The 60,948-nt window shown below is 36.4% G+C and overlaps 3 protein-coding genes and 1 non-coding gene across 8 annotated transcripts; all 4 read left to right on the forward strand.

The window, feature by feature from the left end:
• The first annotated feature begins 2,830 nt into the window (after positions 1-2,830).
• On the forward strand, positions 2,831-25,536 carry LOC104883101 (G-type lectin S-receptor-like serine/threonine-protein kinase SD1-13). Of its 5 annotated transcripts, none has more exons than XM_019247273.3 (8): positions 2,831-3,699; positions 8,560-9,300; positions 15,553-15,660; positions 15,942-16,141; positions 22,845-23,055; positions 23,136-23,373; positions 24,084-24,228; positions 25,118-25,536. In XM_019247273.3, the coding sequence occupies exons 1-8, from the start codon at positions 3,048-3,050 to the stop codon at positions 25,415-25,417; spliced, it is 2,595 nt and encodes an 864-aa protein (XP_019102818.1). In that variant the 5' UTR covers positions 2,831-3,047; the 3' UTR covers positions 25,418-25,536. The 5 variants fall into 5 exon arrangements, with proteins under 5 accessions (XP_019102818.1, XP_057247207.1, XP_019102823.1 ...); XM_019247275.3 differs by having other exon boundaries at positions 2,833-3,699; positions 16,014-16,141; XM_019247274.3 differs by having other exon boundaries at positions 2,834-3,699; positions 15,963-16,141.
• Positions 25,537-27,954: 2,418 nt separating this feature from the next.
• Positions 27,955-30,533, forward strand: LOC104883100 (uncharacterized). Its single transcript, XM_010667553.1, has 2 exons — positions 27,955-29,160; positions 29,817-30,533. The coding sequence occupies exons 1-2, from the start codon at positions 27,955-27,957 to the stop codon at positions 30,531-30,533; spliced, it is 1,923 nt and encodes a 640-aa protein (XP_010665855.1).
• Positions 30,534-41,653: 11,120 nt separating this feature from the next.
• LOC125493066 (small nucleolar RNA R71) lies at positions 41,654-41,760 on the forward strand. Its single transcript, XR_007269447.2, has one exon. It is a non-coding gene; the product is annotated as a small nucleolar RNA R71 (small nucleolar RNA).
• Positions 41,761-56,541: 14,781 nt separating this feature from the next.
• Positions 56,542-60,139, forward strand: LOC104883094 (G-type lectin S-receptor-like serine/threonine-protein kinase At1g11300). The gene is made up of 6 exons (XM_010667548.4): positions 56,542-58,018; positions 58,401-58,723; positions 58,811-59,021; positions 59,152-59,389; positions 59,470-59,620; positions 59,712-60,139. Exons 1-6 carry the CDS (start codon positions 56,725-56,727, stop codon positions 60,018-60,020), a joined length of 2,526 nt encoding a protein of 841 aa, XP_010665850.1. The 5' UTR covers positions 56,542-56,724; the 3' UTR covers positions 60,021-60,139.
• The last annotated feature ends 809 nt before the right edge of the window (positions 60,140-60,948 follow it).

Raw genomic sequence — 60,948 nt, forward strand, 5'->3', positions numbered from 1 at the left:
TTAGCCACAACAAAATGAGATTGCAAGGAATCCCATAAACATTTAGCATCACGATATTTCTAGAGCGTACCTTTAATTTCAGGGGAAATAGTGTTTATAAGCCAAGAAATGAGCATGGCGTGGATGGTATTCCAATCAGAAGATGTACATGGAGGCGAGGGAGATGTAATCGTCCCGTCAAGAAAGACAAATTTACGTAAGGCTTCGAGCGCCGTTTGCATATCTGATGCCCACTGATCATAGTTATCGGCAGTGCCAAGTAGGAGTGACGAAGTCACCAGGGCGGTCTTGGGGACCAAGAAAGAAAGGAGAGGTAGGAGAAATAATTAGGGACGGTGGTGTTGGTTGATTAGGAGCTTCATCACCAGCCATGGTGATGATAGTAGGGTTAGGGTATACGGCACAAACTTTACCTGATACCATGATAAACGTTGCTAGGTTAATGTTTTTGTTTCTTTCATTCCAATGATGTGCATCCATATATTACAAAGATATTTTGGCAACTCTAAATCCTAATTACAAGGCATCAATCATGGGAATATTTATTTCCCAAAATATATATATCAATGAATCACCTTCATACCTTATTGAGCAAAAATTTCTAGAACAATTGGAGAGAAAAAAAGACAATAAAAAATTCAACGTTAATATTGGGGTTATTTCTGCTCATTGGTTTAAGGGTTGTGGGGTGTTTTTAATTTTTTGTGCGTGTAGTACAAATTTGTGGTGGTGGTGGTGTACTTCAGACTTTAGGTTGAGTGATGTAGCCGCTGGGATAACAGTGGGTGGGTGGGTGGGTTGGTGGGACTTCAAGTGGTGGTGGCGGTAGGGTCGGTTGGGTTGTGTTGGGGCCGGGGGTTGATTCAAGTGGTGGAGAGAGAAAGATTATATCTGTTGGTTGATAAATTTATACAGGGGTTAACGGTAAAAAATTCAGAAAATGGACTTAACTAATCAAAAGTAACCAGCTTCATAGGTTTTAGGTAAAAAGGATCAACATAGGAAGATAAAAGGTGGGAGCATTTTGAGATTATTAAAAGTTGGGATTGTTTGGAACAGACCAGTCAAAAGTGGTATTATTAAGGGTTCATTCTATTCAACTTATTCTAACGTATATAAAATCTTATAAGATAAGATAAGATTAGATCAGATCAGTTAAAATAAGATAAGATGTTATGTTAACTTTTTTTCACTGATTTCAGGGAAAAAAAGATATGATAAGGTAAGATAAAACTAGATAAGATGACACGACAAAAAGTTATCTAAAACCCTAGTCTCTCCCTCTCTTTTTTTTCTCTCTAAAACCCTAGCATCCTCTACCCCTTCTTCACCAGTTAGGGGCTACCATGGATAAGTTCATCCATGGTAAGCCCCTTTTCCTCTTTTATTTTCAGTTTTTAGTTCGTTTTCTTGTTTTGTTGAATAAATTAGTATCTCTTTATGAGATTTTTTTTAAACCCTGTTATAGAGTTTTTAGTCCATGTTGTGGAGATCTCCTTCTCCCATATGAGAGTTGTGAGTATGATTTTTTTGTTTTTATGTATGAGAATTTGTTCTTATTGGTTGAAGTTAGAGACTCAACATGAAGGTGTTGGAATATCAGATGCGGTTAACATGACCCGATCAAGAATGTTCTTCCCAAACTATGTCCGAATGATAGACTTACTTGATCAATAGCTAAATACAAGAGGATTATGCTATATTGCTCGATCTGGTTCCTTGTAGTTTCTTCGAATAAGAATTTGATTTAACCTTGTTTAATTGTATCCTGTTTTTCTTTTAAGATATATTGTAGATGCAATTAATGAAATTTCTCTTTAAAAAAAAGATAAAATAAGATAAGATATATGTTAACTTATCTTCACTCATTTAAGAAAAAAATAAGATGAGATAAAATCAGATAAATTTTATAAAGATTTTATAAGATAAGATAAAACAAAATAAATTGAACAAAATAGACCCTAAAATCAATTTTTTCGGTTGATTATTGAGTCTATCAACTGATATGATTGGTCCCCGCTACAAATTATGTTCAGCTTACGGAAGAGGGCAATGTGTTGAGCGTAGAGCTCATTCCAAATCTCACTCATACAAAATCACAGATGGGCCCAAGGGCAGTATAAGTCCGTGCTAGTGTGTGCCTTTTTTTTTTGGCAGGGATAGTGTGTGCTGTTTTCGATAGAGAATGAAAATATTTTTTTATTTTTTTAATTTGATTAAGGTTTACAAATTATCAAATACACATAAAAGCAAAATCCTTTGTTTTTAAAGAAATTTTTGAGTCCGTGATAAGAAGAATTTCCTCTGGGCTACCTCACAAAGGTCATTCATCCAAAGGCCCAACAATATTGAAATTTTGCTTCTACCAAGTTTTGAACCTTGTTCTTCTATGTAGGACATAAGAAGCCATACGCCCATACCATGAAACACAAGGGTCCTTGGTTTTGTTTTTAAAGAATTGATAACCACTCAAAACTATTAAAATGAAAAATATAAACGGACAAGCCTGAAAGCGCTCCCACACACAATAAAAATACGCAATTTGAAACCTGGCACAAACTAATGCCCGCACCGACTTGTCATTTTTGTGTCATCTTTAGATGGAAAATGGTTTTCCATGAGAAAAAAAAAATCCATTAGAAATCGCAAATGAATATTAGTTTTTTTTGTTTGGTTTAATGGATAACTATTAAGTTAAAAACGGGAAAATGAAGAAAATGAGAATGAGAGAATGGAGGAAAATGTTTACAAAGGAATGAAAAACTCTTTTCCATATTAGTTTTCCTTTTTAAATCCTTACCAAACATAGGAAAAATAGGAAAAATTGTTTTACTGACAAATGTTTTACTTCAAAACAAACTGAGCCAGTCTCACACCACTAGACACTAGTACTCCTACTATAAAGTAAAGTTAGTATGCAATCATGCATAGAAGCTGCATAGAAGCCAAGGATCAAGAAGGCTCAAAGAGTGTTATTGTGATCTCGTACCTTAAAGATAATATGACGAGTCAATAGTCGTAATCTATGTAGTTGAAAAAATAAATGTATGCAGCAGCCAACTGCCTATCTTCACCTAAGATTTCGCCAAGACATTTCTAACACTTCCCAAACAAAAATGCTCCTCTTTAGTTTTTGCTGGCTAATTTTTTGCCTGGTTTGCTCAAATGATCAACTATTGATTTCCACTGCCTTAGATACCATAACAAGCAACGCCATCCTCAAAGATCCTGAATCTCTAATCTCCAAAAATGGTGTCTTCAAATTAGGATTCTTCAGCCCTACAAATTCAACAAATCGCTATGTTGGGATTTGGTACAACAAGGTTTCAGCTATAAACGTGATTTGGTTAGCCAATCGAAACGCGCCGATTCGCAATAATAATGGCACATTGTGCATATCGGAGGATGGAAATCTTGTTATCTTGAGTGACCAAAAAAGCATAATTTGGTCATCAAATCTGTCTTCTCAAAATTTTGCATCTATCAATATCTCAAGTGTACATGCACAACTTCTAGATTCTGGAAATTTGATATTGCTTAGTAATATGGGTGGCACACATATGTGGCAGAGTTTTGATCATCCTACCGACACTGTCTTGCCTGATATGAAAGTTACAGTGACTAATTATACACTCAGGCAACCAGTTTTGCGATCTTGGACAAACTTCTCTGATCCATCCGATGGAAGATTTTCTGATGGTATCTATAATTCTTTCTCACTCTCTCTTATCTTAAAATTAGTTTCCTATTTATTAATTTTCCCTAAGATCCTTTTTTTAATTTTCTTAGTAAGGTTATTGTTTTTCTGGACTGCATGTATTTAATTGCTTACTGCCGCGTGAATCGTGATGAATTATTGCTTTCACCGTCTGTTTTTTGTTTCCTTTCATGTCAAGTGAATTTTATTAATAGTGACAATTTCATTATTTCAAGCACATTTTTAGAGATTATTTAAAGAATAATATATTTCTAGTTTGTCGGGAAAAAAAATTGTCACCTAAAATGGGTTAAGGATAATCCTTAGAGTATGTACAATGGGGCTCTCCAACTAGCTCTCCAACTAGCTCTCCAAGGAGAGAGAAAATGGAGAGCCACCTCTTACCCAACAATGGGGCTCTTGGGTGTGTCTTGGGTGTCTCTCCATGGAGACACTTTGCAAAAGGGCTCTTGGGGGAGATTACATTTGGGTTGATGGAGAGATGGCTCTCCAATATGTGGGACCCACTTTTTATTGTAATTACTTCAATTTTATTTTCTTCATGCAACCAGTTAATGATCTTTTGTATAAAAATTAAAAAAAAGATGGTAATAATTATTATGCCAACAAGTATAATTTTCCTTTATCTATGAAATGAGCCTAATATTGGATATTTAAAAATTAGTTTTTCATGTTGTAGGTTAATTCTTCATTCCATGCCAAATTTATGAAAATTAAATATTAGCACTCATAATTATATTGTTTTTTAAAAATTCTACTTTGCTTAAATTATGAAAAAGATTAATTTGTAATTATATTTAATTTACATGAATAACTTAATTTATATAACTTTGATCATAATATGAAATGAGGTTCATTTATTGACATGAGGACCACAAAATAATGAAAAGTTGAATGGAGAGCTCTTTAAAGGGTTTTATTGTTGTTGGGTGTTTTTAGACATGGCTCTTGAGAGTAGCTTGAAGAGAGAGAATAGGAGAGAGAGTGTGGAGAGCTAGTTGGAGAGACACCAACCATTGTACATATATGAAAAATCGAATATCCAAATAAACTGGATTGGAATTGGTCGGTTCATGACTTTTCTGATCCAAAAACTAGATTTTTGATCCGATATTTAATAGGAAAAATTAATTCTAGTAATTCAATCTAATTTATTACACACTTAAGGGCCTGTTCTCCCCAGCTTATTTTCAGTTCAGTTCAGTTCAGTTTAGTTCAGTTCAATTCAGTTTAATTCAGTTCAGTTCAGTTCTGTTCAGTTCAGTTCAGTTCAGTTCAGATCAGTTCAGACCAGTTCAGTTCAGTTCAGTTCAGCTCTTGACAATACTTTTACTCTCACATATCACTATTCATTTCAGTTCAGTTCAGTTCAGTTCAGCTGTTTTATGCCAGAGAACAGGCCCTTAAAAGACTATTAGCAGATAGCTGTTAGTTGATTGTATTAGCTGATAGCTTATTGTATTAGTTGGCCGGTTAGACTAGCTAATTGTATAGTTGTTTGTATAAAGGTGTTTGGTACGTAGCCGATAGATGATTGCTACATAATTGTGTAAAATGACCAATAAGGACATATGCGTAATCTATTGTTGCAGCTTTTACTGTGTATTAATGTAATTTTCAACGAATTTAGGACTTAAATATAATTGTTCAACTCATTCCCAAACCTCTAATGTTAAAAAGCTTTTATCCCCAACTTTTTTAGAAAAAGCTTTTTGGACCCAGTTAGCTAATTGAAACTTGTCTTTATCAAACTCTCAAATAAGAGGATTGACTAGTCAAATCCTCTAAAATGAGTTGAAACCTCTAATTTTACCACAAAACTTTTATTTACCAAACAAGGCCTATATATTCCGTCCGTTTTTATATAGGGTGCGTTCTCTTCACCTTAATAAATTAAGTTTCAGGTCCAATAAGTTCAGTTCAGTTCAGATAAGTTCAATTCAGTTAAGATAAGTTTCAATCAGGTTCAAACATGGCAATAAGTTCCAATCAGGTCTAATAAGATTCAATAAACTCCAATCAGGTATAATAAGGTCCAATCAGGTCTAATAAGGTCCAATAAGGTCCAAAAAATGTCCAAATAGTCAATGATCAATAAACATTTGTGTTATGATCCATTATTTTATTATTCATATCACTATTAACTGGCTATGTCATTATTAGAATTTTAATTAAAGTACCACAATGATTATATCGTATTATACTTGTATTATTGTGTATTATTTTATTAAATGTTTGTAGTATTGTATATTATTTTATTATTCATATTACTATTAGCTTTCTTATTATTTTATCATTAAAATTTTTAATTAAAGTACCACAATGTATAGTATTATACTTGTATTATTGTCTATTGTTTTATTATTCATATTAATATTAACAAGACTATTAGATATATTAGTGGTGAAAGTTGTGTATAGGCAAGTACATAAATAATATTTTATTTTGTTAACTTGTTTATAATAAGAGATAATTAATAATATTTATTTCCCCCGTCCCAAAATACTCTTTACACTTTTCTTTTTCACCTGTCCCAAAATACTCTTTACACTTCTATTTTGGCATATGACCCACTATTAAAGGGCAAATTCTAATAATTATTATTTTATATTAAATTTTGAATGGTAGTATTTACGTAAGGGGTAATATTTATGTTATAACTCATCATAATTTTTTTGTCTAATAAGTTCAAATTAGGTCCAATAAGGTCTAATAAGTTAATAGTTCAATAGTTTAAGTATTTTAATTCAATTAGGTTTAAGGGTGCATTCTTTTCACCTGAATAACCCTGAACTTATCTGAACTGGACTTATTAAACCTGATTGGACCTGATTCAACTTATTGGGGCTGGTTGAACCCTATTCGAACTTATTGAACCTGATTGAAACTTATTGGGGCTGATTGAACCTTATTCGAACTTATTAAACCTGATTGAAACTTATTGGCATGATTGGAACTTATTAGACCTTATTGGACCTGATTGAAACTTATTAGACCTTATTGGACATGATTGAAACTTATTAGACCTTATTGGACCTAATTGTAACTTATTTGATCTTATTAGACAAAAAAATTAATGAGTTATAACATAAATATTACCCCTAACATAAATACTAACGCTCAAAATTTATTATTAAAATTTTCCCTTTAAAAAAATAATTATTATTTATCTCTTACGATAAATAATTTAACAAAAAAAATACTATTTATATACTTGCCTATATAAAACTTTCACCACTAATATTTTCTAATAGTCTTGTTAATAGTAATATGAATAATAATAGACAATAATATAAGTATAATACATACATTGTGGTACTTTAATTAAAATTTTTAATAATAACATAATCATCTAATAGTAATATGAATAATAAAATAGTAGACAATAATATAAACATTTAATAAAGTAATAGACAATAATGCAAGTATAATACGATATAATCATTGTGGTACTTTAATTAAAATTTTAATAACAAAATAATCAAGTAATAGTGATATGAATAATAAAATAATGGACAAAAATACACATGTCGATTGATCATTCACTATTTGGATCTTATTGAAACTTATTAGACTTGATTCGACCTAATTGAAACTTATTGCACCTGATTGAAACTTATTGCACCTGATTGGAACTTATTGGACCTTATTGGATCTGATTGGGACTTATTGCACCTGATTGGAACTTATTGGACCTTATTAGACCTGATTGCAACTTATTCCCCTGATTGCAACTTATTGCCCTGATTGCAACTTATCTTAACTGGACTGAACTGAACTGAATTTATTGGACCTCAAACTTAATTTATTAAGGTGAAGAGAACGCAACCTAATAAGGTCTAATAAGTTCCAATCAGGTCACTAAGTTTCAATCAGGTCCAATAAGGTTCAATCAGGTCCAATAAATTGAATCAGGTCCAATCAATTCTAATAAGTTTAGTTCAGGTCCAATAAGTTTAGTTTAGGTCCAATAAATTCAGTTAAGATAAGTTTAGGATTATTCATTTGAAGAGCATGCATCCTTACTTTGTATAGAGAGAAAATATAATTTTTTAAAGAAAGGTAAAAAGAGAAAGAAGGGGATTACAAAAACATGAAAAAGTATGGATACGTCTCCTTTTAAAATCCAAAAATATGATCCCAAACACATATCTTAATATTAAATTAAATGATGCTAAATTTGTACTTTTAAGTGTGCAAAATCAAAATGTAGTATTTTTTATGACTTTCTCATTTTAGGAATGTGTAAGAAGTATCTCTATTATATAAGAGAAGGGGGAAGGAAGATGATGTATTGCTTCAAAAAATACTAAATTACCCTTAATGATTTAATAGAATGAAAAAAATCACAAAAGAAAACAATTTAAAAACTCTTTCTCATCTCATTTGCCATTCTGAACATATCTTGACCTTTTTTTTAATAAGAGAAGATGATATACATGACGTCGGTATGAAAATTCTGAAGCACTCATTACCTTTGATATAAAAATCATTATGTCAAACCAACTCATTATGTCTATTCTTTTTGTTCAAAATTCATTCAAAAAAGAATTAATATGAAACATCATTCACAATAACCATTATTAGGTTTTTATATTAGCAAATTAATAAATCTAAATTCATCTAACTATTAATCTTTCACATTATAAGTGGTGTATAATCATCATAACTATATTACAGATGGAGTATATAATAGAATAACAAGTTTTGAAATTAACGCACGAATCGCGTGTATATAAGACTAGTTTTGAAATAGATGAAGCTAAGTAAGATTTACAATTATGTTAGGAGTTATTAGAATGCTATAGTTATTATTTCCTATTATATCATTTTTCTAACAGGTATGGACTCTATCACTCTTCCACCGCAAATGATGTTATGGGATGGTGATAAACCGTATTGGAGAAGTGGTCCTTGGAGCGGCAATGTATTCATCGGTATACAATACAACAGTCAGGGTGATGCTACTAGTACAGGATGGCGTCTTCTCGAAGACGACGGCGGAGGACAAGAGAGAGTTTCAATGATATATTCATACCCAAACAAGTCTTTGTTTTCAAACTATGAGTTAGATTATCAAGGGTTTGTAACTCAAAAAATGTGGGACGATGGTAAAAATGAATGGATAGTTCTATGGAGGGCTCCTGAGAATGAGTGTTCCTTTTATGGAAAATGTGGGGAATTTGGATATGGGAACTGTAACAACTTAAACAAGAAGTTACCTATTTGTCGATGTTTAAAGGGATTCATACCTAGAAATTTCAAGGAATGGAGTAAAGGAAACTGGAGCAATGGTTGTGTTCGACGAACGGCGTTGCAATGTCGTCAAGGAAGCAAGTACAGCAAAAGAGTTGATGGTTTCTTCAAGATAGAGAGGGTTAAAATTCCAGATCTTTCGGAATGGGTATTAGGGTACAATGAAGATGAGTGTAGGAGAAGATGCTTGGTGAATTGTTCATGTTTAGCTTATTCTTATTACTCGGGTATAGGGTGTATGTCTTGGACTAGAAATTTGATTGATACAGTTCACTTATCTGGTGGTGGGGCTACTCTTTTCCTTCGTTTGGCGGACTCTGAACTAGGTAACTTTTAATATTGCAAAAGTCAAAATATTTTTTTTTTTTTTTTTGCTAATTAAGTGAGTATATTGATTAAGAACATACCAATTACAACCATCCTAACCTAAAGGAGGCAAACCAACTAGGTTGGACTCCCAAACCTTTAGGAAGGAGAAAACAGAAAGATTACATTGTAAGAGAGAGCTCCCTTAACCACATTCTATATCTCATAGTTGTTTTCTTTAGCAACACACTATAGATTCTATCTATACATGTATGTTTAATTCTATACACATGTTTCTCCACTATATCTAGTTTACTATTCCATAAAGCATCATTCCTTGCCCACCATACTTGATACACTGTAGCACAGATGATAGCAATCTTGACTTGTCTTCTGAATCTTGATTCACCATTTGAGTTTACCCTGTCAATCAGACCCTGTACTGATGTATCATGGGACTGCATTTGCAACCATTGAAGAATTTTCCTTATAATTGCTTTGCTAAAATAGCATTGAAAAAATAGATGACAGTGAGTCTCTTCTGTTAATCCACAAATTAAGGAAGTAGCATCATCTATCACACCCACTTTGGTTAATCTATCTGCTGTTTTCAATCTGTTTAGCATTACTAGCCAGCATAGAAATCTATGCTTTGGTATATTCAATCTACCCCAGATAGCACCATACCAACTCACACTCTGCTGTACATTCACCTGCCTCTTGTAAACTTCTTTTACTGAATATACCCCCATATTCAATATCTGAGGCAAAGAGAAGTTCACCTTCAATTGGTCTTTCACCTGGCATATCATTTTCCAATACCAACTGCATTGCTGAGGATGGTTGTACTCCCACCAATTTTCTTCTTTTACATACTGCTCATGCACCCACCTTACCCAGAGATTGTCCTACTTTAAGGCAATTGCCCACACATACCTCCCTAGAGCTGCTTGATTCCAAATCAAAACATTTTTGATTCCAAGACCACCCTCTTTTTTACTACAGCATACTGAGTCCCATTTTACATTCCCTGAGCTTTGACTGTAATGTTCACCAGTCCAAAGATATGATCTACATATCTTATTTATATCTTGTAAGACTTTCCTTGGGATGATCATTATTTGAGCCCAGTAAACATGCAAACTCATGAGAACTGAGTTCACCAAGCATTGTCTTCCTTGGTATGAGAGGTGCCTGCTACTCCAACATCTAATTCGAGCTGTCATTCTTTCCACAAGTCCTTCACAATCTTTTATACTAATTCTTTTGTAGCAGATAGGGACCCCCAAATACCTGAAAGGGAAATTCCCCAAACTGAAGCTTGACATATTAAGGAGCCTTTGGACCTCCTGCTTCTTTAACCCCACTGTAAATAGTTCAGATTTTTGTTTATTGGCTTCTAACCCTGAAGACTCAGAGAAGTGAGTGAATCCTTGAAGCATTCTCAGTACTGACTTGAATTCACCTTTGCAACACATGATGATATCATCTGCAAAGCACGGATGGTTGAGTTTGATACCAGTGCATCTAGGGTGGAACTGGAAATCATCTTTTTCACCTACAATCTTCATTGTTCTACTGAAATATTCCATGCATATCACAAAAATCAATGGTGAGAGGGAGTCACCTTGTCTTAGACCCCTCTTGCCCTTGAAAAAGCCAACTAATTCCCCATTTATCATTAAAGAGAAGCTAGGAGATTTAATGCATTCCATAATCATCTCCACAAAACTGGAAGGGAATTCATAGCTTGTAGTAACTATTCAATAAAGCACCAATCTATTGAATCATATGCTTTTTTAAGGTCCATTTTGATGATATAACCTGGTGCAGCATCCTTCTTCCCATAGTTCTTGACAATATCTTGACAAATTAAGATATTGTGTGCTATAAATCTCCCTTTTATGAAAGCACCCTGATTTGCAGCTATAATTTCAGGGAGAATCTTGCTCAATCTAGAACACAGCAGCTTGGTTATACACTTGTATATAACATTGCAGCACGCAATTGGCCTGAATTCAGTGACATTACCAGGACATTTGACCTTTGGAATCAAAGCCAAAATAGTATGATTTATCTCCTTCAATAATTTCTTTGATTGAAAGAAATCCAAGACAGCTGTTGTACACTCAGCACCAACAATACTCCAAGCATCTTTATAGAAAGCTGCCCCAAACCCATCAGGTCCTGGTGATTTATCACCAGGAATAGAAAAAATTGCCTGCTTCACTTCTTTAGGAGAGAAAGGTACCAGTAGTGCTTGACATTGTTCTGCATTCAGTACAGGACCAGCATCAATCACCTCCTGTTGCACATGACTCCTGCAATGCCTTGGAGTACCAAGAAGCTGAGTGTAGTAGTGCAGGAAAGCTTTGTTCACTTCTTCACTACCTTCAACCCATCTCCCTTCAATATCAGCAACACCATAAATAGTGTTCTGAAGTCTTCTAGTTTTTAAAGCATTGTGAAATGCTTTTGAATTTTCATCTCCATCTTTTATCCATGATAGTTTACTCTTCTGTTGCATAAAAGAAGAATATTTAGCATGAACCTTCTGATACTCCTGTGCAGCTAATTGTTCTCTCTCTCTAGCTTGAATGCTATTAGGATTCAGATGCAGCACCTTCTGAGCTTCTTACAAAGCTATTTGTGCTTTTGTATCTTCAATATGGATCTGAGAGAACCCCTGTTTGTTCATCTCTTTTAACGCTATCTTCACCTGTTTCAGCTTCTTGGTGAACTTAAACATTGCACATCCTCTGACTTCAAAGTTCCAAGCATTCTGAACTTTACTTATGAACTCCTCTCCCATACTCCACATATGGAAATATTTGAAAGGAGCTTTAATGTTCCTACTCCCTTCATGGACTCTAATCAATATAGGGGTATGATCAAAGAGTCCTTCCTCCATAAACATAGCCTTTGCTGTACTGAATTGATCTCTCCATTTGTCATTCCCAAGTACTCTATCCAATTTTGAAAAGACTCTGTCACTACCTTGTTGTTTGTTGTTCCAAGTGTAGTAACAACCATTTGACTTAATATCATCTAAGCCACAATGATTAACACACCTTCTGAAGGCCTCCACCTCACCATCTCTAACCAGCGCACCTATTCTTTCCTCCTTACTGAGAACATAGTTAAAATCACCTCCAAGAATCCAAGCCTCACTCATGGTGTCAGCTTGATTCATCAGATTCTTCCATAACTGCTCTCTGTCTCCTGCACTATTAAATGCATAGACAAATGTACAGCAAAAGCCAGTATTTAACCCACTAGGTTTTATAAAGCAATGAATAGCCTGAGCATTCATCCACCTTATATCCACCTGAAAACTTAATGGATTCCAGGCTAAAATGATCCTGCCACCATTATGGTATGCTGAATTTGAACAGAAACACCAACCTCTAAACAGCCTTTGATAGATTGTACCCATATTTTTTGCTTTAACCTTAGTCTCCAAGAGACTAACCATGCCAAGGGATCTTTTATTCAGCAGCTTCTTCACTTCATTTTGCTTATTCATGCTGTTAATCCCTCGGACATTCCATATCACTATACTATCCATTTCCTGCAGGAGAGTCCCCCCTCCTGTCACTCAAAACCTTCTCTGCTTCACAGGTAATAGAGCCTATTATCACTTGTTCTTCCTCCAATTCATTCAACACAGTAAAAGAATTTTTAGTTGTAACAGGTTTACTAGTCTGTGCTACATTCTTAGCAGGGTGATTAGTCTCTTGAAAAGGAACCACATCTCCTGTATTATCACTTACTGGCATTGCAACTTCCTTTGCCTTCCAGACTTTTTGCACCACACCTCTATTACACAATTCAGTTGTATGACCAAACTGCTTACATTTCATACATTTCTCTGGCTTCCATTCATAAGTAACCTCAAGTACAACCTCAAGCCCTTTCTCATTCACAAAACTCAGTTGATCTGGAAACTCCTGTTCAATTTTCAACTCTATCATCATCCTCGCATACTGGAGTTTCTCTCTTTTGGCTGTTGCAACATCAACCTTAACAAATTTCCCGATTGGACTTACCAGTTTTGCAAGGCATTTTTCATTCCAGTATTTAAAGTCTACTTTCATCTGAATCCAAGTAGGAACCACCTCAAATTGATCCTTGATCACATCCATATCTTGTTCCCATGCTCTAACAATCATCGGTTTACTGTCAAAGAATGGTATAGGACCATTGAGAACTGCATCCTTCTTCTCCATAGTCATAAACCTCACAATATACACTCCCTTCTTTATCATCGCTACTTTATCTACACCATTATGCTTCCAAATTCTTCGAATGAATCCTTCCATTACATATGGAGGTGGATTTGCACCAACAATGTAACATATAACAGATGACATCCAAAATTCAACCTCAGGTTGAACATCTTCAACCTCAATTTTAACTAAATTTTTCTCAGATTTAGCAATTACATCAATATCAGCATTATCAGAAGGATTGGATTCTACCTCATGATCAGACATTTGTAGAATTGGAATTGGATCAATGCATCTTCTTCGATCATCATTTGTACTCCTCTTCGATGAATCTGTATTGATTGCTGATAACCATTCCGAAAATAAACGATGCGATTGCATAGTTTGTTTTATCTCACTAATTGCAACCTCCTCTGTTTTGTCCTCCATTTGAAAATCCATAGTACTAACTCCAAGAATTTCGTCCATTGATCGAGTCTTTTTCGCATTTGAATCAGAGATTGGACCTTTTTGCTTATGATTGCTAGTATTTGCAGCCTTCTGAACTTTAGTTTTCCTCGCCATGGCAGAGGGAATTCTAGAGAGAGAAGCACACTAGCTTTTTTTCTAATTTGTTCTTGCAAAAAAAAGTCAAAATATTGTCATAATAATTAAATAGATGGATATATTTTTCTATGTGCTTTATGTTTTTATTGGTTTTGTAGCATTCAAACAACCTTCACATAGATTAAATCACATTATCCATTTTAGAGTACATGCATGTCGTTTTTTAAAGGAAAATTTGTCAAAAAACACTTATAAAGCATTCTTTGCGAAAACAAAAAGTAAATTACTTTTACAAGATGAAATTTGACACCATTTTCCGATGCTGACCATCTCAATTCCGGCATTGACCACTTCTATTTTCCTTCTTCCTCCATAATCACCACCTAGCCACCACTACCAACACCTACCGCCAGCCCCCACCCCTGCAGCCCCCACTTCACTCCTATCCCAGCCCCCACCACCTGCAACCCAGTCCCCACCATCCTCGCCAGCAGCCCCCAACCCCTCCCTCCACCCCCTCAGGCGGAGGCCCCCCACCCCCCCTTTGCCCATACTCTATCTCCTCTCCCTTCTTCCCTTCTTCCCTCCCCCTCCCCTCCCCCTCTCCTCTCCCTTCGCAACCCCCTCCCCCTGCAGCTTTGTCCATCTCCTTCTTTGAATCACTTCCAGTGCCTTCGCTCTCTTCTTCTTTACCTGCCACAAATACTTCCAGACTTCAAACACCATGGCTGGGTGGGAGGGGGAGCTGCGGGAAAAGGGGTTGCTGAGGGGGGTTTTGGGTGGCGTAGGGTGAGGGGCATGGATGAAGGGATAGGAGAGGGGGTGAGGGAGGGAATAAGGGAGAGGAAAGAGACTAAGGGTGAAGGGGGTGGAGGGAGGGATTGGGGGCTGCTGGTAGGGTTGGGTGGCTGTAGGTGGTGGGGTGAGCTCGGTGTGGAGTGCGGGCTGCAGGGGTGGGTGGGAGGCTGACGACAAGTGTTGGTAGTGGTGGCTAGGTGGTGATTATGGAGGAAGAAGGGTAATAAAAGTAATCAACGCCGGAATTGAGTTGGCCAACGTCGGAAAATTGTATGAGGTTTCATGTTGCAAAATAATTAACTTTCGGTTTGTTTTGCAAAGAATATGCTTTATAAGGGGTTTTTTCGTTTGCAAAAATGAGCTTGTAAAAGGTTTTTTTGGCAAATTTTCCTTTGTTAAATTCATTATCTACACTTTTTTTTAAATTTCTCCTCAAAAAGTAGAAAATGTTTCATATAAGTATCTTTCAAGCTATAATCTTTGCATTTATAGATACAGGGCTAAAATAAATGCAAGTTAGTGCAATTTTGCTTATTTACCACAACCATATTTCAGTACATAATAAGTGATATAATTTAGACAAATATAAAAATGACCATCTATCAAATGTAGCTTTTTAGAAAGAAATAAAGAGTAAATTAAATCATTATATTTTCTTCAGATAGTGAGGGAAACAACTTTTCATTTCGTGATCAACAGTGCATAGCAGGAAGGAGATGATAATTATTGCAGTGGGTGGAGTCGCACTAGTAGTCACTGTTGCTGTTTCTTTTTGGTTCTTTTGGAGGTGGATGATCCAACAAAGAGGTAAAAAATGGAGAATTCGAAAGTGAAAACTCATTGGTTTAAGATAATTAATTACATTTTATTTTAGCCAACATTGAGGTAAAAAAATATTATAAATACACAAAAAAAACCTTTCAAAGATATTTATAATAATAGAGAGATGGTAATTTAGTGGAACTCCACAATTTTGAATCCTCATCTCAAAAACAAGTTGAGAAAACTTCTCTGACGTGATTGGAATGGGCCTTTTAGGCATGTTTCAAGCTCATAAACATCACATCGTTTCAATAATACATGTTTAGTCTTCTTTATCTCTTTTATAGTCAGAAAGAGATCCGGGCTGACGGAAAAAACAAAATCATATATGTTACAAGGTGATCCGAGCTACCTACACAAACTCGAAGAACTACCGTTGTTCGAATTTGAGAAACTTGCAACTGCTACAAACAACTTCCATGACAGTAACAAACTTGGACAAGGTGGATTTGGACCGGTATATAAGGTAAACTAACTCTTGCTTGAAAGATACGAAAGAATGTACAACTTGATGCAGTGTTTAGGATTGATGTTGTACAAGTGTGAAGAATATTAATTGTGTTAACCTAATTTGGTTAACTCTGGCATTCAATATATATAGTGTTTACAATACAGACCTATGACTAGTAAAAGACCATTCTACGCTTTACATATAATGTTACTCTAATACACCCCCCAATCTTTACGGGTGAAACAGCGGATAAATTGGTACGATGCTTAGTAAACAAGTCAGTATATAGGCCCTTAGTAAAAATATCGGCAACCTGAGACTGAGTAAGAACATGTCTAACAATAAGCCCTCCCTTGGCAACCATTTCTCGAACAAAGTGATAATCAATATCAATATGTTTGCTACAATCATGATGAACTGAATTAGTAGTGAGATAAGTAGCAGAGACATTATCACAATAGACGATCACTAGGACGACGCAGAACATGGCCAATGTCGGCAAGAACACTAGGGAAAAAAAATGAAGGGTTGCGCTTTTCCTAAAAGCGCAACCCTACTAGTGAAGGGTTGCACTTTTCTTCAAAAGCGCAACCCTACATAGCAGAAGGGCTGCGCTTTTGAAGAAAAGTGCAGCCCTTCACTTAGTAGGGCTACGCTTTTGGAAAAAGCGCAACCCTTCTTACATTCAGAAGGGTTGCGCTTTTTCTACAAACGCAGCCCTACTAAGTGAAGGGCTGCGCTTTTCTTCAAAGGCGCAACCCTTCTGTTATGTAGGGCTGCGCTTTTGAAGAAAAGCTTCAAAAGCGCAGCCCTTCGTAAAAAAGTTTGAAATAAAAAATTCGCGGGCTTCAAATATTAAGCGGGCTTCAAATATATTATCCCTCTCTCACGTCCCTCCTCCCTTTTCCTCCTTCTCTCTCCTGTCCCTCCTCCCTTTCCTCCTTCTCTCTCATCCTCGCTCTCTTCTCTCTCAAAAACTCCCAGAAATGCGACAAAAAGCCTGAAATGATTTGCACTAATCATGTCGACGGAGTCCGATTGCCTATTGTGATATCTTTTCGGAAGCGGAACGGGCCAACGAGTCAAACACACCACTATGCCGTGACATATAGGCTTTTTAAGCCATCCGAGTTCGTTTAAGGCTCCAAATAGCCATTTTAAGTATTTTCGAATTTTATTATTTCCTTAATTATGTATTAGGGTTTTGTTTTACGTATTTAAACATTATTAGGTCAATGTTTGGATACTTTTTTAGACTTTTCAGATCTACAATTTCTTAATCTTTGTTTTGATTCATGTTCTTGTATATTCAGATCTATAATTTCTTCTCTTCTGTATATTTGTTTTTGTTCCTTTTTTTTCATTTTCGTTTCGTTCTTTTTTTGTTTGTTTTGGTTTTAGTTGCATTGTAGATCTATAATTTCTTCTCTTCTGTTTATTTGGGTTTAGTTGCATTGTAGATCTATAATTTCTTCTCTTCTGGATTTGGATGGTTTACTTTAAAGTTTAATGCAAATGTTAAAATTCAGAAAATGTGAGATTAATATATGAGTAAAAAAATGTCAAAAAAAAAAATTAATTTTTTTTTTTGGTAGGAAGGGCTGCGCTTTTCAAAGGCAGCCCTACTTAAAAAGTAAAGGGCTGCTGTCAAAAAGCACAGCCCTAAGGGCCTTTTTTAGCGCAGCCCTTCCTTATTTTTCCACTAGTGGAAGTTGCTTGAGCCAAATGGTTTCCGCAGCTGTGTAGGCAACAACCCTATATTCAGCTTCAGTGCAGGATTTAGAGATTATAGGTTGCTTTTTCGAACGCCAGGAAATAAGATTCTTCCCAAGAAAAACAGCATAGCCAGTAGTAGAACGTCGCGTGTCAGGACATCCTGCCCAATCTGCATCGGAGTAGGCAATAACAATAGTAGGAGAACTGCTGCTATACAAGAAAAGACCAAAATTCAATGTGCCCTGCAGATATCTGAAAATTATTTTCACAACATGAATGTGAGTAGTACGAGAAGCATGCATAAACTGAGACACCAGCATATTAACAGCATAAGCAATATCTGGACGAGTCATAGTTAAGTACTGCAATGCACCAACCATACTACGACAATCTGTGGGATCATCAAAAAGTTCTCCATCAAGCAGAGACAATGTTACTCTAGAGACAACAAATGTGGTAACTGGTTTAACAGCATAAGCAACCTGAACACCTAAGAAGTGATGATGACCCCCTAAATCCTTTGAAGTAAACTGAGAAGAAATGACATAAATAAATTTAGTGAGAATATGAGGACTACTACCAGTAAGGACAATATCATCAACATATAATAGAAGAATGATAAGATGCCCATGATACTTAAGAGTGAACATAGAAGTGTCACAACTGCTGCACTTGAAACCAATAGATAAGAGAAAATTGCTGAAACGAGATGACTAAGCTTTAGGAGCTTGTTTCAAACCATAAATGGACTTATGAAGGCGACAAATATGAGTAGGTTTAGATGGATAAATAAAACCCGGAGGTTGACGCATATGAACCTCTTCATGAAGAAAACCATGAAGAAAAGCATTTTTGACATTTAATTGACGGATGGACCATTTTAGGGAAACAACAATAGTAAGGACTAAGCGAACAGTAGTAGGATTAACAACTAGACTAATGGTTTCAAAGTAATCAACACCTGCCTGCTGGTGATTTCCAAAAACGACAAGCCTTGCTTTGAACTGCTCCACAGAACCATCAAATTTTATTTAGTTCGATAAACCCATTTACAACCAAGCAAATTGTTATCATACTGGCGAGGTACCAACTCCCATGTGTCATTATTAATTAAAGACTAATATTCATCAAGCATAGCTTGACGCCAACGTGAGTCGTTAGAAGCTTGTTTAAATTAGTAGGTTCAGACTCTACAATTTCCGTATTTAAGTTCATTAAGACTCTAGGCTTAGACACACCATCTTTTAAACGCGTGACCATGGGATGCTGATTGACAACAACAGAAGAAGATCGAGGATGGGGGTTGGTTGGAGACACAATTTGAGACAGAGAGGGAGGGACATATGAGATAGGCGAGTAAGGCTCGCGTGGGAGTAGGCCAACGCCTACACTAGTCCCACTCGTGGGCTGCACACCCGAACACAAAGGACTGTGGCCAGCACTAGACCCAACGTTCGCTAGGCTCCCAGTGGGCCTGGCAGATGGGGACTCGAGGAAGGAGAGCGGCCCAGCGGTCGCTAAAGGCGCAGTGGACCTAGCATCTGCTAGGCGCGGGCAAGGAGCGTGACCCAGCGAGAGCTAGAGACGCAACGCTACATGCAGACGAGGAATGAGGGGAGGGGGGAGGCCTAGCGGACGCTATGCGAGCGGGCGGGTCAGAGGCAGAGACAGCTACGTTGCTGTGGGGAGTTAGGGAAACAGACGACTCAGGTGACACACCGGTGACATTGGTCAGATTCTAGTCAAATGTTAGGACCATAGGGGAAGTGTAAGGCACAGAAGACGCTGGACCAACCAAAGTACGATAGGGAAACTTATGTTCATGAAATTAAAAAGAACATGACGACTAGTGAAGACTTTGTTGGTAGTAGGATCAAAATAATGATACCCTTTATAATCCAGTGCGTATCCAATAAAAACACATGTTGTAGACTTAGGTTGTAGTTTGTGATTTTTAGAATTTAAGAACAAAGGGAAGCATTCACAACCAAATGTTTTCAAAAATTGATAGGAAGGAGGACGATAAAATAATTTTTCAGAAGGTGAAATACCCTCTAAAACCGAGCTGGGCAATCTATTTATGGTGTAGGTGGCAGTGTATAATGCATCAACCCAAAATTCAGCTGGAATATCATAATGAATGATCATAGTCCGAGCCATTTCAATGATATGACGATACGTTCTGCAACACCGTTTTGAGCTGGAGTATGGGGACAAGATTTTTGAATAATAATGCTATTGTCACTAAAATGTTGTAGAAGAGGGGAATTATCAAATTCCCTTTCTCCATCACTTTGAAAATTTTAATCTTGCAATTAAAAAGATTTTCAGCCATCTTTTGAAAAACAAGAAATTTAGAATAAGCTTCTGATTTACGACGTAAAGGATAAATCCATGAATATCGCGAGAAATCATCAACAAACACAACATAATAACGACATAATTGATTTGACAAAACAGGAGATTGCCAAAGATCACTGTGAATTTCATATAATGGATATGAAAAATATGTCCAACTGAATAAAAGGGTAAATGATGTATCTTTCCTAACTTACATCCAACGCAATCATCATGAAACTTAGAAGTACATGTGATAGAACTATTTGAACATAAAGATCCTAAGATACTATAAGAGGTATGAACTAGACGAGCATGCCACACATCACCCGGCTCCTTGGTTGCTAGGAAAGCAGGAACTAGAATCTTAAGAGGGACAACACTAGGTTGAAGAGGGTAGACACCTTGTTTACTGGATCCCCGAAGCAAAACCTCGATCACCCGTTGTCTGGTCCTTAACAGAAACAAAAAAATTTATCAAAACTCACAACACAATCATTTTCTTGACACAACTTGTTAACAGATGATAAATTATGTTTCAAATTAGGAACATGACAGACAGATGATAACTGGAGAGGACGACTTGTAGTTTTTAAGGTTAAATTACCAGTACTTTTAATAGGGAGTAAGGTACCAGTACCAACAAATAGAATTAGACCCACTATAAGGAGTTTTAGCAGAAAACTTACCATTTTGAGGAGTCATGTGAGAGGTAGCGCCCGAATCCGGGTACCAGACTGAATCATTAGCTTCACCACTACCAGACAGTGCAACTAAGGCTCGAGCGACACTTTCAGATGAAGAGGGAACAAAGCTGGAATTGAATCGTTGAGGACAATAACCAGTTTGATGACCTGAAAACCAACATAAACCACAAGTATCGGAAGTAGGGGTAGAGTTTACATTGCTACTTGATGAATTACTCCCTGCGAAAGACAAATCACCAGTAATATAATCTAGGCAAGGCATACTATAAGATGACAAGTTAGAATATTTACTCATACCATTGGAGCGTCCCCGATTAGCATTGTTGTTGTTGTTTCTAGAGCCACAAGAATTATTATTACCTCCATTGCCACCACCATTACCACAATTATTTTGATTTCGATTATTGTTACCCCCTCGATTTCTATTGTTTCTTCCCCTATTCCTCCCTCTGGAATTAGACTTGGAGGGGGAACCAGAACCAAAACCAGAAGACTGAACATCTACTAAGGCATGATGAGAGGAGGACTCAGATCCATCCTTTAAATTTATCAAACGTTGTTCATGAAGAAGCAACTCAGGGCGCAAATCATCAAAGGTAAGAGGGAACGTGTAATGTAGCAAAGTAGTGACAATGTGATCATACTCAGAATCACGATCTAGACCAAAAAGTGTATACTGTACCAAATCCTGGTTCGACACAGGACACTGAATGACAGCAAGAGAATCAACAATAACCTTGATCTCACGTAAATAACCATCCATAGACTAGGAAGCAGTCTTTTTAATACGAGTTAGACGTCCCTTCAATTCCATTGATCTAGCCATACTAACATGCATAAACCTAGGTTGTAACTGAGTCTAAATTTCTACAGAAGTAGATAAATCATGCACATCCACAAAAACATCTGTAGACAATGTGGCAAAAATCCATGATTTTATTTGTTGATCCACACGCAAATATTCATAGAATTGAGTATTAGGAGTCGAAACACCACATTCTTCAATAATAGTAGTAGGAGGAATAAAAATAGTGCCTTCAACCATACCAAGCAGTTGATGGGAAAGAAGCAAACAAGTAATCCGTGTTTTCTACAACAAATAATCCTCAGGAGAAGAGAGAGTGATAGTTACCAGATTACTTAAATTAGGAGCAGATATTTGCGGGAGAGCAAATAAGGACGGGGATACCGACAATGGTTGCGGGAACAAGGAGTAGGGTGGCACAGAAATCGCGGGTGAGAACCTTGGCGTAATTCGCGTGGGAGTACGCGAGGATGATGATTGCGTCGAAGGCTGAAACATATCCGACGAGAAAACTCGAGTCATCGGCGGAGAGCTGCCAGTAGCGTGTAGATTTGCCGAGAACGGAGCAACGACGAAAGGTTGCTGGAGGCCGAAGTCGCGCGTGAGGGTGGGCTGCGAGAACATCGAGGCGGAAGGCTGCGTGGCAATTGTGGTTTGCGCTGGCGAAGGTAACGGCGAGCCGGAGGTCGATGCTGGCGAAGGCTGCGTTGAGGCATTGTAGGAGGCAGAAGCATGGGTCGAAAGATCCATTGAAAAACATTTATTTTGGAGAGGAGAAATTTTTTTTTAGAAAAACCTAGGTTGTTATACCATGTACAAGTGTGGAGAATAATTGTGTTAACCTAATATGGTTAACTCTGGCATTCAATATATATAGTGTTTACAATACTGACCTATAACTAGTAAAACACCATTCTACCCTTTACATATAATGTTACTCTAATACATGTCTTACTATGATATTCTAGGGGTGGGGATTTCTGAATACTTTCCCCACTTCCAAGGGACTGCAATTGTTGAAGGCTGGGTTTAAGATCTTAAGGGTCGGGGTGAAAATATCAAGTTGAGTTGGATCATTCATTTACCTAATTTGAAAAAGAGATTGTTCCAAGGAATACCTAACTAATCTCATTCACAACTGGTTTGCTTATAGGGAAAACTAGAAGATGGACAAGAAATCGCAGTAAAAAGGCTCTCAATAGCCTCTCTTCAAGGGGTAAAAGAATTTATGAATGAGGTAATGGTGATATCAAAACTTCAGCACCGAAATCTTGTCAAGCTTTTGGGATGCTGTGTAGAAGACCAAGAGAAAATGCTGGTTTATGAGTACATGCCTAACAAAAGTTTGGATGCATACATTTTTGGTTTGTGGACCTAACTGTAACTTGGAGTATTTTTCATCAAATCAAACAAAAATTTCTTTTAATGACTTTGGTTACTGCAGATCCGCTTAAGCAACAAAGTCTTGATTGGACAACACGTATGAGTATTATAGAAGGGATATGTCGAGGTCTCCTTTATCTTCACCGAGATTCTAGATTGAAAATTATTCACAGAGATCTCAAAGCAGCCAACATTCTGTTGGATGAAAATTTCAACTCGAGAATTTCAGATTTTGGCACGGCACGAATTTTCGGAGTTGACCAAAATCACGCCGATACAACAAGGGTTGTAGGAACATAGTAAGTCATTAATACTACAATTTCATCTCGTAATAACTGTAATCTTTTCAATGTCCTACGAAATTTGTTATTTTTCTAGTACATGTTCTCTACATCCCTTAATTTACAAGCTCCCATTTCTTATTTTATCAAAGTCAAACTTTTTAAATATTGACCATTAGTTATCGTCATGATACTTCATAGTGAGATCTTGTTGAACTATCTCAATGTGTATGTCCTAAATTCCGACTTGATAAAGAATTTTTGTAAGGCATAATAAATGAAATACATAAACGCTCAAATAAGTGTCTTGGAAATCATGAAAAAAAAAGCCTTTTGAGTGATGAAGGGTGTATGCAATAAATAATATTAATGATATACTCCCTTCATTCTTTTTTAAATAAAACGTAGGGCTTTGATACAGATTGTAGGAGAAGAGAAAAATAGAGAGAATGAAAAAAAGGGACACATGTGATGAAAAAAGACAGATATAGAGAAGTAAGTACCAAATAGAGTAGTGTTTCATTATTCTGAAACGGTCTAAATGATAAGTGTTTCATTTTTTTTTAAACGGAGGAATTGTAAAATTGACAAGTATTTTTTAGAGGAAAAGCTATTGATGTATTACTGTTAATAATAATTCCTCATTTTGAGTAGAATTATTATATATAATTTGAATTTTTTTGGCTAATTTATGTATGTTTAAATTTCATTTAACTTCGTGTATGTAGCGGTTATATGCCTCCTGAATACGCAATGGAAGGACAATTTTCAGAAAAATCAGATGTTTTCAGCTTCGGTGTCCTATTGTTGGAGATAATCTCTGGAAAAAAGAATCAATGGATTGACAAAGTGTCATTAAGCTTTATTGGATATGTAAGTCCACCTTAATCTTAAATTGATGCTAGACCTACTTTTTTATGAAAGTAAAGATTCACTAAACCTCTTATATTAAATTTGATGCTACATATGTTTAAATTCTACATAGCATATAGCATCACATGCATGTTGCAAATGAATATCTTTCGTGTCATAAATGGACGTAATGCTCCTTTTTCAAGTGAATTTTGTTAAACGTCGTCCTAATTTTTTTTTAGTACGACCTATAATTTATTATGTTGAGTATGTATAAGTTGTCTCACATTAGAGAAAGAGAGAAAGTACCATAATATAAGTTAGAGGAGCTACTTCTATTATTGCCAATTGGTTTTAGTATAGAATATTCTTTGGATTTATATGTGGACCGAACTTTTTTCCTCCTTATTGGGTTGTCCATATCGATTTTTCACTTCTATCAAATTTAGCAATATCACGCAACACATGTGAGTGTCTCACATTGATAAAAGAAGAGAGATGTGTTCACTTTATAATGCAAATGGGCTACTACCCTTATTGCAATATTATTTTAAGGTAGAAACTCATTTGTCTTGTGAAGTAGACTCTCTCTACTTATTGTCATATGATTTTAAGGAGGAATGAAAGGAAATGGGTACATATATAAAGGATGAACCCTTTATTTATTTAAGGCATATTAAGAAAAAAAAATTAGGGCTGACAATGAGTCCTTCACTTTTCAAAATGATGAAGCTGATTGAGTTTAGACAACGAAAGATTAAAGTACAATATAATTGCTACAAATATTATATAAAGTTGGTTATTATAAAGTGTGATATATTTAAAATAAAATGCATATATATTTGACCCGTCATGAGCGTGATGATTAAGGAAGTTTCATATCTAAGTTTTGTTATATGTATATTTTTAGGCTTGGAAAATGTGGAGTGAAGGCAACATTATTGGCTTCCTTGATCCTACACTTGGCAATCAAGGTTCAATAGCAGAGAAATCAAAATGCATAAAACTAGGGCTTCTCTGCGTTCAAGATGAAGCTCAAGACAGACCTAACATTTCTACTGTCATCTCAATGCTTGCTGCTGGTAATGAGTGTCTTCCAGAGCCAAAGGTACCGGGTTATACTCGGTGTCATGTTTCATCCCATAATAATAATACACACCCTACTGGCTCCATAAATTACCTAACGATCACCACTACTGATGGACGATAGAATAAATGTATATAATTGTTATTTATCACTTGAAATTTTGTGAATGGTATAAGGCTGACTTTGAATACACATATATCTCAATTTATATATGGTTTTGATGTGATTCAAATTGGAGGTGATATCTTGTTCAAATATCTTTCCAACAATAGGTCATATGCCCAATTCCATTGAGAAACGAGAAAGTTAGAACTTTTTTACGAAGAACTGACGAAACTGTTTCGTCTCGCGCTCGACCGGGCGGATTTCGCCCCACCCGGTCGGGCGGAGCGCTGGTTTTTGCGTTACACACGCTTTTCGGTATTTTTTCGTTTTTAAGTTATCTTTTAGGGTTTGTACGGGGTTCCTTATGATTATAAAAGGATTTCCTGGTGTTTATTATTATAGACACAACTTATGAAACACTTTTAGCCTCTAGATTTTAGGACTCCTTGTATTATTCTCTCTCATTTTCTCCATTATAGTGAAGAAGCTCTAATCCCCCACCTGTGGACGTAGGTCAAATTTGACTGAACCACGTAAATCCTTGTGTTCTTTGTTTGTTCATCTTTTATTGTTTTCTCACCTTTATTATTTAATAGATTTTCTATTCCGCATTAATCAAACTACAACATCCTATTTCCTAACAATAATTAATGATTTTACATACAATAACAACTTAGGTTTCTCATCCTCTGCGGCTATCCTTTAGTTTAGTTGTAAAAAAAGTGTATTTTGTTTCTGCATATTGTTTTATAAGGTAGGAAAAAATGAATTACTGGAGATACTCCTCGCAAGGGACATTCCTAAAATGTCGTTTACAAAAACAAAATGGAGTGTAGAAGTTGAACAATGAACAATTTGGAAACTTGATTAAACTAGATGACCAAAATTTGTTATCCAATCAGTTGTTTTTTTGCTTCTCGATAAATATGTTGAATATGATAGGACCAAAACTATTGTGAAAGAGCTTTATATCTTCTATGATGAAGTGGATTTGCCATGGGGCTCGCAAAGATCCTTGACCGCATTGATTAATAGGAGGTCGTATACAATTTGTATGTCTTATATACCATTATTTAAGCTAAAATTAAGCCTTTACGAAGGGTTGTGGCTTCACCTACAAACAACAGTGTTGTTCCTAAGTTATGAGCAGTGGCTTGAATGAGTTGATCAAGATTATTATAAATGATGACCGCAGCTGCAGTAGAGTTATTTGAGGCGGACGCATCGAAGTTGAGTTTGTAGAACGAAAAATGTGGTGGAGGGACCCAGGCAACAAGTATGTTGATGATTGTGGCGAGGTAGAAGAGAAAGGAATACATGCGAGTTGGCCAAAATCAAGCTTAGTTCGAAGAGTCCATTCCTAATATAGGAATTTAGCTTTATGGAGAATTCTATAATGATAATACTGATGTAAATAAACTGGCGCCTTAGAGCTTACAGTTATTCTGTTAGCCTTCATACATTCTGTTGTAAGTTAGTTATTCTGATATAACAGAATAACTAACCTCCTCATTTCAACATATGGGAATATATCTCATTCTAGCTACAACTATAAATAGAGCTTAGCTCATTGTATCTCATTCATTAAGAAATAATAAGTGATACAAATCCTTCTCTCTCTATTCTCTACATTCTGTGAGATTGATAAAATTCATTTAGCAAATGGTAACATGGTATCAAAGCCTCAGGGCATAATGCCGCGAAATCATTGAATTCATCATGCCATAACCAGGTGTTGTTGTTCTTATCTTTGAATGTTTTTGTTGATTCTTGGAATATAAGAATTGTGATTGAATGTCTTATTGATTCTTGGAGTATAAGAATTGTGATTGAAATTCGAAGAAATTGGGTATGAATTTCTTTGCTTGCTGCTGAATTTTTGTGAAAACTTCAAGAGTGTTGAAGTATTTCTTGATTGATTGAGTCATTAGTATATGATTCTTGCTGCTTGAATTTTTTTGCTATTTCTGCTCATTGATTGGATCATTAGTGGATGATTCTTATTGCTTGATTCTTATTCTGATTGAATTTCTTTTAAGAAAAAAATGGCTGAAAGTGTGACACAACCACAGAAAGAAACCCAAACACATGAACCTACCACCATCCTAGGTAGTGTATACTATATACATCCTTCTGACTCTTCAAACACAAAACTAGTGAATGAACTTTTCTCTGGTAACAATTATGGGGATTGGAAGAGGTCTGTAATGCTGGTGTTATCATCTAGGAATAAGTTGTGATTTATTGATGGAAGCTTAGAAGAACCTGATGTGAATGATGCCAGTTACAAAGCATGGCATAGATGCAATGACTTAGTAACTGGATGGTTGTTGTTTTCCCTAGAAAAACACATTGCCAAAAGTGTCTGGTACTGCAAAAAGGCAAAAGATCTGTGGAAAGATCTTGGAGAAAGATTTGGGCAAGCATCAAGTGCTCAACTCTTCTCTTTACAACAGCAAATTTTTGAAATGCAACAAGGCAAAACTTCCATTTCCTTGTTCTTTTCTAATATGAAAGCCTTATAGGATGAGTTGGATGATCTAGATCCTATAGCTATGTGTACTTGTGGTGCTAACTATAGCTGTACTTTAACTAAGAAGATATTGAAGAGCCAACAAGATCAGAGGCTCGTGTTATTCCTAATGAAACTGAATGAAGATTATGTTCAAGCAAGGACAAACATACTCATGATGCAGCCTTTACCCAATCTGAGTACAGCTTATAGGCTTCTGGTGCAAGAAGAAAGACACCAAGAGGTCAGCAATGTGGTGGCTACACATGAAACTATGGCGTTTGCAGCTTATGACAAAAGAAGGTTCTATGATAAAACTACTACATCAAGAAATCAGTCCTCTTATAAGCCACAGAACCAACCTTCTTTGTCTGGAAACAAGAGGCCTTCTGTTTGGTTCTGTGATTATTGCAACAAACCTGGTCATGGCATCGACCGTTGTTACAAATTACATGGGTTACCTCCACATCTCAGTGGACACAAAGACAAGAAAGCTGCTAATCTTGTTCAAATAAACACTGAAGCTGATGATCCTAAGCCAACAGAAGCTAAGACTATATCTGTTGAACAATACAATCAACTCTTGTCTCTCTTAAGCAAACAACAGCCTCAGTCCCTGGATGTTCTTTCATCCACATCTAATGATCATGGCAATGCTTTTATGGCAGGTAAATTTTGTTTTATGTCTAGCACTGGCTTATCTTGGGTACTTGACAGTGGAGCCACTGATCACATTTGTCACAATCTGGAAATGTTTAATACTTATCATGTTGTTGAACACCTTGATAATAGTGATAATACTATCACTATCCCTGATGGGAGAAAGATACAAATCATGCATAAAGGAACCATTAATCTTTCTACAAACATCATCTTACAAGATGTTTTACATGTCCCTCATTTTCATTTCAATTTGCTTTCTATACCTAAAATTTGTCAAGATCTGAATTGTTCTGTGAGCTTCACATCTACTTCTTGTATTCTCCAGGGACCTACCTTGACCCATCCTCTGGTTCTTGGTAACTTGCAGCATGGCTTATATTGCACAAATCTTCCCCAGCAATTTAAGTCTTCCTTAAAAGATTCAAGTTCTACTGATCATATTGCTTCTACTTCTATTTCTTCTGTTAATAATTGTACTGAACAAGCCAAACTATGGCACCTCAGATCAGGTCATTTACCATTTCTTGCTCTCAAAAATGCTTGTCCTACTATTGATCTAGGAGATATCTCTTCTTGTATATGTCAGGTTTGTCCTACAGCAAGACAAACCAGACTTCCTTTTACAACCAGTTCAATAAAATCTTCTACGCATTTTCAATTGATTCATGTAGATTTGTGGGGTCCTTATAAAGTACCTACTCACAATGGTTGTTAGATGTTTGTTACTATTGTTGATGATTTTAGTAGACACACATGGATTTATATGCTCAAACATAAATCAGATGTTGTACAAATCTTACAAGATTTCTTTGCTTATGTTCACACTCAATTTAATTGTTTGATTGAATGTGTGAGGTCTGATAATGCAAAAGAAATCTTTGAAGGCAAAATGCTACATTTCTTTCTTCAAAATGGAGTCATACACCAAAAGAGTTGTGCTGAAACTCCACAACAAAATGGAGTTGTGGAGAGAAAACACAGGTATCTTTTAGAAGTTGCCAGGGCCTTATTCCAGTCTCATGTTCCACCTAGCTACTGGGGAGAATGTATTTTATGTGTTGTACACATCATCAACAGATCACCCTTGCAAGTTCTCTCACATATCTCACCATATGAAAAGCTATTTCATACCTCTCCTTCTTTAGACCATTTGAGGGTCTTTGGTTGCCTCTGCTATGTTTCTACTATTAAACAAGGTAGAACAAAATTTGATTCAAGGTCTGAGCCTTGTCTATTTCTTAGCTATCCTCCACATCAGAAGGCTTACAAACTTCTCCATTTACACACAAAGAAAATTATCATTCCAGAGATGTCAAGTTTCATGAAAAGAATTTTCCATTTCATTATTCTTCCTCTCATGTCCCATTCACTCCTATATTCTTTCCTATAGAAATATCTCCCTCTCCTCTTGCTTATGATGACATTCCAGATGTATTTTACTCTTCCCTTCCTTCATTATCTTCACCCTCACATCCATCTCTATCTCCTGATGATGTATCCCCATCTATTTCTTCATCTACTACTACTACTACTTCTAGCCCCTCTTCCATTACTCATTCACCACCTTCATCTTCTCCTATCCACATTCTTACACAGCCTCCTTCTACTAGTGTTTCATCTTCCTCTATTGATCAAACACTTACCCCTTCTCTTCCTTCTCCCAGAAGATCTACTAGAACTACTAAAATTCCATTTCACCTTCAAGACTATACCTTTTCTTTATCTAACACGTCTTCTTCTGTTAATTTATCATCTTCTGCTAATTTATCTTCTTCTGCTAATTTATCATCCCACTGGTGTAATCTTGTGCAATATTCCTCTCTTCCTAGCTCTCATCATGCTCTTGTTTCTCAAATCTCTTCTATTGTTGAACCAAGTTCTTATGTTGAGGCTGCTAAAGATCCTAATTGGATTCAGGCTATGGACAAAGAGCTTTCTGCTCTCTCTCTCTGCCAATAAAACTTGGGACGACATTGTACCTTTACCTACAGGTAAGAAGCCCATTGGATGCAAATGGGTCTATAAAGTGAAGCTAAAAGCAGATGGCACTCTTGAAAGGTATAAAGTAAGGTTGGTTGCCAAAGGAAAGGGAGGCTCATGTTCGGAGTGGACATTGGCGAGGTGAGTGCGCCAAGCCACCCTAGACACATGGTCGAGATCGGTGCGGATACCGGCAAGAATAGCAGTAACCGCACGGTGATTGGCCTCCTGAGAGGCCTGCATCTGGGCTATGGCCGCCATGACGGAGCCCATGTCGAAGGATTGAGAGGAGGAAGCTTCGGCCACCTCACTCTCAGGAATGCTGTGGTCGGGCCTCGGACCTCTCGGAATGCGTGGAATGCGCTCCGTAGGGATGGGCTCAGGGATAGCCCGTGGGATGTCATGGGAAGGGGGAACCCGCCAACGGTTTTCGCCGTTAGCGGGGAGGTCCCAGATGAAGTCGGGCCCTATAAAACAGTAAGGTCCCCCCCCCAAGCCAAATGCAGTTTTCCTTCTGGTAATCGCGCTGAAATTTCATCTGCTGCCAACTGGCACCATCCAATCTGTTGGACTGACCAACAGTAGGCACGCTTGCTTCCAAGCGAGCCAGGTCATCGTCCAATTCGTGGTAGGACGCTACCTGGGTGACCATTCCACCACAAAGGATCTCCCCAGTCATCGTAGTGCCCCCCACGAATCTCCTGCAGTCGGTGAAGGAGAAGCGCAGCAAAGTTAATTCGGGCTCTATGGTGGGCCCCGTCAGTGGCCAACCAAAGAACCAGCAACTCGTCCTTCCTCAACTGTCCTACTTCCTGTTTAGGAAAGATGGTGTAAACCAACATCCTATGGAAGTAATGGAGAGCAAGATGGATGACCTCCGACGCTTTGGACGAATTCGTCCGAAACGGAGTCGTGCCGTTGGTGATTTTGGCCCACCATTCTTGCTCATTGTATCCCTGCCAGATGGTGCCCAAAGGGGCATCACAGGGAGCTCGAGAATCCATCCCGAATGCCTCACAGAATTCGTCGAAGGAGAAGGAGAGTGCTCTAGCTTGATTAAACATACGAAATTGAATAGCTAGAGCACCCGTGCCCGGCTCCTTACTTATGCTCAACGTACTCAAGAATTCGAAAGTGAGTTGATCATAAGTAGGTGCATGGACGTCAAGAAAGTCCGATAACCCGACATTACCTGCCATCTTCCTTATCATCGATTCGATGTTAAGGTAGTTGCAGGTAGTGTAGTCATAGAACTTTGTGGGACGAAATATGCGCTCAGAAAGTTGTTGAAAAATTTGTTTATGAGAGGCATTGGGAAGTTTCACAGCATAGAGGGGAGGGGGATTAGAGCTAGACGAGGGTCCTTGTGAGGAGGACCCGGTCTTTGCTCTCTTAGACCTAGAGGAGCTTTCACCACTACTTCTTCCCACGGTGGTAAAGAGGTTTTGTTTTGCAAAAAAGGGGAAGGAGAAGTGATGATCTGCTGCAATGACACACCACAAGACGGACTCTCGACACAAAGAACACACAAAAAGAAAAATCAAACCACACAAAGAAACACACAAAAGAAAGGAAAATCAAAAAGAAGGAAAAACTAGTCCTAAGATCTACCAGCTAGCCAATCCACAATTAGTAGCAACCACAAGTTGCTAACAAGCAAAAGTATCACCACTTACAAGAGACTTTCAAGACAAATTCACCAAATCAACCACAATTGGTGCACAAGAATCAACAACACTAGAAATTCATGCAATGTAGTTCACAAAAAATCAGAACATTATGAATTTATCACAAACCACATAAAATTGCACTTGTTTACCACATCATCCAACACAAATATGAGCAAAGTTCATGAATAATCAAGAAAAATTAAGGAAAACAAGCATGCAATCTAAAAGAAAACACACTAGAGCTCCAAATTACTAGATTATTGATGAAAAAGCAAAGATTAGAAGAGAGTTACCAACATGGAGATGAAAATCACCAATTTCGAAACCCTAGAAATCAAATCCTTGCAAAACCCCCAATTTTTGTGCCCTCGAATGGTGTCGAAAGTCGCCGGAAAAGGGTCGTGGTAGGATCTAGAGAGGAGGAAGAGAGAGAAAGTGAGTGAGTGTGAGAGAAGATTTCAAAGGTATGAAGAGAAGAGGAGTGAAGGCCCGAAAATCGTGATTTCTTTTCGCCCACACTACTACAAAAAGACCTAGGAAACCGGTCGAAAATGGTCTAGGAAACCGGACTATAACACATCTCCATCTCACAGGTGTCCTAGGTTAAGAGACCGGTTATAATGCCTGGTTTCTTTGTTTATTTAGGAGACCGGTTGATAAGTAAAACCAGTCTCTTAGATAAGTGTACATATACTATGAAAAGAGGTTAGGAGACCAGTTAACATTTATAACCAGTCTCCTTGCCTCACCCTTTGAAGCCAGTTATTAACCACAACCGGTTTCTTAGGTGTATTACATTTTTTTTAATTAAAATGTTGCAATATAGAATATACATACATTATCTAGTCCTGTATTTGCGATTTCTTGTATATACGCCTTTAGAAAAAACAAATCTATAAATAACCACAATAATAATTATATTATGAAAAAAAAATTCTTCCTTGCTTTATTAATAATGTAAAAAATATTTGCTACACTTAATTTACATACAAAATCAATTTCACTAGTCAAAGTATCAATTTATTCCAATAATTAATGTCTTAAAAATAAAATTTCTATAATCTAATGATAACTACGAAAATTAAAATTCTAACTTGAGCAAATAATATGTACAATTGAAACTTGACCATTGTCTTCAATCTCCATCGTTCCGTGTTTGATTGTTTAAATATTTCACCCACGTATCTCTTAGCTCGTCAATCATCTCTCGCGAATAAGTGCTAGGAATCCAATAAAGTACTACAAATAATTACAAAAAATTATAATTAGAACTAATATATATGTATATTTTATAACTTTCATACATACAAACTCGACAAGAAAAATCAAAGCAAGAATAATCGAATTTCTAAACGATTCCTAATTTTTAAGTTTCCAGATTATGTTCTTTCAAAAAACAACAAAGTTTCCAGTTTATGAAATGTACATAGATTTAGTTATTTTAAAATAGTTTTATCGAACAGGTTTTGTTTTCACTATTTGAAAAATAAACAACAAAACCAGATGCAACCAGAAATAAGACTAACTTTTTCTTATCAATGTCCGGAATGTCACTCTTTTCAGCCTTCTCTACTACAATCACCTGCATAAATTGGTTAACTAGGTGAGAATTACTGAGTCGATTGGCAATATATAAATATAACCATAATCAGTCAACAAGTAAAGCATCTTACAAGAATTCTATCAGGATATTTCTCCCTAATGCGAGCTGCTTCTGCTCGTTTCTTTTCTGAAAAAGTAAGAAAAACTTCAATTCGCCAAACAAGAAAACAAATAGGGCTATAGCTGAGAATTTTAACATTGCTTGAAGAAGCAATCATCTTCCATCTACATTAGAAAACTTGCACCACAAAACCAATCATTTACAGCAAGGTTATCGCCTTGATAAGAGTATTATACATAAAGCAAGGTGTCAATGTGTCATACAACCAAAATGAACAAATTCCACATAATATATATAAGAAAAACTCAGTTCATCAAATGAGCAAGATGTTTAACTTCGATCGAAAATCTCATTATCTTCCCTATTCCCAAAGTTCATTAGACTTGTCAATCTAATCATCAGTACCAAATGACATATACACAGCCTCATTAATTCCCTCTATAGCGAACAAAGGACTTCACTTCAAGAATTGGGCAATTTCAAGCTAATCTTATATAGTAGTTATCTTTTTCATCACTTAACTAGAACTAACAAAACCAAATGACCCAAATTTAATCTACATTAAATCTTAGGACTAGCATTCATACGTCTGATGACTTGATGCTGCACATACACACCCAATCCCCCCCCCCCGTGCACATATCAACCACTAATACTCTACTCTCCCAATATTGATAAAGACTTGGAATATGCTCAGGTGTTCATCTACTACACTACTCGAAAGATAACACATAATGCAAACTAAAAAAACACCAATGTTACCCCAATTCTTGCAAGGAAACTCAAGGGTAAGAGAGGAGACAAATTCACACACCACCTTATCCTTCAGATTACAACATACTTTTTTTACATTGGCCAGTAAATAGATTCACAACAACCCTAAACAAATCAAACTCAATAAGCTACTTCAATTCAGTCCATCATAATCCAAAATCCAAGAAAATTAACAAAAACAATTTTTCTCAATAATGATACACAAACAATATAGGCGTTAAAAGGCAATACCCTGCCGTTGGATAAATTCAGCAGCGAAAACAGTAGCGTAGAAAGAGGCGCAACAATCAATGTAAGAAGCAATGATCCTATAAACAATAATCTGTTCATCAACAATTATAAATCCAAAATCAGAACACTCAAATTTCAATCATGAAAAACAATCGTAATGAAGAAAAAATCATTAAGTATATGACAAAAAATGCGAGAAATTGCATACGAAGAAGAAAGATGCGGCGGAGTGAAGAAGTGACGAGGTTTTGTGAGGTTTGACATTGACGACTGTTGATATATAGAATCGCTTCCAATTGACGCCGATCCACCATTTTTGTTCTTACTCTATCTCCTATATAATCTAATCTAAGAATCTAACCTATATAAACTTATAAAAGTTGGAAAGTATGAAATTAAATATAAAAAAATAAAAACTTAACAGCTTACTAGTTCGAATTAATGGAGGAAAACTCAAAACCGGGTCGGCGAAGTGCCGAAGTCGAACTTCGAAGTTCGAATTGAAGGCGTCGGCGGTCGGCGTTTCTAGTTCGTCGGCGGTTGGCGACGGTTTGAGACTACTCGGTGGTCGATTTTGACTCTTTGAGTGACTGAGATCTGGGAGGAGAGAGAATGAGATGGAGTAGAGAGGAGAGAGGAGAGAGAAAAGAGAGAGGAGCGTGAGAGTCTGAGAGGAGAGAGAAGAACGAATGTGTGCCCCTGCTTCCAACGTGTTTTTTTAGCTAATTTTTTTTTGGATACAGTTGTGGTAGTTTTTTTTTTTTAATTATTGTATTTGTTGCACCAAAAAGGAAAACAATTTTAAAAGTAAATAGGATTATGTATAGAACTTATATTACACTAGAGTATTAAATTAAAAAAATATTAAATTTTAAAATTAATATTTTTATGAAATCGGTTCAAGTTAGAAGTAGTCTCCTATATATTCACAAGAAGAAAACATACGTATAATAGTGTATTATGTTGAAAAAAAATTGAATTAAAAAAATAAAATATTTCAAGGAAACCGGTTTTACTTGGAAACAGTCTCCTATTTCACAACAACTTTTTTTATTAGTCAAATAATTAAACTTAAGAGACTGGTTTTAGATAATCAATGGTTTCCTACATTTAAGAAACGGGTTAGTAACCTCAACCGATCTCTTATAGGTAGTCTTTTTGGCCATTTTTGTAGTAGTGCCAGCCGGGTTGGTGCGGGCGCACCTCTCCCTGGTGCGGGCGCACCAATCGAAAATTTTGTTTCAAAAAACGTTTGGTGCGGGCGCACCATCAAGAGGTGCGGACGCACCAAACCTTCTGTTTTTTTGTCAAAAAATTCGAAAGATTTGGTGCGGGCGCACCTTGCAGATGTGCGGGCGCACCTTGCAGATGTGCGGGCGCACCTTAGTTTTATTCGAAATTTTTTTCCCTAGGTACGGGCGCACCGTGAGGAGGTGCGGGAGCACGAATCCTTCTGTTTCTCTTTGAAACTGCACTCGAAATCTGGTGCGGGCGCACATTGTTGAGGTGCGGGCGCACCAAATTTATTTTTCGAAATTTTTCTACAGGTGCGGGCGCACCTTCAGGAGGTGCGGGAGCACCTAATCTTTAGTTTTTTTTTTTTTTTTGCAAAAAGTTTTCGAAATATGGTGCGAGCGCACCTTGGGGAGGTGCTGGAGCACCAAGCATGTTTTTCGAAATGTTTCCTAAGGTGCGGGCGCACCTCGAGGAGGTGCGGGAGCACCTTTTCTTCTGTTTTTCTCAAAAACATCCTTAAAACATGGTGCGGAAATTCACCCTTTCCCAATTATTCCTTTCTCACTCCATTATTTTTCAGAAAAATCATATGTCTAAAAGTAGCTCTCAGATCCAGCTGATCGATCACAAGTTTAACTAACAATCAAAAGAAAAATAAACTAAAATAAAAGAAAGGAAAGAAAAGAAACGGGTTGCCTCCCGTGTAGCGCTTGTTTTAAGTCATTAGCTTGACTAAAAAGGATACATCCATCATGAGAGTCGCTCAGGTGCGTGAGCGAAGAATCAAACAACCAATGGAGCCAACAGCATGCGAATCATGGTAGAGCTTCAATCTTTGACCGTTCACCCAGAATGGACCGTTCTCACCCATAACCTCATAAGCCCCATATGGAGTAGTCTTCAACACGGAGAAGGACCCGACCACTTGACTTTAACTTTCCGGGGAAAGCTTTAGTCTTGAGTTGAACAACAAGACCTTGTCCCCAACCCGGAATTCTCGTTGTTAATCCGGTGATCGTGCCATTTCTTCGTTTGCTCTTTGTAAGTCTAGAATCTCATAGCGTCAAAACGAAGTTCTTCCAGCTCACTAGCCTTTCTTTTCGAGCTTCTCCCGCCAAGTGAAGATCCATGTTGAGCTCCTTAACTGCCCACCAAGCCTTGTGCTCTAGCTCAACCGGCAAATACATGCTTGCCATACACAAGGCGATAGGGAGTGGTGCCTATGGGTCTTGAAAGCCGTGCGAAGAGCCCAAAGGCTCATCAAGCTTCAAAGACCAATCCTTTCGTGTCCTATTGACCACTCTCTCAAGGATTTCTTAACCTCTCGATTCAAGACCTCAACTTGGCCTTGGTTTGGGGGTGATAAGGAAGACCTACTTTGTGATTCACCCCGTATTTCTTCAATAGAGCTTCTAATTGCTTTTTGGCGAAGTGTGAACCGCCATCACTGATCAACACACGGGGCACCCCAAATCGAGGGAAGATGATCTTCTTCAAGAGCTTGGTCACTACCTTATGGTCATTGGGGGAGAGGCAATGGCTTCACCCATTTGTCACGTAGTCGACCGCAACAAGAATTACATTCCCACAGGAAGGAAGAATGGCCCATAAAGTCGACTCCCCAGACATCAAAGGCTCAACCTCAAGAATGTTCTGTTGAGGCATCTCGTGTCGCTTTGTGATGCCACCACTCCTTTGACATCTATCACAAGCCACCACAAAGTCCCGGGTATCCTTTTGCAATGTTGGCCAGAACATACCACATTGGAGCACCTTAGCAACAGTTTTGCTTGCTCCACCATGCCCTCCACATGCCAAAGTATGGCAATGAGTCAAAACAGAGGTTCATTCTCAACACACCGCCTAAACACTCCATCAGCACACTTCTTAAAAAGGAGCGGGTCATCCCAGTAGAACCTCGAAACTTCTTTAAAGAACCGCTTCCTTTGTTGGGAAGTAAAACCATGAGGTTCAATCCCACAAGCCAAATAATTGCATAATCAGCGAACCATGGAACCTCATTGTTCAAATGGCGAACAATGCTTCTTCTCTCAAATCTCCTCGATAGGAATCTCCTCCAGATTATCAAGAGGGAGGCGAGAAGATGGTCAGCTACCACATTCTCCGTCCCCTTCTTCTCTTTCATCTCAAAATCAAACTCCTGAAGAAGCAACACCCACCTAATGAGCCTAGGCTTGGCATCCTTCTTACTCATCAAATACCGGACCGCAGAATGATCCGTATACACCACCGCCTTATTACATGTCAAGTAGGAACGGAACTTGTCAAAAGCAAAGACCACGGCCAACATTTCCTTCTCCGTAGTTGCATAGTTCCGTTGAGCATCATCCAGAGTCCTACTTGCATAGGCTATCACATGAAGCCTCCCTTCCTTGCGTTGCCCAAGAACAACTCCCACTGAAAAGTCACTAGCATCGCACATTAGTTCAAAAGGCAAGCTCCAATCCGGAGCTTGCACAATGGGGGCAGAAGTAAGGGCTTTTTAAGAGTTTCAAAAGCCTTAGTACAAGACTCATCAAACTAAAATCAACATCTTTTGAAGTAGATTCGTCAATGGTTTGGCTATTTGAGAGAAATCCTTGATGAAACGCGGTAAAAACCAGCATGTCCAAGGAAAGCAGAACTCCCGTCACCGAGTTCGGTGGCGGAAGCTTCTCAATAACCGAAACCTTTGCCGGATCTACTCAATACCCTTTTTCGACACTTTATGCCCAAGACAATGCCTTCCTCGACCATAAAGTGACATTTCTCCAATTCAGACAGGTTCGTCTCTTGACACCTTTTTAACACACATTCAAGATTAACCAGACATGTGTCAAAAGACGAACCACACACACTAAAGTCGTCCATGAACACTTCAATGGAATCTTCTAGCATGTCAGAGAAGATTGCTGTCATACACCTTTGAAAAGTGGATGGGGCATTACACAAACCAAAGGGCATCCTTCGATATGCAAATGTCCCATACGGACAAGTAAAGGTGGTTTTCTCTTGGTCATCCGGATGAATGGGGATTTGAAAGAATCCGGAATAACCATCGAGAAAACAGAAGTGTGAATGACGAGCAAGCCTCTCCAACATTTGGTCAATGAAGGGAAGGGGGAAATGATCTTTTCGGGTGGATTTGTTCAGTTTTCTGTAATCAATACAGACTCTCCACCCAGTGACGATCCTAGTTGAGATTGTTTCTCCTTTCTCATTCTCAACTATAGTCATGCCTCTGTTTTTTGGAACCACGTGAATCGGGCTCACCCACTTGCTATCTAAGATAGCATAGATGATTCCCACGTCAGCAATTTCAAGATCTCCTTTTTCACAACCTCTTTGAGGTTGGGATTGAGCCTTCTCTGATGCTCGATGGAGGAGGCATTACTATCGATGAGATGGATACGATGCATAGCAAGAGAAGGGCTTATCCCCTTAAGGTCATCAATCGAATACCCAATGACATCTTTATATTTTTGCAAAATTCCAATCAGTTTGATATAGAAATGTCATCAAGACTCGAATTGACAATAACAGGATAAGTACATGCATCATCAAGAAAAACATATCTAAGAGAGGAGGGAAGGGGTTTGAACTCTACCTTGGGAGGAGGCTTAGAACACTCCTCTTTATCAGTGGATGATGTAGCTAGAACCTCAAACGCCTCATTTCTTTTCCTCTTCCATGTCCAAGCTAAGGGTGTCGGTAAAGTAGCACTACAATCGTCCCCAGAATTATCCACACTCATGGGTCCTCTACCTCATCTTCACTAGGCTTACCCGGCAAATTCTCTCCATCATAGGTCTCTTCATGGTCTTAGAGAACTCAAACACCACCCGCTCATTAGCTACCTCAACCGTGATTGTGTCGTTTTTGCAGTTTATCACGGCACCCAAAGTCTTTAGAGCTTCTCTTCCCAGAATAAGAGGAGTCTCAGGATCTTCCTCCATATCCATCACCACAAAGTCGCATGGTACAAACACATGCCCAACTTGAATCGGTATATCCTCCAACTCACACAAGGGACTCTCACAGTGCGGTCCGCCAATTGAATCGTTTTGCGCGTAGGATGAAGAGGAAATTTCAGGTGCTTTGCAATAGAAAGGGGCATCAAATTGACACTTGCTCCAGATCGGCCAGTGCACCCTTAGGCTCTAATCACCTATCTTCACCGGCAAGGTGAAACTCCCGGGATCTCTTTGCTTCTTGGGCATAGTTCGTTGCACAAGAGCACTCACTTGGTAAGGTAGGGAGATAAGCTCATCTTCAAGTTTTCGTTATTGGAGAGGATCTCTTTCAAGAATTAGCATAAGCTGGCATTTGAGACATAGCCTCAAGGAATGGATGTTGATTTGCAGGCTCTTCATCACATTAGAAATTTAGTGAACTTGTCACTCAACTTTCTCTCTACCAACCTATGAGGATAGGGAACCGGAGGCACATAGATTGGTTGGTGGAGGTGATGGCAATGGGTTTTTGTCACCAACTTGAACATGTGACTCATCTTTCTCCCCAACGTCCTCTTTCTCAGTTTCCTCAGCTTCATCCTCCTTCTCAACAACCTCAACTTCTTTATCCGTCTCTAACTCCCCATTAGGCATCTTAGGACCCGCATAACTTGTTCCCGACCTCAAATGAATGGCTTTGGCTTGATGGAGGTTGGGGTTAGGAATGGGTTGGCCGGAAGTTGATTTGTGGGGGTGAGGGATTTTCTCAGCTACTTGGGCAATTTGGGTTTCAAGCATTTTGTTGTGGGCTTGTAGCTCTTGAAACCTTTGCTCATGGTTTTGGAGAATTTGGTTCATGGATTGGAGTTGTTGGAGAATTTGGAGAGAGGTTGGATCGGAAGATGGTGTAGGTTCGGGATTTTGTTTGGGAGAATGGAAGATTGGAGGGAGGTTTTGGGTTGTTGGTCCTTTGATGTGGAGCTTGGTAGTGTTTGGACCCTTGTGAGGAGGAACCACCTTGGTTATAGTTTTGGTTTTGGTTATACCCTTGCGCAAACCCTTGGTTGTGAGCTTGGTTGTACCCTTGTTGAGGTTGGTTGAATCCTTGGGTGTAGTTTTGTTGAGGTTGTCTCCAACCTCCTTGTTGATTGTTCCTATACCCTTGGTTTCCTTGATATCCATCTCCTCTTGAATTATTGCCGCCACATGCTCCGAATGGGTACCTCCACAATAAGAAGTATCATGGTTAGTACCACCACAAATATCACAAGAAAAAGAGTTTACCTGTGAAGGAGTAGACGATGCAAGATTGATCTTGGAGAGCTTCTTGTCGAGTTGGTCCATCTTGGCTTGAATTTGATCCATGGGGTCAATTTCAAACTTTCCGCTCTTCTTAGGTTGAGCACCTCTTCGTCTTCCACCCCATGAGTAGTTCTTGATCACTTCCTCAATTGTGGACTCAAGTTGTTCTTGCGGGATCTTAGATAGTTGACCTCCCGCTCCAGCATCAAGGTTGGCCCGTGAAATCGGATCAAGACCATCATAGAAAATCGCATGAGTAGATTCTTGTTGAACTCATGGTGTGGGCATGAACGGATCATCTCCTTGAACCGCTCCCAAGCTTCGGCAAGTGTCTCATCGTTCTCTTGCTCAAATGAGGAGATCTTCCTCCTTATGTCCGCAGTCTTCCACTCCGGGAAGTATTTCTTCAAGAAGGCCATTGTGACTTCTTCCCATGTAGTGAGGGAATTAGCAGGCAAGCTCTTGAGCCATGACTTTGCTTTTCCGGTAAGAGAGGACCGGAACAAGTGCATCTTGATGTAGTCAGGAGAGACATCATTAGTTGTTATCATGGCACAGATCTCAAGAAACCTGTCGAGATGGTCTAGAGGATCTTCATCTGACCCCCCACAAAACTGCTCTGCTTTCACCATCCGAGTATACTGAGGGTGAATGCTGAAATTTGTAGTGGTGGTGGGAGTCGAATTCCACCTTGAAGAACATAGGAACCCGGATTTCCGAAATCCCTAAACAGTTGTGGATTTGCTTCACCCATTTCTGATTCAACTTCACTTGATGTACTTGAGATTGGTGAAGAAGGCTCGGAACCCAAAGTCAAATTTTCCAAATTCTTCCGAAGCTTTCGCAATGTACGGTCGATTTAGATCTAGAGGCAATGTGGGTGAACCGTGAGTTCTTCTTCTCATGTAACACAACAAAGCTAAGCAGAGGATTAGCAAATAACAACCACAGTAAAAAAGAAAATAAAAGGAAAATCAACTAAGCAAACTAAACTAAAATATACTTCAATCAATAGCACAATTTCCCCGGCAACGGCGCCATTTTGATAAGAGGTTTTTAGTGTGTCGTTAAGGCACTAAGAACCGCTTTCCAAAAATATTATATAGTCCTAACAAGCAATTACTAAGGAATAGTAAGGGCAAGTCAAGGGTCGATCCACAGGGAAAAGGGATTGTTAAAGACTATCAAGTCTAGACTACCTAATTGAAAGGTATTTGGGGGTTTGAAAAAGGTTTTTGTAACAACTAAGACTAACTAATAACAAGAACAAGCAAATAACACGAGTTTAAATAACAGATAAAAGACACTAGAGTTAAGGTTACTAGTATGAATAAGAACGGATGATGATTGTTAATGCGATTGTGAAGCAAAGAGACGATTATGCAAGGTTTAGTTCCCTCTAAAATACTCGAGTCCTCTCTCGAATGGTCCTCAAGAGTAATCTTAATCATCAACTAAATCCTCTCTCGAATGGTCTTTAGTTAATTGATTAAGAGATTCAATAAGTTTGGAAAATCCCTAATGAAGGATCCCCTTAATTTCCATTTGAAATTAAGTTGATTCTTGGGGATGATAAAAGAGTTCAAAATTCGATTTAAGAACATTTGAAATCAAAATACCAAAGTAAATGTGATCAATATCTATCCTAAGGTCTCAAAACACCAAGATAATGCATAACTTCTCCATACATCACAATCACATCAACATCATATTTAAAACCCTAATTCATACTTTCACCCTAACCCTAGATTATGAAATTCACTAATCATGGAGTTAAAGCAATTAAACAATGAATCTATGACTAATCTAAGGCTAAACATGATTAAGTAATGATTAAACTAATGTAAATCGCAATTATGAACTAAGAGAATAAAGATCTTAAATAAACAAAAGCAAGAACAAAGACGAAAGAATGAAATAAAAACTAAAACTTTGAATTGAATTGAATGAAAAGTACCTTGAATGTCAATCGAATCACAAACTATGATCACTAATCTCAATTATCAATGGAAACTAGAGTATTTTCTCTCTAATACAAAACCCTAAAATATTCTCTGAAAACTAGAATGAAAGCGTCACTCCAAAACTACCAAAGAAAAAGGGGTTTAATGATCGATTTTCTATTCCGGAACGCATGGTGCGGGCGCACCAAAAGGAGGTGCGAGCGCACCATGCTCAGGTGCGGGCGCACCGGACCTCAGGTGCAGGCGCACCTGAGTCTTCTGTCTCACTCTGAATTCCTTCGTCAAGATGTGCGAGCGCACAAGTAGTTGGTGCGGGCGCACCAGACGCAGGTGCGGGCGCACCTTGTGCTGGGTGCGGGCGCACCGAAGTCGTCTGTAATATGTCTCATAATAAGTCGATGGTGCGGGCGCACCAGCAGTGCGGGCGCACCATCGTGTGCGGGGGAGCTCTAGGCGCACCTCATGCTCCCTCTCATCCTCTAGCTCGTTCCCTTGTGCCATGTCTCGCATTACTCGACCCCGAAAAGGGTCATACCTGCAATAAAAATACGAGTAAACATGGTGAAAGCATATGCGCTAGAAATTCGATCAAAATAGATCGAAAATCTAGCAAAATGTCACTATGATCAAGTATGATCAAGTGAATGAAATAGAAGGGAAAAGTGAGGAGAAAGAAGGAAGAAAAGGAGAAAAATGGAGCTAAAACAAGCCAAAAGAAAGTCATAAAGTGCGTTAGAAACGCACTTATCAAATATGTTCTAAAAACAAAAAGTTAAGTATGTTGTAGGAAGTATTATGTATGTTATAAAAAGTGTTGCGTATGTTCTAAACATAAATTTTTTCTCACATATGATATATGTTCTCACATAAGGACTCATTTTCGCTGAACTCTAATTAGAGAAGTGATATATTATAAATTTGTTCTTCCTGTTGAATTTGTATCCGAATTGAACACCAAATAAACGCCATGGCTGATTAGAGAAGTGATTTAATAAGTCAGGAATCTAGGATAGTCGTGACCTTGTCTTGGCTGATTATGTGAATATGTTATTGAAAAGATTCATTTTGTTGGTTTAAGATTTTCCTTTTTATTTTTTATTTTTCTTTGGTTTATTCTTTATTTAAAAATTTATATCTTCTAAAATTTATTGTTTGTGTTCCAAAAAATATTCTATATGTTTTATAAAATAGTGTATATGTTCTAAAATTTTCCTTGAAATCATTTAAAACATACTTGAAGTAATTCGAAACATAATTTAGATAATTTAGAACATACTTAAAATAATTCAAAATGCACTAGAAGTAATTCAGAATATACTTGAAATAATTTGGTACATAAGCTTGAAAATTCAGAACATGTGTATTATATGTATGTATTGATTGGATTTTTACATTCTAAAAAGATGGGTTCATGTTCTAAAACTCATAAATTCTAAAAAGTGTTGCGTTGCGTACGTTCTCAAAAGTGTTGAATATGTTTTAAAAACAAAAGGTTAAGTATATTCTAAAAAGTGTTGCACATGTTCTAAAAGGTATTGCGTATGTTCTAAACAAAAGGTCACCAAAGACCAAGCAGGTCAGCAAACTTAATATCATTCATAAATAAATCATACTTGAGATTAATATGGAAAGACACCCTAAATTTTGGGATTGTTGGTACAATTTTTTCTAGTTATTTTTTTGTTTACTAATGACATTTTACATTGTAGATGTTGATCCGGACAAACGAATCAAGATCTCGGGATTCTCAAGATTGGACCGGTCTAGACAAATATTTTTGATCTATTCCTCGGTCCAATGAAAATGATAATTTGATCCCCAAGTCTATGATCCCGATTTGTTGCTGAGCTAGCTAGATTTTAATTGTCGCAATTCCAATATTGGCAATATATAAACCTAGCACATTTGGTCAAATTTGAACAACTCCCTAACCACAAGCTAGCTGATGAAAACATATATTAGTTATGGCAATTGATTCTCGAGACACCAAATGGCCAACAACATTAAATATGTTGTAACTATCTAGCTGATGCAATAAACAACGAAGACTTAAAGAATAATTAACTGAAGAATTTAATATTGTTCACTAATAATGTGTTAGAGTCCACACAGCAAGGAGAACAAATTTTATTAAGTTTCGGAAGGAGAGAGTACAAATTACATAATATACTGGGAGAAGTTAGATAATAAGCTTTATATTGTATCCTACTAATTAATCTAAATAGATGGACCTAAAATTAAAACTAAAACAGACTCGATATATTAAACAAAATAAATCGAAAACACCCATGTATGGAGTCAAGGTGTGTTTGAAAGCATATGACTTTCAAAGCAGGCCATGCACCTCCTAATTACATGGAGCGAGTTATTAAAAGCATGGGACCTTGAATTAAGGCGAGAATAAGATTATAGAGCTGCCATAGATTAAAAAAAAAAAAGGGATAAAAGCTAAGCATTGAATTTTGTATGAAGTATAAAGGCATATTAGCATGTCCAAGAACTGTGGAAATCTATTATCTATTAAAGACGAATGATGCATAATGCATTTGCTATCCTTTTCATCCAATAAACAATTTGGGGAACGTACATATCTTCTAGAACCATTTTTTTTTTCCATTTAAAAAGAATTGCTTCAGTGGAAGAGGAAAAAATAAACAAAGCAATTATGTTTCTACTTTCTACGAATCAGGGTTGAACAAGCCAATTAAATAGTTGAATTCTATTGTTCATCGTAGACTTGGAATTCGGAAACATGACAATTGGAGCTGACAGCAAATAAGTCAAATTTCAAATTCTTTTGATCAAATTATGGATCTAAGCGTGATACTTGTTTGTAATATAGTGGATATTGAATAAATTATCCCATCAAAATTATCCAGTAATATTCCGGGCAGTTTCCAGCTCATTTACATTTTACAGTTTCTATCATTTCAAAGCTGTATTATGTGGACTTTCCATTGTAAGGCAACCTTTAGTCCGATATCGATAAGCTTGTAGAGGTACATGTAACTACCTTAATGGGAATAATGATTGCTTAATTGCTCATTTGAATCATAATTAGGTTAATTTTAGTATTGAAAAACTAAATTTTTTTTTTTATCTAAGCATGTGGGTTGTGTGGAGCGCCTGTTTGCGAAAAACTATTATAAAACCAGTTTTTTTCGCAGGTGATGCCTCGGGTAAGTTATAATAAATAAATATGTTGTAATTTTTAATTTCATAATTTATTTTTCGTATTTTTTGTCCATTATCAAATTGAGAATTCTCGTCACGACGTGATAAGTAAAAAAAAAAAATTAAAAGTTTTGAGTTTGAAAACAATACTCTTGCAAGTTACGTAATAAGAGTGTTACAGATGTAGCTCCTCCAGTTTTTTTAAATGTTACATTTTCCTTAAAGGGTTGTTTCTTTTTAATTGCTACATTTTCTTTATTTGGGGTACTTGACCCACCATAAAGTAATAAATTTATATTTGTTCTTCTCTTTTTCCATCCAAAAATACTACACAGGAAAAATTTACCAATTAATTTGTTTTGCATAAAGAACTACCTATTTACAAAAAAAAAAAACCCATCGACGCCATGTTGAAATTGTGATAAAAATAGTCTATTTTTTTTATAATCTATGTATTTCTTATTTGCTATTTTTGCAAATTGAGGTTTTCCACTTTTTCTCATTATTTTATATTTGGATCAAAAAGTACACTTCAAAAAGGTTGAACTTGACAATGCATAAATTGTTGTGCATGCAACAATGTAGCAACAAAAAAACAGAGCGAGTACATACGTGTTAAGTCTTTTTAGTTAACTAACTATAATTATTACAACGCTTTGTCATATTTTATTTGGAACATTAAACAACAAAGTCATAGTGAATTGATGGTTAAACTCTTATTTTTCATTTCAAAGGTCATGTGTTCGATACCTTGCACATACACATTTTTTTTTAAAAGTCAGGAGTATATATGAACATAAAGTAGAAATTTGAGGAGAGTGCCATGTGACACATAGTCTTTTTTTCGCACGCCTTTTAATATATTTGTATAGATATGCATAGACAAAGAGAAAGAGAAAAACTATTTGTTTATATACATCTTCGTTGTAACTAATGAATCACTTTCTTTCACACGCCTTTTTAATATATTTGTATAGATATGCATAGACAAAGAGAAAGAGAAAAACTATTTGCTTATATATATCTTCATTGTAGCTAGTGGATCTAGTATCAAGACACATGATAATGAAAAATGGAAAGGATGGTAAGTCATTTCATCTTCTACCCATTAAGTTATGAGAGGCTTCCCCTCAAAAAAAAAAAAAAAAAAAAAGTTATGAGAGGCTTTATTAGTTATACTAGGTTTCATGCGAGAGCCAATGTAGTTTATATTAACAAATTTTTTTAAAAAGTATCAAGGCACATATTGGTATTATTTGGCAATTAGTGGATAGTTGTTAGTTATATTAGTTGTTTTGACTAGCTATTTGTATCAACTGTTTGTATAAAGGTGTTTGGAAAGTAGTTGATATCTGACTGCTACATAATTGTGTAAAACGACCAACAAAGAGATATGCATAATATGTTGTTGTATCTTTTATTATTTATTAATGTACTTCTCAACAACTTTAGAACATAAATTTAATTAATCTACTTATTCCTAAACCTCTAATGTCAAAAATCTCCTCACCCCATTTTTTTTTAAAATAGCTTTTTGGGCTTAATAATCTACTTGAAACCTCTCTTTATCAAATAATCAAATTTAGAGAATTGACTAGCCAAATCCTCTAATATAAATTCAAACCTCTAATTTCGCCTCAAACCTCTCTTTACCAAACAAGGCTATTGTATTTGATAGTAGATGTTTTGCACAACAAATGCATTTTATACAATATGTTTAGTTGGCTAGAATCTCAAAAAAGAAACTTTGTAAATGAATGGCTCTGTTTGGCAACTAGCGAATGGTTGTTAGTTGTTAGCTGATTGTATTAGTTGATACCTAATAGCTTATTGTATGAGCTGATAACTGATTGTATTAGCTGATAGCTGATTGTATTAGCTGAATTGACTAGCGGTTTGTATTAGATTTTTGTATAAAGGTGTTTGGTAAGTAGCTGATAGTTGATTGTTACATAATTGTGTAAAATGACCAACAAAGACATGTACATAATATGTTGTTATACCTTTTATTATTTTATTAATGTAATTTTCAATAACTTTAGGACATAAATGTAATTGATCCACTTATTCCCAAACCTCTAATGTCATAAATCTCATCATTCTAGCTTTTTAAAAAAGAACTTTTTGGGATCGATAAAGCTAATTGGGACCTCTATTTACCGAATACTCAAATCAGAGGATTGACTAGTCGAATCCTATAATATAAGTTCAAATCTCTAATTTTTCCCTAAACTTCTCTTTAACAAACAAGGCTAGCATTTTTTTTGGTGATATGAGGTGACTAAACATATTTGTATTTCTTACATCCGTTGTATATAACTATTTGTGATCTATCTTCTCTTTCTCTCTCCTATGTATCGTCGTTCATGGAGTTTTAGTTCTTCAAAGTTTTAGTTCGATTATTTGCGGATTCCACACTATTTTTTTCAGAAATTGTGTTGGTTACTATGATACAACAGAGAGTCACTATGATATATAGCAGAGGACTGTGTTGGTTACTATGATACAACAGAGGGTCACTATGATATATAACAGAGGGTTGTGTTGGTTACTATGATACAGCAGAGGGTCACTATGGTATATAGCAGAGGGTTGTGTTGGTTACTATGATACAGCAGAGGGTCACTATGATATATAGCAGAGGGTTGTGTTGGTTACTATGATACAGCAGAGGGTCACTATGATATAGCAGAGGGTCACCATGATATGAAAATAGTAAATATTTTTTTTTTCTTGACTAATTTCTTTAAACGTGTGATAGATGGGTTATTATGATATAATACATGGTCACTATGATATTTTCTCATAGTTTTGCAGGCTTAGTTGCTCAATGTCGTTTTCTTGATTCTCTTGGTAACCTACAGATGAGATTCATTCTCACATAAAAAAGTGTTCTCACATAGGGACCTATTATGTATAGGGTTGGGATCCGGTGAGAATAGGTCCCTATGTGAGAACACTTTTTTATGTGAGAATGAATCTCATCCGTAGGTTACCAAGAGAATCAAGAAAATGACATTGAACAACTAAGCCTGCAAAACTATGAGAAAATATCATAGTGACCATGTATTATATCATAATAACCAATCTATCACATGTTTAACGAAAATTAGTCAAGAAAAAAAATATTATTCATGGTGACCCTCTGCTATATCATAGTGACCCTCTGTTGTATCATAGTAACCAACACAACCCTCTGCCAGATATCATAGTGACCCTCTATTGTATCATAGTAGCCAACACAACCATTTGCTATATATCATAGTGACCCTCTGCTGTATCATAGTAACCAACACAATTTCTAGAAAAAATAGTGTTCAATCCGCAAATAATCGAACTAAAACTTTGAAGAACTAAAACTCCATGAACGACAATACAGAGGAGTGAGAAAGAGAAGATAGAGAGAGAAAATAAGTAGCGTGAAAGGGTGGGGGAATAAGGAGGTAAGGGTTAAACTAAATTACGAAAATGCCATTACTCATAAGTGTATTTAGGATGGTTAAATTAGATTAGATCCAAAGGTCCAGATTTGTTCTCACATAAAAAAGTGTTCTCATATAGAAGAGGTGTTCTCACAAGAGCACTCCTCTATATATATATATATATATATGAGAAATGAGAATGAATCTCAACCACACGATTGGTTTAGAGTTACAACACTTATTCATTAGAGTTATATCCATCTAAAAAAAAATTTGAAATTCAAAAAAAAAATGTTTTTATTGATTTTTTTTTTCAAATATTTTGTTTTTGGAGTTACATGTCTTCATTAGAGTTACATCACTTATTCATAAGAGTTATATCGTGTAAAATTCATTCTCATTTCTCATATAAGTATTCACTCTCACATGAACTCACTTCTATATATTCTTTTCTACAAATTTACCCTAATTTTCAATTTGGTTTGTCCATGAAATAATATTTTATCTATTTTCTTTCTAAGATAATATTTTGGAAGGGATCCTTCTAAGTTTTAAGGTAATATACTCCCAACAAATTATCTCTACTCTTCTGAAATTTTTCCTTGAATAATGCAAAAGTGGGTTTTAATTCCCAAAATATGCCCAAAAAAAAAAAATTCCCTGCGTACTGTCCACGTAGGACGACACGCGAGAAACTGATTTTTTTTTTTGTTTTTGCCCACATAAACTGCTACTCACAGTAGCGGTTTATAAATACAAACCGTTACTCTGAGTAGCGGTTTACTTGGGCAAAATATTGCAAGCACAAATCAAACTTTGCTACTTGAGTAATGAACTGCTACTCGAAGTAGCGGTTCACACAACACACACACACAAAAAGAAAATTTATTTATTTATATATATATTTTTTTGTAAACCGCTACTTCGAGTAGCGGTTTTGCTTAATTTAAAACAAAAAAAGTTTCTCGCGTGCTGTCCTACGTGGACGGTATGCAGGGAATTATTTTTTTTGGGGCATATTTTGGGAATTAAAACCTACTTTTGCATTATGTAAGGAAAAAATTCCTACTCTTCTCATACCCCATTAAAGGATAAAATTACTTACTTACCCATTATAATCCTTAGTAAATGAAAAAAGAAAATCAGTCAAAGTTTCTTTGAGCAGGGGAGAGTAAAAATATATCATAATTGGTGTAACTTTTGTTTACCCATCCTAGGAATAACTATTCCAATTATGGTAAAAATGATCATTTCTTGTTTAACACAAATTATTTAGAAAGACTGCCTAACTTTAACATTAAAGTTAGACCAGTCAGGCCCAATTCTAATAGAGAAGCCCAACCTTTTTCAACACAACTACGAATCCCAATTCCCAACGCAGCGTCATTACTTTTTTCTCCCTCATGAGTCTTTGTGCTCACCTCACCTCTTTCTCTCTGCTCATCTCACGTCTTTCTCACTCCTTTCTCAGTTTCTCCTCCTATTTTATCTAACTCATTCTCAGTTTCTCTCTGCTCGAAAATTTGAAAGGATTGTTGGTATTTGTTCAATTAGGGTTTCTGGATACTGAATTAGAAGGATGATGAAGGTGTGTTCGATCGACATTCAGACGAAATTCGAGGTTTGGTTTTTGTTAATTTCGATCTTGTTTCTTCCATTTCATTTTTAGATCTGTTTGTTTTTTAAATGTGATTTTCATCTTTTTTGCAGATAATTTCTCTCTCCTCTTTTTCTTTTTCTCTTTTTTGTTTGTGAGTTTGATCCTGCATTTCGTCGAATAAGTTGAATATGAGATTATGATTTAGTTGATTATACAGACTCTTGTGGAGTGGTTTTAAATGCTTGAATTAAATTTCGAGTTTCAGTTACTTCCTAATGACGCAGTTTTAGTAACATTTGTTTGTTAATTTCAGTTTTTCTTTTAAATGAACATTTGCGAGTTGAATTCTTTCATTCGTGGTGATTTTATGAAATTGTGATCATTTAAGTAGTTGAAATCTGTGTGATTTTGATCCTGCATTTTATCCATAACGTTGTATTTGTAATTAGGGGTGTAAGTTCGGTTTTTGGTTTGGTTTTAGGTCAAAACCAAACCAAACTGAATTAAATTCGGTTTTGAAATTTCCAAACCAAATCCAAACCGAAATTCGACTCAATCCAAACAAAACCAAACCAAAATATGAAACCAAAAACCAAACCAAACCGGATTTTTTTATCTTTCAAAATCCAAACCAAAGCAAACCAATTTTTTTATTATTCCAAAATCCAAACCAAACCGAAATGAAATTAAATCAAACCAAGATAAAAACCAAACCGAATTTAAACCAAACTTTCTGATAATTTGTATTTTAAGTGACAATATTTTTGTATTTTCGTAATTAATATTAAAAAAAAGAAACACAAAAAAATAATAGACAATAATTCGGTTTTTTCGGTTTTCCAAAATCAAAACCAATCCGAACCGAAAAACCGAAAAAATGATTTTTTTGAATCCAAACCAAACCGAATTTCAAAAAAAATCAAACCAAATTACTAATTCGATTTGGTTTGGTTTGGTTTTCGGTTTTTAACCAAATAACTTACACCCCTATTTGTAATGATGATTTGGTTAATTTTTGATAATCTTTTGGAGTGGTTTTGTTGATTCTTAACCTCCGGACGCTTGAATTAAATATCTTGGATTAAATTTCGTGGAGTGGTTTTGTGGAGTGGTGATTATATTGCTGATTTCGAATCATCATCAACTTGCTTGTAATTTTCCATCTCTGATTTTTAGTTGTTTGTTGATGAGAGATATGAGAAGGTGAAACTTGATTACTTGCAATCAATAGTTCTAAGGTAATTTCGAATTATGTTTTTGTTAAATCCTCTGTTTTTCGTCTATGATTTTCGAATTTTTCATCTGATTTTAAGTTGCTCTGTTCCATTGTACTGCATTGCATTGTTTTTTTACAGAATCTATTTTTTGTTTTTTTTGTAGTTACCACCACGACAGTATCACCAACGTAACGACACTCCTTCACCAGGGCGTGATGATTTGTCACCACCTAGACAACGTCAAAAGTTTTATGATTCTCCATAAGCTGAGCATGAAACGGAGTTAAAGAATGCTAGATTGTTGTAGCTTCTTGAATTATTATAGTGGTCACATAATGATTTATGTTGGTGACACAATGGTTATTGTTGGTCACTTATTATTTTTTAAACATTTAAAGAACCCACACATGTAATTGGAGTGACATTTTGTTAGTGATTATGGTAATAAATACAGTTGGTTCTTTCCATTTCACATTTGAAGTTTCTCAGTTATTATTATATATTTTGTCATTTGATTTCTTAAATATTCAGTAAATAGATTAAAGTGGGCACCAATTAGCTTAAATTAGGTACCAAATGAATTTAAATAGTCACTTATTGAAATATATTAGTGTTCAGCTTTGTATTTTTTTTAAAATTAAAGTAATCATCAAATGAATAAATGACTAATTTGAACAAGCATCAAATGAATTTAAGTAGTCTTTAATTTCAAGAAATATAAAGTCATCATGAAATAGTGACTAATTGGCATATCATGGTCTCTAATTGACACATAACAGTCACTTAAGAACACAAAACTTACTGATCAACATAACTTGTAATTAGAACCTAAAGTTGAGTACCACTCAGCATAATTCTGCAAAATAACAAACCAGTGGTAATTGTTTTGTTTATATTCTACTAATTACATAAAGTTTTACTTTTGTTCAAAACTAATTAATCATCAATGTTAGTAACCAAATCAGTTTTTGTTCAAACTACTTTCTTGGAGAGGATCTAGTTGTTGGCCCGGATTCCTTCACAGGAGAGTTTTGCTTTGAGGGAGATGGTTTTTGCAGCTTTTGCAGAACTATAGTGGTTGTGTTGGGTATGTCTTGGTATCTTTTCGATCTCTTGCAAAACGCTTGATTAGCTTCATCTACTTGCTTGGTGGGAATTTGAGGTTGTTGTTTTTGTGCCTGTGGAATCAGATTATATAGCAAATTCATTTACAGCGAAAACCAAATGATTTAAAATGCTTACAAAAAAATAAAGTGGTTACCAAAGAATTTAGACTGGTCACATAAGGAAGTAAACTAGTTACTTGATGAAACAAACTGCCAGAAAATTAAGCATCTTTCAAATAACAAGAACTCAAATGACAATTCATTAAGAGAGCAGTATGTTGCAATGAGAACTTATTTAGCCTTGTAGAAGAATTAGGAAAGCAATAAGTAATTGAATTTGAAACTTCTCACTAAACGAATGAACTGAGTTAAAGTGGTCACAAATAAATCTAAACAGGTTACGAAATGAGTTAAAGTGGATACTTAATGCCTGTAATTACTACTTCTTCCATGTTCTATCCCAAAACCAAACCTCGAATTTTGTCTGAATGTCGATCAAAATGTGTAAGAAATAACATTTCTCAACTTTTTTTAATAAAAATTTACATTAGTTTTACTAAATTAACAAGATTCTACCACAGAAATCAAAAAATTGAATAAAATGTGAATGGAAAAGTTACAAACTTCAAAATGTAAGTCAATTCAATTCACTTTCACAATCGAATATGCAATTTCCCCTACTACACCAAACACATACAGTCAATTGAAGTTCCAAAATCTGAAATAATTTTCCAGAAACTACAAACAACAATCAAATTTAGCAGCAACATACAAATTAGCAATTGAAATGAGAAGGCATACAGAAGCGCGGACGACGAAGCTGCGTCTGGAGGATTGAGGGCGACGAGAGGAGAGAAAAAAAGGAGATTGGAAAGATTTGCGGGGGAATTTTGATGCTATGTCGGAGATAATCTCAGTGAAATTCGATATCCTTGTAATCGAAGATAATCTCATTGAAATTAGGCCTCCTTGTAATTGGAGAAGAAATCGGAGAAGGTGAAGATGGAGCTGCTATGGAGGATTTCCACCATTGAAGAGAATGAAGACTCAAGAGTGAAGAGAGGAGAGAGAAGCGCGGAGGATAGAGAACGCTGTCGTGTTTTATTTAAAATTTGCAATATGGGCTGGTTAGCTCATTTTGTTTGGACTTGGGCCTGCCTAATTATAATGTTATAATTAGGCGGTCTCTTGCAAGACGAGCTGCTTGTTTAAAAGATATCGGCAAAACACTAAGCCCCCATGAGTCGACAATGTGAAGTATCACTTATTTAACCAGATCATACTTGAGTCTATTTTCTCAGCCTAATCATGAAACACACCCTCAAATTCAATTATACCATTCTCATCTAATATACGAATAATTTTTAGAAGAAAAACAAAAAGAAACCATTATCAAATAAATAATATATGTAAATGTCATCTATTTTAGTTGGTATATCCTTGGACACCTAAAAATTTGACAGAGAGTAGAGAAATCAGAAAATCCGTAAACCTTACAATTATACCCAATTCTATTTGAGTGAATAGCACCATTGAGTCATTTACTATAAAAGCACTCGAGTTGGTCATCCATAGGGGTATGCACCGATCTAGGACGGGACCGGCGGACCAAAATTTTCTTGGACCGGGACCGGAATTTTTCCGGTCCGGGACCTTTTGGACCGGAATTTTTTTTCAAAAAAAAGAAAACTTTTTCATTTTATTTGAATATATTTATAAATGTCCCGGACCGGAATTTTTTTTCAAAAAAAAGAAAACATTTTCATTTTATTTGAATATATTTATAAATTATATACATTAAAAATTAATAATTTTAATAACAATAATCCTAAAAGAATAAATAGTAGGTTTTTAAGTATAAATTTCTATCTTTTAATTTTTTTTAACATATAAACTTTTTTTTTCCTAGAATAATAGAAATTCCGGTCCAACCGGTCCAGACTGGAATTTTTCTGGTTTGGACCGCACTGGACCGGTGGACCGGAATCCTGATATTCGGCGGAGCAGAATCTCCAGTCCGGTTCAAATTCTGGTCCGATCCGGTTTGTGCACACCCCTAATCATCCATGTTGTGTTATCAGTTGGCCATGAAAAGAATCTGCAGAAAAAGTAAAACAAAGAGTAAATTAACGATATAAAAGGAGAGATTCACGTTGAGGTTGATAAAATATACTCCCTCCGTTTCTTTTTAATCTATCCACTCTCCTTTTTTACTTTTTCTATTTTTGGTAACATATCACATCTACTTTCTCATTTTTTTCCACCCATGTCATTCACACTATTTTGTTTCTCTCTCCACCTTTTTATTTTCTCTCTCATACTTTTGTAATTCCTCTTTAGTTATCTCCAAAGTAAAATGAGTAAATTAAAATGAAACGGAGGAGTATAAAAAAAAAATAAATAGGAGTCTGATTGTCAGAGAAACAACCCCATCTATAATGAGTTTAAGATTTATTAGCTGAAGATATATAGATCATTTGTTAAAAAAAAAAAAGCTTTATGGTGAACATTTAACCATGCATCTTTTCTCACTAATTAGCTCTAGATATTTGCTTAAAGAGGACCATTTTTGACTAAAAGCACTCAAGTTTGGTCATCCATATCTTTTCTCGTCTGAAATTATTAATGAAAAATACTGTTCAAAAATACCCTTATGGAATTAAAAAGAAACCGAACAAAATCATTAGAATTTAGAACTTAGAAGTACATCCAAGTTCACATGTTTCTCCACAAAAATCCAAATCTAAGACTTCTGAACCAAAGTGAGGAAAAATATTACAATCTTACCATTCAAATTTTCATCATAAAAAAAGGAGCAAAAAGGAAGATGCAATCAGGTAAGATTAATTGACCAAAAAATGAATTTTGTTTATTCATATCTTTTGTTCATTATAGTTTTCAGTTCAAAACTTTGTTCTGCCATAGACAGAATTACAGCAACTCAGTTTCTGAGAGACCCAGAAACAATAGTTTCCAAAAATAGCATTTACAAATTAGGATTTTTCAGCCCTCCTAACTCAACAAATCGTTACGTTGGAATCTGGTACAATCAACCCTCTATAAAACAAGTAGTTTGGGTAGCTAACAGGTACAATCCTCTAACTGATTCTACTGGTGTGCTAAGAATATCAGTTGATGGAAATCTTCAAGTATCAAATGCCCAAAATCATACTCTTTGGTCGTCAAATGTCACTCATTCTATAAATACTCGTGTCATAGTGGCTCAACTTCAAGATTCCGGGAACCTTATTGTACAAGGATTACCACTCAATAGGAGTAGTGGGAACGAGACGACTGTATGGCAGAGTTTTCAGCATCCTACAGACTCAGTTTTACCAAATATGAGGTTTAGTTTTAACAAAAATTCTGAATTAAGGAGAGGTTTGCAAGCTTGGAGAAGTCCTTCAGACCCATCAGTTGGAAGGTTCTCAGTGGGTATTAATTCTTTTGGGATTTTTCAGATATTTATCTGGGATGGAGATCGCCCGTATTGGCGAAGTGGACCTTGGAATGGGAACATTTTTGTGGGAACAAGATATCACGATACTGGTATTGGTAACATCATCGTTAATACAGGGGCATTCGCACAGGAGGAAGGACAAGATATTGTTTCCCTGGCATTTACTGGTGCGAATGAGACATTGTTGCCCCGTTATGTCATAAGTTATGCTGGAACATTAGCTGAAACATTTTGGGATGACAGCAAGAAGAATTGGGAGACTGCATGGCACGCACCAGAAAATGAATGTGATACTTATGGCAAGTGTGGAGAATTTGGAAACTGTAATCCGAAAAATAAACGAATTTGCAGCTGTTTGAAAGGGTTTGTGCCAAAGAATGAGGAGGAATGGAAGAGAGGGAATTGGTCAAGTGGGTGTCAAAGAAGAAAGAATTTGCAATGTGGAGTACAAGGAGGAAAGGAAGATGGGTTTATGAGGTTAAAGATGACAAAAGTGCCAGATAATGCTGAATGGGTGGTTGGTCTGAATCCAAGTCAGTGTAGAATTACCTGCCTGAATAATTGCTCTTGTGTGGCTTATACACATGATACAGGAATCGGGTGTTTGAGATGGAGCGGGAGCTTGATTGACATTGAGAATCTTTCTCCTGGAGGGATGGAACTCTTCATTCGACTCGAACAATCAGAGCTAGGTAAGTTTTCTTTGCAAGTCTTCATATTTAATTGGTCTATCTGAACCTTCCAAAACCTTACTAATAAGGCAAAATCACAACTCTTAATTGCTAGTTTTTAAGTGAGCACATAAGCATGCTCTTCCAAATGAGCAAATGTGCTGAATTTAGCTTCACCTTTACCTAACTCTACCAGTTATGATTTCTATATGGAAACCTTCTGAAACCTTGCCAGCAAAAGAACCTGACAGTTTGTCATACACCCGGGTCACCGGGTGTATAATAGAGGTTTTGGGGACAGAGGGGTTACCTTACCGGGTGTTGTTGTTCATGTGATTTGCTTCTCAGTTCCCTACCCAGTACGCATGTATGTTTATCCACAATATATTACTATGTTTTGCAGGTAATAGTAAGAGAAGCAAAGTAATTGTTGCTGTAAGTGTGCTTCTAGCAGCTACAGTAGTTGTCATAACCATAATCTTATACTTCCTTTGGAAATGGAGAGCTCAACCAAAGGGTAAAATCCAATCAGATAGATATATCAAATCCCGAACAGGAAAGAAAGTTGCAAAGAAAGAAAAATCAATCTCATATGGATTCAAAGACAAAAGCGAAGTTGTAATTCATGACTTGCAAGTATTGAAACTTAAAGATCTGATACTAGCAACAGATGACTTCAGTAACAACAATATGCTTGGGAGGGGTGGATTTGGTGAAGTATACAAGGTATTATGAATTCGTTCAAAATGTATTCCGATTACTTTAATATAATGCAGCAGAACTTTAAGGAGGAAATTTGATGTTTGTTTGCAGGGAAGACTAGAAAATGGACAAGAAATAGCAGTGAAAAGGCTTTCAAGGGCATCAGGACAAGGTGCAGAAGAGTTCATGAACGAAGTTGAACTGATTTCAAAACTTCAACACCGGAATCTAGTGAAACTTTTAGGATGTTGTATAGAGGGGGAAGAGAAGATGTTGATATATGAGTACTTGCCCAATAAAAGCTTGGATGCTTTTCTATTTGGTTGGTATTCAATTGTTCCGATCTTAATGTAAAACTGGTCTGTAACAGACAGATATGATTGTTTTTCTATCAGAACTTTTATGAACATAATTTGATGTATTGTGTGGTCTGTTTGGTTACACTTGAGCAGATCCACAACAGCAGGAGCTTTCTCAGTGGGAAAAACGTTTGAACATCATCCAAGGGGTATGTCGAGGTCTACTTTACCTTCACAGAGATTCAAGACTGAAAATTATTCATCGAGATCTAAAAGCAAGTAACATTTTACTAGACGAAGACCTAAACCCAAAAATTTCAGACTTTGGCATGGCTCGAATCTTCGGAGGGAATCAAGATCAAGCTAGTACCCAAAGGGTAGTCGGAACATAGTAAGTATCATCAACCCAAACTTGAAGTTGTATTTGTTATCAAAAGAGTATCTTAACATCATTTTCAATCAACATGACAGTGGGTACATGTCTCCTGAGTATGCAATGGAAGGACACTTCTCCGAAAAGTCTGACATATTTAGCTTCGGAGTGTTATTACTGGAGATAGTAAGTGGAAAGAAAAACAGGAGCTTTTGGAACCAGGATGATTTCTTGAGTTTGTTAGGATATGTAAGTTATTCAAGACATGTTTGTGCCCTTGAGCAACCTTTTGATGTTTCTACATTCTTAAAACTTATATAACTGCTCATGATTGTTCCAGGCTTGGAAATTGTGGAATGAGAAAACTATCATTTCACTAATTGATCCATCAATTTCTAGTTCAGACTCCCAAGAAGAGATCGTAAGGTGCATTCATGTAGGGTTGTTGTGTGTACAAGAGTTTGCCAGAGACAGACCGAAGACTTCAGTAGTTATGTCCATGCTTGTCAAAGATATTATGGATCTTCCAAATCCAAAGTCGCCAGGGTTTACACAACATCAGACATCTGCTGATACCGGATCATGTCAAATCACAGATGAAACTTCCTCCACGAATGATGTTACTATAACAACTTTGATTGCTCGGTAGTGTATCTCTTTATAAAGAAGGGGATGAACTTTCACTTCTTTCTATCTGATTTTCTTAAATACTAAACTTTGACCAAGTGTAAGAAGAATAAATTACAAAAGATTCTTTACAAAGACTAATATAGGTAATGGTGGTACTACCTCTGAATAATTCATCCTTGATTTTATTCTTCTGAATTCAAGAAATCAAACAAAAAGGAATTGTGGACGAGGACAGTATGGACTGAAATTTGAAGAACATCTACAGTACCTGGAATACAGTAGAAATTTATCTGATTGTTCCACAAAGATAATATTATCTAGTAAATGCATGACATCTAAATCGGAAAAAAGTCCAAGAGTTAGATACAGTCATGCAGTGAGTAACATTCGAGCAGTTTGAAACAATTAGCAGCTCCTAAATCGATTGCAGGCACAACGCTTCACCTGAGAGCATATTCTATGCACTTCATCATAGCATATATGCGAGCTTACAGTACGACATACTTAAATTCTGACTCTCTAGCACAGCATGTCTGCTTTCTATCATATCTCAATGCATCATACATGTTATTTATTCCCACAAACTTCTTGTTCGATTATTCTTTAGTCTTTCTTTTTTGCAATTCAAAGTTGTTATTGAGAACCAAAAAAAAAGAAAAAAGGTTACAAGCCAAAGTACTAGAGTAACAGGCATCTTTAGTCCTTTTTATTATACCCACTTCTTGAGTTTGTTCAAAAATGTATTTAGGAGTGCAAGAGTCCAGTTCAATCAAATTCAAATTTGTCGAATTCAAACCTCTTTTTCCTACATGATGCTAGAAGAAAGAATCCCAAGCTGAACCGATAACTCCTTATAAACAACATTTTGTTCGTCATTTTACCTTTTATTTTGGACCTCAAATGCAAAGAAACTTACACCCATGTAATTCAAACACATGAAGTGTGTG

Source organism: Beta vulgaris, chromosome 8, assembly GCF_026745355.1.
Source record: "Beta vulgaris subsp. vulgaris cultivar EL10 chromosome 8, EL10.2, whole genome shotgun sequence".
Taxonomy (NCBI): Eukaryota; Viridiplantae; Streptophyta; class Magnoliopsida; order Caryophyllales; family Amaranthaceae; genus Beta; species Beta vulgaris.

Bases quoted from the DNA above. Each gene is read 5' to 3' on its own strand.
- LOC104883101 (XM_019247273.3), top strand. From the start codon at position 3,048: ATGCAGCAGCCAACTGCCTATCTTCACCTAAGATTTCGCCAAGACATT. The intron at 23,056-23,135 runs GTTTGTGGACCT...TGGTTACTGCAG, and splicing joins TTTGGATGCATACATTTTTG to ATCCGCTTAAGCAACAAAGT. The intron at 24,229-25,117 runs GTAAGTCCACCT...GTATATTTTTAG, and splicing joins CATTAAGCTTTATTGGATAT to GCTTGGAAAATGTGGAGTGA.
- LOC104883100 (XM_010667553.1), top strand. From the start codon at position 27,955: ATGTGTACTTGTGGTGCTAACTATAGCTGTACTTTAACTAAGAAGATA. The intron at 29,161-29,816 runs GTTTGTCCTACA...TCTATTTCTTAG, and splicing joins TCTCTTCTTGTATATGTCAG to CTATCCTCCACATCAGAAGG.
- LOC104883094 (XM_010667548.4), top strand. From the start codon at position 56,725: ATGAATTTTGTTTATTCATATCTTTTGTTCATTATAGTTTTCAGTTCA. The intron at 59,022-59,151 runs GTTGGTATTCAA...ACACTTGAGCAG, and splicing joins CTTGGATGCTTTTCTATTTG to ATCCACAACAGCAGGAGCTT. The intron at 59,390-59,469 runs GTAAGTATCATC...TCAACATGACAG, and splicing joins CAAAGGGTAGTCGGAACATA to TGGGTACATGTCTCCTGAGT.